The following is a 72,089-nucleotide window of genomic DNA, read 5'->3' on the forward strand; positions in this document are numbered from 1 at the left end:
TCATTATCCAAAATCATTATGCAGGGATTTCTAAACCCATTGAACATAATGATCCAACGCCATCTCCCAATCTTGAATTCCTTGTATTCGAGGCAGAGGAAGATGATGTTGAAGAGATTCCTGATGAAATTTCTCGTCGCCTTGAGCACAAAGAGGAGCTCATTCAGTTGTATCTTGAGAATCAGCAAACAGTCAAACTGGGGCATTGCAAATGCAATAAAAAAAAAGAGAGAGGGTGAAAAACAAAATGAAAAATGTCAAAAAATCAGAATTTAAAAAAAAAAAATAAAAAAAATAAAGTATACCCTCAAAGCCCTATTTGACTGATGCTGAATGGATTCAGAGTCGTTACGACCAACTGAATTTGATCGAAGAGAAGAGATTGACTGCCATGTGCCATGGTCAGTTATATCAGCAGAGAATGAAGAAAGCATTCGATAAGAAGGTCAAGCCTCGTGTGTTCGAGAAGGTGACCTCGTGCTCAACAAAGTTTTGTCTTTCGCGCCCGATTCTAGGGGCAAGTGGACTCCAAACTACCAGGGTCCATATGTTGTTAAGAGAGCCTTTTCAGGCTGTGCTTTGATGCTTACAACAATGGATGGGGAGGATTTCACTCGTCCTGTGAATTCAGATGCAGTCAAGAAATACTTTGCCTAAAAAAAAAGTATATGCAAATGAAAAACAGAATGGCTCGCTAAGTTGAAAACCCGAAAGGGCGGCTTATGCAAAAATGAGCGTCTCGGTGGATAACCCGCAAGGGTGATCTAGGCAAAAATTAGAGACTTGAAAAAAGTATATTTGCATCCCGCTAGATTGAGTACCTCACCCTGGGGCAATCTAGGCAAAAATTAGGGATTTGGCAAGTAACTGCATCCTGACAAGATTTTCTGTTCCACAACCGTCTTTTCGTCAGAGGTTCTCGATTCTTCGCCGACTGAAGCTTCGAATACATCGAGATTCAAATTGGTAGAGAAAGGATCATTATGTTCAATGTAGCCCTCTTCCAATATATATCACTGATTTCAAATTTGTACAGATCTATGGAGTCTTGCCATTTGCAGGCTACCATTCCATCAAATCAATTTGAGCTTTTATCCAATTATTTGCACTCTTATTTGTTTCAATACAACAAATGTTTTGCATGATTACTTGATAAACTGTCATTGTTTTAAACAAATAATTTTTTTTTTTAAAATTGTTGTTTAAACAAAGTAAACATTCACAATGATGAAAGGATACTTAAGAATTTCTCAGTGCTCTCCCAAGGGTGGCATGATTTCCAACAGGTAAGACATTTGTTCATATTCCTGGCATGGTTGTATCCTCTTTCTCCTGATTTGTTATTGGGGTTGTTCCCCAAGCAGAGCTGTTGTTGTGGGTTGTTCCCCAAGCAGAGTGCTTGTTGAAGACTTCATTTTCTTCTCCAGCAGTATTCTCTCCCAGCATGGTTGCTTTCTCTTTGAAGATTCAGTGGTTAGTGGAGTGATATCCCGGTACTTTACCACTTTCCTCAGCGCAGTCGCCTGCAGATTTGTTGTTATGATATACTGTATTTTATGCTATATCTCCTCATCGGAGTGCTTGTTGAGGTTTTACCTCTTATTCCTTCAGCAGAGCAGTGATTATTCTCCTCCTCAGCAGTTGTTGGGTTTCTCTTGGAAGGTTCAGTATTTGGCGGTTGATCCCCAGCTCTCCCCCCTACCCCCAGTGGATTTCTTCAAGTGAATTCCCTAGTTGATCTGCCAGTAGATTTGTGGTTTGGTGGATTATATCTGTGTGATTTCCCCAGAGTCCCCAACAGAGTTGGTATCCCTAACATAATCAGGATCCCCGCCAGAGTTGTGCTCCCCAGTAGATTTGGTTGGTGATCTATCATCCAGAGATTTGGTTGATTCCCTGATGCTTTTGATCCCCACAAGAGTGGCTTGTTGCAGAATCTACTTGTATGATCTATCCTTCCTCAGTGGGTTTATCCCCAATGGAATGGCTGACATTATTCCGAGTAGAGTTGCTGGTGCAGCCAGATTCTACATGGATGATCTGTTCTCCCTTTGTGGGTTGTTCCCCAACGGAGTTATTTGGAGTTTCTTTCATAGTAGTTCTTGCTTGTGCAGTGAACTCTTGCTTCCCAGTTGATACTGAAGATCCCCTGCAGTTATCTCGGGATTTCTCTTTTTCCCCAACAGATTTGTCTTTGTGGCTGTTGTGACTTTCTGTACTCCAGTTGGGTTGTTGTTGATCCATTACTCAGAGATTTGGTGATATCTCTGATCTTTTGCCTCCCCGCAGATCTTGGCTTTTCAGCATATAGATCTCCAGCAGATTGGCTTTCCATTTGGTTTTTCCTCTGGAAGTGTAGTACCGGGCGTTTGATTCCTGGGCCTGTTTGTGTTAGATATGTCTGTTTTGTCAGCATTCATCAAACATAAATCACGCATATTCATGCATATTCATAAACATTCAGATATTCATGTTGCATTTTTGCCATATATCTCTTGTTTGTTGTTTCCTGCTATGGGTGATACAGATCTCTCCAATAGATCTCCCCCAAGCAGATGTCGGGTGTTTAATCTCTCAAATTAGAGTCAGCCCTTAAGAAGAAAGTGTCTATCCTTTCCTGCCATTTCCCCACTGAGATACATCCTCGTGGATGACGGTTGTTTCCGTTCCCTCCCAACATATACATTGGGACGAGTTTTCCCTTTTGAGTTATATCCTCATTAGGACGAGTCTTGATTCAGTCCGCCTTTTGGTTCGATCCCAAATTGGCCCTTTTTCAACTGTCTCTCGTGCTTCCCTATGGCATAAATGAATAGTGGCTTACTAACCGGCGCTCATTCATCTTATCCTCAGTGGAACTCTTTTTGGGCCTCTGCCTACAAACCAGCAGTTGTAAGTCCTATCTTTGCGGTTTTTTCTACCTACTACCCGGTAGTTATAAACCCGTTTTCTCCCCTAACGGAGTTAACTTTGTTGTTCATCCCAACCGATGACAATTCCCTTTCTGTGGTTTTCTATCCAATCTTTGGTAGATGTAATCCCCTCTTTGTGGTTATCTTCGTCTAGTATTCGATGTTGATTTTCCTTCGCTTGGATAAGTTGCTTGAGTAAGCACTTATATCCCCAGCAAGTCTTTTGTGGATAATTGTCGTATGCTAGCAATTTTATCCCCAGCGGGCCCTTTCACCGTTTGTCAGTGATTGTGTTCCCCGGATCGTTGATTTTCATCAATGTATCCTTGGCGAGTCTTCTTTCATTTACCCTCTTGTTGGTAATGTCTGTTGCTCCCTTTGATCGGTCATCTTTATATACCTAGTTTGGTATCCCGATGCCTTTCTTTTCGGATTTTTATCCTATAAACAACATACAACCCGGTTCAGGATAACCTTCCATGCGAGTAATATTATATACGTTTTGATGGCAATAGATAATATATCTCATGTACTCTTCGGTCGAAGCCCTTTCGTGTTTCCCCAGTCGAGTAAGATTCGTATTCCTTGTGGAATCGAATATCCATCCTACAAACAAGTCTGCTTTTCTAGCTTTCTTCAGGGTGCTGAGTGTTTTGGAACACAAACCAATTCACGATTTCGGATTTTTATCCTATAAACAACCTACAACCCGGTTAAGGATAATCTTCCTTGCGAGTATATTATCTACGTTTTTTACGGCAATAGATAATATATCTCATGCACTCTTTGGTTGAATCCTTTGTTTGTTTCCCCAATTGAGTAAGATTTGCATTCTTTACAGAATCAAATGTCCATCTTATAAACAAGTCTGCTTTTCTAGCTTTCTTCAGGATGATGAGTGTTTTGGAACACACACCAATTCACGCCTTGGTCGGTCACCTGTTACATACCTACAACCCGGTATCCTTGGTGTTCCTTCTTGTCTGCTCCCTATTATGACCTTGGTCCCTTATGGAGTCAGATTTCCCTGAGTTGAAGTATACCTTTTTCAGGTTTTCCTCAGATGATTTGGTCGATTGATATCTCTCACCCGTACACAGGTCTTAGATATTCTTTCTTCCCGAGCATGTTACTCACTAACCGGTAACATCTCATCCTTTGGCTTCCCCTGGAAAGTCTTTCTTAGATTTCCCCAGCGTAGTTGTGTTGCTATTCGTGTCGCTGTATTGGTGTTCTCCCCAGTACACGCATTTTGTGAGTCAGTTTGAGTCTTTCCAATGGATGTGTCTTCCTTTGGAATGCTTTATCTCCCCAGTGAGGTCTCCAGTCCAGTCGTGCCTTGTTCACGCAGTGTCAATTCGTTCCCTAATTCAGAGTCGTGTCCTGCTCACGCATTCTTTTTCTTTCTACCCCCAATAAGAGTCCGTGAGAGTCTTGTTAGAGTCTCTGCTCCTGGTGAGTATATTACTCCGATGGATCGTCTTTTCCTTCTTTGTGGACCCATATTCCCCACAGAGTTTTGTTGTCTTTTGCATGCATACATCTGCATCATGAGGTCTCTTAGGGACCAAAATTTGTCTCATTACTGTTATTTAAGCCCATTCTACCGCGTCGAGATGAAGATTTCTAAACTTAACTTCTCCGGATAGAATGACCTTAAATAGGGGCATCTGTAAGACCCCAATTTTGTCCCTAAGATCCCTCATGACATCCTATCATATCATTCATTGCCTCAAGGATCCTTGTGCACCTTGCCTCCTTCCCTATGGGTGGGTTATCTTTTGAGTGTGTTTCTTGATCACCAAGCATGTTTTGCATTTGTATATCATTGCTTTTCTTTTATCACTAACCAAAAGTACAAAAATATGTCATCTAACCTTGTTACTTGCAGATGAAGCAATTGCAGGTCAAGCCAGTCAAAGACATTCATTGAGCAATGGATGGTGGCCATTCTGAAGAATTTAGGCACCATGATCATTCACAAGAGTTCATATGAACCATGACATGATTTTGAGTCAAGATCTCAAGTGGAAGAGGCTTGAATTTCATCTGAGCATAGCTAGGTCAGCTGAAACCCTAGAAAAGTCAACACAAGTCAACTGTGCATTCAATCATGGATTTGAAGGTGGGATATGGTTAGAGAGGCCTCATTCATGTCCATACAAGTCTCATTTGACATTTCAAACATCAACATTGAAGAATTTGAGGTCAGATGAAAAACTTGCCAAAAATAGTAAGTGACCTGTAATTTGAAATTGCCAAAAATGGAAAGGTCTTCTCCTCAAGATTACATCACCAAAAATGCTTCAAATAAAATTTTGTCCAACATGAAAGTTGAAGATCTTGCTCTCACCTTTCCAAAAAGTCTAAGAACATCCATTTCTCATGTGTGGTTAAGGAATTATGGATCAATCATGGTCAAGTGAATTTGAACTTAAAGCTTGCATAACTTTTGAACCATAAGGCCAATTGAAGTGGTTCTTTATGGAACATTTCTCTCTTGACCTCCACTATCCAAAACATGCATTTCCATCACAAAAATATTGACATTTTCACTTGAATTTCATTTGAATTTTGGAGGGAAAATGGTCATTTTGGAAAATATGCATTGTTTTCATTTTCTAGCAATTGCCTTTGCCTCCAAACAGCATTTGAAACTCATTCCAAGTGAAAATCATGCACTGTTCCATTGCCTTGCACATGTAAGGGTGATTTTTCCATTTTACATCAACACTTGAATTTCACTAATCCATTTCCATTTGGTTTAATTGTGATTAGCAGCTTCATTAACAGATGGTATATATAGCTAATCCTAACAGAAAATCATAACAACACTTCACAAATTCCAGATTTGAAAATTTTCTCCACTTTGATCTCAAACTTTTTCTTCAATTTTCTTCATAAACATTGCTTGGTTCGTGGTTTGTTCATTATCTACATGCATAATTGAAGATTGTTGAAGCAAGATCTTGAAGAATTCATCAAGAATTCTGGACTGTTGAAGCTTATGCACATCCATGGCAGTTGAAGTTTCTGGATAAATCAAGCATTGTTGAGCTATTCTTTCTCATCCATTCATTCATCTAAGCTTTGAGGAGGATCTGTTTCAGCTTTCCAGGACTTGAATCGCACGATTTCACTTCTGTTGCTTCTTGAAGGTCAGAATTCGAACACTTCCATTCTTGAAATTATTGTGTGCTTTTGGTAGATCTTTGAACATAGAGTATACTGAGCTTTAGATCCATGATTTTCGTGGAGAAATGACATAGTTATGGTAGTTTAAAGTTTGATGGATGAAACTTCATGTGCTTGAATCTTTTGATGTGTGTTGATTTAGAATAAATTAGTTAGGGCATGATGATGTAGGTTTGAAGACGAATCCAATGATATGCGTATGGTGAATTTTTGTGCATGATGGTTCTTGATGATGATGAACACGTATGAATATGTGATGAATGTTCTAGGTTTTCTGTTTCCAGAATTCTTTTGATCTTGCCTGGCCTTGTTTGCATGCGTTTTTCTGTTTGTCTCCATGTATTGGTCCACGTAATGCTGGCTTGGCAAAACGATTGGACGAAAGCGCTTCACATTGCTACCTAGACTTAAGTGAAACGGTGCGTTTCACTTAAGGGCGCTCAAATTCAAATGCATGCACGGTTCGATTCTGGTTGTGGACACATTCAAATATTGTCTTGCTGATTTATTTCTTTTATGCTATCCATGTCCATGTATGCTTGTTCACATGTTTTTTCATTTTTCCTTTTACTTTGAAAAATCATAACTCCATCAATACTCATCCAATTAATCTGAGATTTTTTGCACATTGTTCCTCATGATGTCTACTATTTTATGAGTACTTTTCCAGAATTTGTGCACGGTTGAAAAATGTTTTAGCCTAGGGTTTGTGTATGCATATGCTATCTTGTACCTTGCTTGCCATTTTCTTTGTGAAATGATGATGGTTGATCCAATGAATGTGAAAATTGACATGCTTAAACTAGACATCCTAATTGACATTTTGGCATTGAGTTTGCATTTTTAGCATTTCTGGATGTTGAGTTATGATCTGGTTAATGTAGGTGTGACAATGTGTGTCACACCATTTCTTGTCCAACTCGTTGATTTTCTTTACCATGCCAATTAAATGCCAAATGATGTGATTTTTTGCATGATGTTTCTTCTGGATGTTAGGATTGATCATGAAGTTTTGTGGAATTGTTGGATCCATTTCTGATTTGTTTGAGATTTTTATTTCTGGATTGTCATGTTTGAACTTTTGATGAGTGTTGAAATTTAATGATTTATGAAATGCTTATGCTTTATCATATGGACTTGAAATTTTACACATGTTTTCTAGACACATTTAAGTTTATTGTGGCTTTGGTTTGAGTCATTTATCACTTGTCATTTCTGTTTTAGGATTGCCTTAAGTTGATGTATCAAATTGTGCCTCCTTTCAGCTTGCTTGTGCTTACATTGACTTGATGAACTTGATTGCCATGCTTATACTTGTTCAAATGCCATGATTTTTGGTGTGTTGATCCTTTGATGAGTTCTGTTTAGCCATGATTTTTCTTGAGATTTATTGAACCATTTTTGAATTGATGTGAATTGGTTCATTATGTTGCTTCAATGAGCTTTCAACTTGCATGCTTTACCATGATTGCTTTATGAAATGAATTTGGTTGATGCTATTGATATGAGACCACTTGGATATTGTTCTTGATTGATTAAGCTTGATTCATGTCAATTTTCATGTTCTGTTTTGGATTATTTCTCCTTCCTTGACCCTAGGCCTTGTCCTAGTGGTTTGCTTCTCATTGTTTGAGCTTGTTTTCAGGTTAAGAAGTACATGGCCATAAGGAGATTAGTTCACATTGCTTGAGTTGGTTTATTTGATTGATATTGACTAACCTTGACTTGTTTTGTAGGATGCTTTTAGCTCATTTGAGTTGAGCTTGTGCCTTGCACATTGTAGCCTTGCTTGTTTGATTGTGTATTGTCTGTTGACTGTTGGATTATCTGTTTAACTTTTTGAGTTGTATACTGATTGAGTTGGATTGTTTTCAGGTACATTAGTTGCTTAAGTTCATTTGAACTTGCTTGGTTGCTTAACCAATTAGGTATAACTTCTCTTCTTCATGTAGTCTGGAAGACCTGGCTTGTTATGTGGCCAGGCACCTGTCTGAAGTCCTCCTTAAGAGGCAATGCTTGTGTTTGTTTACTCTTTTGTGCCAAGCAGGAAAAGTCCTCATATGAGGCAATTGGTAGATAAAAGAGATGTGTAGTCCATCTCCTACTATTCTGTGTGTCATCCCTTTACTCACATTACATGTTGATGCATTGTGGATCTTAACCCAAGATCTATAGAGTCATTCACTTGTGGAGAGAGTTCCATTTTTCTGAACTCCCACACCTTCTGATATTCAAAGCTCTCCCTGACCAGGGATAAGAGCCATGAGGCACACCCCTCATACCCTTTTCATCTGCTTCACCTTAACTCTCAATGTTAAGGTTAAGAGCACCACTTACCCCATTCCAGTTGACTTTAAAGTCTAACCCTTGCTTGAGCCCAATTGCTTGTATATAGTGTGTGCTAACTGAATCATTGATTGCTTATTGGTTCATCTGTACATGTTTGCTTGTTTGCCTTTGTGCATTTATCATCATTAATTGTTCATTATTGCATGATCATCATTTCATATCTTTGTGACACATCTTTGTTTGTCCATTGAGGAATCAACTGTAAGTCCATTCATTGGCCATTGTTCCTATGATTTGGAAGGGATTGAGTGTAAGACCATTTCATTGGCCACTTATGTCCTCTTTGCTTATTGCTTCTGTTTGTTTGTTGTATGTGAGGATTCAATTGTAAGTCCATGTTGTTGGCATTTGTATTCCTATGATCATCCTTTGGAGATTAGAGTAAGTCCAGATAGATTGGCATCTGATATCCATGTTTTGTTTTGTTTGGGAGATTGGAGTAAGCCCATATATAGGCATCTGGTATCCTTGTCTGTTTGGTTCTTTGGAGATTGGTATAAGTCCAGTTGATTGGCATCTGGTATCCACCCTTTTGTTTTGTTTTGCTTTAGGAGGTTGGAATAAGTCCATTTATTGGCATCTGATATCCTTGTTTGTTTTAGGAGATTGGTGTAAATCCATTGATTGGTATCCGATATCCACCTTTGTTTGTGAGATTGGTGTAAGTCCAGAAATTGGCATCCGGTATCACCTTGCTTTGTTTTGCTTATTTGTTATTGCTCATTGCTCATTCCAAAGGACACACTTGAATTATCTACATATGATTTCAAGAGGTGAACATCTAAGAAGTTTTACCTCCTCACCCTCCCATTTTTGTGTGTGTTTCCAAAACTCCCTTTTCACATGTTAATTCAAAAACTTTGACAAATATTGTGCAAACATTCTCATCTCTTTTCAAATTAGAAACCTAGGCTTTAGGCCTTTGATTTTTCAAAACTCCATTTCATAACACTTCTTTGAATCAAATTCTAATCATACTTTGACCATACTTTTCATGAATACTCAAATCAATTAATCTCACTCATTCAATTGTTTTGTGGCCTAAGCCCACTTCTCATTCAAGTTTTCATGCGTTAGCCATAGGTTTGATTTATCCTAGTTGGTTGATATTAATCTCACCTTCTTTGTCCTTAGTGATTGAACTGTAAGACTTCCGTACTGAAAACAGGGTTAACCCCTCTAGTACGTCGAAGCTTTTCTCACATGGTGGACTTGTTGTTTGTATAAGGTTGAGTTTTCTCCCGTGGATAACGAAAGACCTTAGGGCTTTTGTTTAAAATGAACTCACTCATATTTTGGAAAAATTTTAGCCGAACTACGGCGTTTTGATCCTTACCTTTCATGGAAGGTACGTAGGCAACGGGTTCATCCGTTCAAACACAAAAATAATAAAATTGTATATTCTTTTCTCATCTTCCCAATCATGTTTGCACAATATGTCATAAACAAATAAACTTTTTTATACAACAAGTGTGAAAAGGGCTCCCTAGGAGTACCTAGGACGTTTTGGGTGCCTAACACCTTCCCATTGCATAATTTACCCCTTACCCAGACTCTCTGATCTTTTCATTAGTTTTCTATGTGTAAAACTTCTTAGGCTTTTGTTCGCTTTTTAGCCAATCCTTTGGATAAATAAAAGTGCGGTGGCGACTCGATTCTTTGTATGCTTTGCTTTTGATTTAGTTAATAAATCATAAAGTGACGAATACACCGCTACAACATGCAATGGTGAAGAAGATGTTGCGAGCAGGTTACTATTGGCTGACAATGGAATGTCACTGTCGCAAGTTTGTGAAGAAATGCCACAAGTGTCAAATATATGTAGATAAAATTCATGTTCCTCCGACACTGTTGAACGTCATTTCCTCCCCATGGCCCTTCTCCATGTGGGGAATTGATATGATTGGCATGATTGAGCCCAAAGCTTCGAATGGACATCATTTCATTTTGGTGGCAATTGACTATTTCACAAAATGGGTTGAAGCGTCCTCGTATGCAAATGTAACCAAGTAAGTTGTTGTAAGGTTTACCAAGAATCAGATTATATGTCATTATGGTGTGCCAAGTAAGATCATTACTGATAATGGATCGAACTTGAATAATAACATGGTGGAAGCTCTTTGTAAATACTTCAAGATTGCACATCATAATTCTAATGTTGCCTCAAGTGCAGCAAAAGAAGTTGTTTGGATCAAAAAGGTCATTAGTGAACTTGGCATAGTTCCTAGCATTGTGGATCCCATTGGTCTCTATTGTGATAATAATGGTGCTATCACACAAGCTAAGGAGCCTAGATCTCACCAACGATCCAAACACATACATAGGTGTTATCACCTCATTTGAGAGATAATAGATAGAGGAGATGTGAGAATATGCAAAGTGCCTACACTTGACAATATTGCTAACCCACTGACGAAGCCTCTTGCGCAGCAGAAGCATTTGTGCAGTTGCAATTTCGTTTCTCTCTCTCTCACACTCAAAGCCTTCATACGTAGCAGCTAGCACTAAGATTGAAGGAATCCGTTCGTGTGGACTGAGTAAAGGCGTTGTCATCGCTCAACGTCCGTGATTGCTCCGTAGATTTGCATCAAAGGTTACAATCGCCACAAGAGGTAACGATTCTATAACTGATCATGCCCATTCGTATGGATCACTAAAGGAGAAATTTTTTAAATTCCGCTGCGTTTTGGATCGCTATTCTCCTTCAAATTCTTCTCCCTACATACCTAAGATGAATGGAGATGTTGAAGCTGCAAATAAGAACATCAAGAAGATTATTCAGAAGATGGTTGTAACATATAAGGATTGGCATGAGATGCTCCCATTTGCTTTGCACGGGTATCGTACATCCATCCACACTTCAACAGGGGTAACCCCTTTCTCTCCTGTATATGGTTTGGAAGTAGTGCTCCCTGTAGAGATTGAGATCCCTTCATTGCGTGTGCTCATGGAAGCCAAGTCGAATGAGGCTGAATGGTGTCAAACCAGGTACGATCAGCTGAACTGGATTGAAGAGAAGAGGTTGACTGCCATGTGTCATGGTCAGTTGTACCAGAAAAGAATGAAGAAATATTTTGCCAAGAAGGTCAGACCCCGCGTGTTCAGAGAAGGTGACCTTGTGCTCAAAAAGATTTTGTCTTTCAAACTAGATTCTAGGGGTAAATGGACAACTAATTATGAAGGCCCATATGTTGTTAAGAGAGCCTTTTCAGGAGATGCTTTGATTCTTACAACTATGGATGGTGCAGAGTTTACTCGTCTTGTGAACGCAGATGCATTCAAGAAATACTTCGCCTAAAAAGAAAAGAACAGCTTGCTAAGTTGAAAACCCGAAAGGGCGGCTTAGGCAAAAATGAGCGTCTTAGTGGATTGAAAACCCGAAAGGACGATCCAGTAAAAAGTTAGAGACATAAACCAGAAAAGAATTATCCCGATAAATTGAGTACCCCATCTTGGGGAAATTTATGCAAAAGTTAGGGATTTTGGCAAGTAATTGCGTCCTGCTGATCTTTAGTGTTAAAAATGTTCTTAAGCACAATGGTTGATGGTGATTCATTATCCTCAGCAGCAGCCAAGAACACACTGGATATCAAAGAGTTGGTAGAAGGATTAGTGATCATTGTATTCGATGTACCCCTTTTCTATATAAATTACCATTTTCAACTTTGTAAAGATCTGTAGAGTCTTGTCATTTACAGACTACCATTCTATTAAATAAAGTTGGGCTTTTATCCAATTGTTTTTACTCTCATTTACTTCAGCCAAATAGATTTAAATTTTATTATGATCATTTTTGAAATTAATTTTTTTTAAATCAAAATTATTTTTCTTAAACATATAAAAGCATGAATTTTAAGCAATCGATTTCATTTTAAAAGAATATCAACAGTGGTTCGAAAGCAGTAAGCCCTAAGAATGGCGCATTTCTATTTCATCCCCGACAACATTATTCAGCACTCGGTGTTTGTTGTTTTTTCTCTGGACGATTTTGTTCACCTTTCCCTTGCTGAAATGGCCAGCTGAGTTGGTTGATTAGTCCCCTGCAGAGTTTAATGTTCATTCCCTAGCCAATTTTGGTCTCTGGCGGAGTAAGAACAAGCTTCCTCAGCAGTTTATGTGGTTGCGACAGAACTTTGGTTTCCCCACCCATCGCCATTGGATTCGCTCCCATTCAGAGTTTCCTCCTGGTTTCCGAGAAACTATTTGTGTTTATCCCTTGCATGGTTGTCTCCCATTTGATAGGGTGTGGACCTAAAATTCCCCGCATACTCGATAACGCTTTCTCAGCAGATCTCCTCCTTTCTCAGCTAGGGTTGAGCCTTTGGGATGTTGATCCCTCTTTTCTCTGGCGGTTGTCTCCCTCTATTGTGGATTGACCGAGAATTGTATCGATGATCCAAATTTGCGACACCTTTGTATCCTTTGCAATCGCTTTGTCAGCATAATCATCATATATACATATACATATACATATACACTCACATAATTTCATTATTGCATCATCACTCTTGCTGATTCATTCTTATAATTTCGAATCCTTGTTATGGCGGTACTTTATCCTCATGCAACTTTAGTGTTTGTCCTCCTCCAATTATAGAGTGTCGGCCCCTTAAGCAGAAAGACTTTAACCTTTCTCCTTTCCCCATTGAGTTACTTCCTAGTGGACGATTATTATTTCAGTTTCATCCCCGGTTGTTTATCTGGATGGAACCACTCCCCTTGAGTTATATCCTCATTGGGTTGAGTCTTGGTTGACTGTTTCTTTCTAGATCTTACCTAGATAGATTCTTTGGGTCCCCTAAGAGTTTATATTCTTCTTAGTTTGTAGTTTGTTACTTCTTGCCCGATATCCAGCAAAAAGTCCCCTTTTTTTCTCCCCAGCGAATTCATTATCATGTCTCCCCATGAAGTATATCCTTGATATGTTCATCCTAACCGATGACGGATATTTTCTTCCCCTTCTTTGAGTTTATCCTTGATATGTTCATCCTAACCGATGACGGATATTCTCATCTTTGGTATTCTACCCAGTAAGAAGGTAGTTGTAATCCCTATTTTGCTCCCCAGAGAGTTAATCCTTGATATGTTCATCCTAACCGATGGCGGGTTTTCTTCTCTTTGCGGTCTTCTGCCCAGTAACCGATAGTTGTAAATCCTGCTTATTTTCTTCCCCCCGGAGTCTATCCTTGATATGTTCATCCTAACCGTTGACAGATATTCTCTTTGGTTGTATTCAATCCAGCATTCAATAGATGTAATTCCTACTTTTTTTTCAGGTGGTTTATCCTTGATATGTTCATCTTAATCGACGACGGGTATCCTCCTTAACGTCCCCAGGAAAGTCTATCCTTGATATGTTCATATTGATCGATGACGGATTTTCTTTCCTTTGAGTTTATCCTTGATATGTTCACTTTAATCAGTGACGGATATTCTCTCTCTTTGGTCTTCTGCCTGTAGCGGGGTATTCGTTACCATTAGAGATATTGACTAAATCCAAGGTAAATCATACAAGTCGAGTGCCACCGGACTTCTATTTATCCAAAGGAGTGGTTAGAAAGCGAAGAAAAACCTAAAAGTTTTATCGAATCAAAAACTAGTAAAAGAGAGTCAGAGATCTGGGTAGGGGGTTGGTTATGCAATGGGAGGGTGTTAGGCACCCAAAACATCCTAGGTACTCCTAGGGAGCCCTTTTCATACTTGTTGTAAGGTTGTTGTTTTTTTGTGAAAAATTTGTTTGTGCAAACGTGATTGAAGAGATGAGAAGAGAATATACAAATTTATTTACATTTGTGTTTGGATGGATAAACTCATTGCCTACGTACCATCTTAAAAAGATTAGGATCAAAACCTCGTAGTTCGGGGTAAAACTCTCAAAATGAGTTGGTGAATTGATTGGTCCAAAAGCCTTAAGGTCTTTTGTTATCCAACGGAGAAAACTCAACCTAAAACCACAAATCCACCATGTGAGGATAGCTTCAACATGCTAGTGAGGGGTTAACCCTATAATAAGCATGGAAGACTCATTGTCCATCACTAAGGATATAGGTGAGTATTATATCCACCTCAAGGATAACTCAAACCTAATGGCTAAAGGTTATAAAAAAATTGAGTAAAAGAGTGGCCATTGAAACCACAAAAAGACATTTGAATGGGTTATATTCACCAATGAAAAGTATGTACAAAATTTGGTCAAAGTTGACTTAGAAGTTCAATTTAAAATAAGTGTTATAAAAATAAAGTTGAAAATCAAAAGCATAAGGCTTAGGTTTCTAATGTTTGAAAATAATTGATATATGTTTGCACAAAAAGTTCTGGCTTGGGTTAGAGTGGAGGGAAGAAGAAGAATGACTAAGATCCTAAGCAATGCAAAAGGTGAGGGATAAGAAACAAAACCACAAAAGGAGTTCCTCTCTTGAGATCATATGGATGATCCAAGTAGCTCCCATCCTTTGGAATAAGCAATCACATAAGCATAAACTCAAGCAATCAACAATCAAATGAACTCTTGGAAGGTTCCTCAATGTATCTTGAATCTCTCTCTCTCTCTTAGAAGCATATGGCAATGGTTCCCCAATTTGGATCAAGTTGGAATCCCTAGCACAAAGAAACACACACATCAAAAGGTTCTATTTACAAATCAAAGAATGAACAAGAGGGAGTTTAGAATATGGTCCTTTCAATGTTCATCTTCAAGCTTTAAGCATTCTAAAGGCATGAGGCCTAGTTGCTCTTTGACATTTATAGCACTCTAAAGGCATGAGGCCTAGTTGCTCTTTGACTCCATTTTGCATAGGGAAGGTCCTAAAGTCTAAGTACTTTTGTCCATTTTTTGCATTTTTGGTCCACAACAATCAAACAAAAACACAAACACAATAGTATATACACAATTATGTGCTCAAGTGAGCAAATGGAAAATTGCATTAACATAAACATGTGCTCAAGTGAGCAAAGGAAAAACAAATGGATAATATGTGCAAGAATAGTAAATTGCATAAAAGTAAAGAGCAAGAGTAAATGTTAATGGTTAATAGTTAGTGTTAGTAGTTAGTGTGTCATAAGGCAAATTTAGCGCTATGTTAAGCAATCGTAATTGGACTTATGTAGAAGTCACAACTATCTGAGGCCGGTCAATAATAATGTAGGCAATAACACAAGTTAGAAGTCTTGATTAGTGAACCAAGTTTCAACAACTTGCCATGCCAAAAAGAAGAAGAGAATTGATCTTGTATTGGTTTAAGTCTTTTGCATGATTTAGGAAACAACCTATCCTTAATGCAAAACCATTCACTTGATCAATTGATCAAGATGAATTAGATTTGAATCAAGGAAGATTAAGTCTCCCTAATCAATGCTAACTTATCAACCTTCAACTCATTGATCAAAAAGAAAAAAAGAAGAAGGAGAAGAAAGAGATGAATAATGGAAAAGGAAATGGAAAGAATAAAGTGCATAAGGTGAAATAAAATGTACCAATCCATGTGTGTTGACCAAATGACATTTGAAGTCAAAGTCAAACCATGAGAAACCAGAAATGGGATGAAGATTGGAGGTCAAATAATAAGCAAAATATTTTTGGCATTTTTAATATCAAAATAAACTTGAATTAAAAATAAAAGAAAGGTCAAACTTCAAAATCACTTCAAATCAACCTTGAAAGGTCCAAGTGATTTATCCCAAGTTCAACAAGGTCAAACAAGGTTTGACAAAAAATTTCAGCATTTTTAAAGGTCAGAAACTATTTTTAATCAATTAAAAATGAATAAAAATAACCTAATTGAACTAAAATCTCAAATAAATCTCAAATCAATTAGAAAATTGATGAGAATATTTTTCATAGATCCATCATCATTCAAATAGGTTAGGAAAATATTTTTGTATTTTTTGAATATCAAAAACTATTTAAAATGAATTAAGAATAACCAGAAAAGAGAAAATTCACAAAAAATATCAAATGACAAAATAAAAAATATTAAAAATCAAAATTAGAAACTAGAAATTATTTCGAGAAGAATGCAATTAGTCCCATATTTTTTGGATTAAAAATGAAGAAGATATGAATTTTTGAAAATAAAAGAAATGAAAGAAATTAAATCAGAAAATAGGAAAATAAAAAAAAACCAGGAGCATCTGATCAAGCCTTATTAATTGACGTGGCTGATCAGACGCTCCACATGCGCGATTCCATGGTAGACAAAAGTCAGCAGCGAAACACATGGCATTAAAATAAGTCATATGAAGGAAGGGCCAGGATTAGATCGTGGTCAATGGATCCAAGGGCCATTAGGCCATCCACGTGTGGACGGTGGTGGAAACCACCATCTTCTCCGGTGAGAAGCCAAAATCCGGCCACCAGTTGCAGGTTTTCAAACCTCAGCCAAACCACACGATCCTTATATCAAAATGAAGCTGGGGCGATGTACATCACCCCTGTATCCTTGAATTGCACTCAATCTTTCTATAGAATAAGAAATCTGAGCTGGAAGATTCAGGTACAAAAATTGCAGTTCATTAAAACACAAAATTAAAGCCACCACTGGCTTGCCTCTCAAGTGAGGACTTCAGAAAACACATTGGCCAGGAAAATAGATTATGGAACAAGGAGATTCGAAGCAAAAATCAGTTGGACCATACCTTTGGATTGTGAAGATTTGAGCTGATTTCTTTGCTTCCTTTTGCAAAACAGAAGTACAATGGACTAAAGGATGAAGGTCTAAGAACTTTAGATCCAAAGATTCAACCAGATTTAGTTGAATTTCAGATCTGAAAAAGTTGAAGAAAAGTGAAATAGTTCCTTTGGTAATGGTTATGGATTCAGTTGTGCAGCATCTCAGGCGCCATTAGGTTGATCATGAATGAAGCTGAGCATGTTTATTTATAGTGGAAGTTGATGCAAGCAGGTGGAAAATCCGTGTGCATGGCAAGAGGATATGCATTGCATGGGCTTGCATGATCATGTAGAAGGCCCAAATCCAATGCCAAATGCAATCTGAAGTATAATTGAGCTGAAATGGATGTGTAGTTGGCAATGCATAGGCTTGTGTAATGAGTTCCAACATGTTATGCACAATTATGCCTAAAACGTCTCCTCTTCGAAAATGCCATTTGCCAAATCCAAACATGAGCATGTGAGTAATGGTTGGAAAGGTCTTGATGTAAGGAATAAATGTTATGTTGGGAAAAAATCCATTTGAAGTGTGGAAATTAGTGAATTTTGAGTTTAAAGTGTAAGGTGCAAAGCATGCAAAGGTGAGGTTTCCAAATTCGGCCAATGTTCAAGCCCCTCTATTTTGATGATGCAAAATTCAAATGAAACAACCTTCAACATCAAAGTTGTAGATATTTTCAAGACAATCAAAATGGACTTAAATTTTGCATCATTTGGATTTTCTATGAAAGAGTTATGGGCACTTGAAGTTGGACATTTTTGACATTCAATGCATTTGGTCCAAAGTGACCTATAATTTTTTGCATTATCACATGTATTTCCTTTGAGCTTTTGAAATTTTGTTCAACATAACATTTGAATTAGACATTGTAAGCTTTCCAATGCAATTGATCCCACCTGAAAATCATAAACAATGAATGAGGTATGTTCTTGGGAAGTTGACCCAAAATTAGGGTTTCAGTCAAAATGACCTATAATGACTTGGAATGGGAGATGACCTTCCAAGCTTCAAATCAATTTTTGATGAACATGAAACTTGTTCATATTGTCCTTAAGAACATATTTTATTTTGGGATCATCTCCATTTGACCAACACATAAAATGTTAGGTCTTAGTACATTTCAAAATAGTCAGATGAATTGACTGATCACCTTCTCAAGTCCATGACTCATATCTTGATGAATTGAAGATTGAGGACACTCAAATAAGTTCAAATATGCATGAAATGATGAATGAGAGAACTTCCCTTTATTGTATTTGATCATGGGCTGAGGTTGCTTCAAGAGCAAAGCATTGTGGTACACAGATGAATTAGGGTTTCCTTTGGAAACAAACCTCAAACTCTTTGACTTGCTTTGATAAAAAATGATGAATTGAGATGCTAGGGAGGCATATTTGATGGATGAGAGATTTGGGAACCATTACCATGCTTGTTTTCATCTTCTCTTGGCCATATCTTTGCACAAATGATCTCCTAGGAGCTTTTAGACCTTGTGATTGCTCAAGCTACAAACAAAAGATGTTAGTGACATAGTTTTGTCCTTTTGGTTAGTAAACAAAATAAGAAAAGCAATGATATACAATTCAAACATGCTTGGTGATCTCAAACCACTCACAAGAGGTCCCACCCAAAGGTAAGGGGAACCAAGATGCTTATGATCCTTGAGGCTTTGCAAATGCAATGTTATGATGCCATGAGGGATCTTAGGGATAAAATTGGGGTCTTACACTGCCCAATAGCCGGTAGTTGTAAATCCTATTTCTGCAGTTTTCCCCAGCAAGGCTATTCTTACGCAATAATGGTAACGACTACACCCTCCTGGTGGTTCTAAGTGATCCATTCGTGATATGTTCATCTTAACCGATGACGGGTGTCCTCTCTGTCAGATCTTTATTATATCTTTACCCAGTAACCGACAGTGGATAATAAATTTCTACTCCTCCTGTGTTGAATTTCATTTCTTCCCCAGTTTAGTTGAGTGTGTATCTCCTTAGTGAAATCACTTTTCCTGCATGATCCAAGTACGTCAGTTTTATCATGATCTACTCATTTCCCTTGCAGATGTTTTTACTTCCTCGGCTGAGTCTTTCCATTTTTTATGGAATTCCTCTAGTCTCCCATCAGTTTTTAAGTTATAGCCTGGCCTACGCATAACCTCTTTTATCCCCTCAGAGTCTCTGTCTCCATAGTGAGTTTTCCTCACGGAATGCGTTATGCTCATGTGGACCTTCGGTATCTCTGCCCCACAGAGAATTTGCTTACATTCATATCATATTCATCATGAGGTCTCTTAGGGACCAAAATTTGTTTCTATATGTTGTTATTTAAGCCCATTCTACTGAGTCGATATGAAGATTTTAACCTTCACATCCTCAGTTAGAATGTCCTTAAATAGGGGCAGTTGTAAGACCCCAATTTTGACCCTAATATCCCTCATACAATCTCATCATATGCATTAGAATTATGATCATTCCTTAGCATCCTCCTTACCCCCCTTTCATTGGGTTTGTTTTAGGAAAGATCACCAAGCACCATGTGATTGTATCATACTTGTATATTATCATTTTACTAACCAAAATACCAAAAATATGTCTTTGCATTTGCCTAATTCTTTTGTAGGTAGGGCATGATCACCTTGATCTATCAAATCCACATTTAGGGTTTAAGACCCTCATTGTTAAGAGCACAACCAAGGAATGATCCACAAGAGCTCTAAGAATCATATATGAGTCCCAATGATCTCTACATGTTATTTTGATCAAGCATTCTTCAAGACATTTGAAGTTGATTTGTCTTGGAAACCCTAATTCATCTGGGTATCTTGAGTAACTTGTTCAACAAGCTTCTTCACCAATTGATCAAATTTATCAAGGGACACTTCAAGTCCATCATACTATGCATATATGATCTCCCATGAGTCTCAAAAGTCAAGATAATTTCAACTTAGCAAGTTCGTTGGTGGTTGGTCAGATGAATTCATCTAATAAAAACTTGGTCTCCCTAGACCCTATCTCCTATAATTTTCCTCAAATAAAAATTATTCCAAGAGAAAATTTATTATAAATGACATTACAAACAACTTTTATGTTGAGGTCTAGAGCTAATTTTTCCTAGAAATTCATTTTATATGTTGGAACATTATAGGTCATTTTGTCTAAACCCTAATTTGAAAGTCAACTTCCCAAGGCCATAACTTGCTCAATTTTTATGATATGAAAGATTTCCAAGTTTCAAAATCAAATTCAAGGTGTCTACTTTAACTTTTCTGTTTATAGGAAGAGTTAAATCAACTTTTATGAGCATGTGATATGAGGATACATTATAGGTCATTTTGGACCAATACCATTGAACAACTGATTTTCCTCAACTTCAAAAATGCATAACTCACTCATCCTAAATCCAAATTATTTCAAATTAGTTACCATTTTTAAGGTATTTAAAATAGATACAACTTTGATGAAGACACGTTTCTCATTTGGAGCTCACATAAAATGTTAAGCAAGGTGGAATAACTGAATATGAGACTTGACACTTAGAAATATTTTCAACATGTTGAAATTTCCAAACTTCCACCTCAAAATTAACCATGATAAAAGTTCCAAATGGAGAATTGTTAAACATAAGAGTTGTTCCTCTTGATCTAAGCTTTCCAAAGAGTCCTAACTCATTCATTTTGGACTAAGTTTGATGGGTTTGTGCATGGTGTAAATAGGCATGTATCAGTTGGCAAGATTCAAGCTTCAAATGATCAAATAACTTTGCCTTTCCACTCAAGCTTCATGCAGACCTCATTTCAGTTGAATATGAACTTAATTGGATTGCTTCCTGGGCCTGTACATGCCCACGCAAGCATGTGCATTGCATTGCCAAATTTGGACAAATTTTCAAGTGTGCAAATAACACTTCATTTTACTATAAATAGAGACCCTCTGTGCTTATTTGAAAGGACTTGCGCGCCAATTTTTCCTCCACACTTCAAACCCTCTCATTTGAAAGGAAAACCTGAGAATTTTCATTTTGAAAATTGAGTTTGAATCTCACTGTTTGGAGATTAAAAAACTCCAGGATCCAAAGCTTTGCATTATTCTCAAGCCACTTCCACAAGCTCCATAAGCAAGATCAAGAACGAATTGAAGCAAGAGAGATCCATTTCTACACAGCATTGAAAGTAATTTTCCAGATTTTTCTTCTCTTTGATTCTCTCTTAATACTTATCAATTCTCTTGGATCATTGGTTTTCTGAAGTCCTACCAATGTAGGCAAGAAGATTGAGTTGTTTTGAGGTCAAATCGAAGCAACTCAGTTGACACACCTTAAAATTCAACTCCACATATATCTCTATATATTTGGAGTTAGTTAAAATTGAGGTGATATTCGTGATCTACGCCATTTTATCTTTCAGATCATGTCCTCCTTTTTCATTTATGATGTGGTAATGAATGGATCAATCCAGCCAAGGTCGCCTGAGAAGACGACCGACGCTTTGCTCCGACAATGATGTGGCTCGGTCTAGAGCCATTAGATGGATTCAAAATCTTTTAATCACGAGGGTACATGTTGATTACCAAGCGTGTGGATGTTTGACTCAGGCGCATCAAGGAACGTGCGCACTCAACCACTTGATTTGCCACCTCAATTAATGAGGCAGATCAAGTGGTCCATAATTTTTTGATTTTCTAATTTTTATTTTTATTCTTTTGATTTTTATTAATTCATAATTAATTTTAATATTGATCCAAAAAAGATTTTCACCAAAAAAAATTAAATAAAATCCTCTTTCATATTTTGAATTAAAATCATTTTTTGGATACTTATTAATATTTTTCATGATTTAATTGATTTTGTGAATATTTTTAATTATTTAAAAATATTTTAAATCTCCAAAAATTCTAAAAAAAATTCTCCAAGGTCCTTTGACCTTGTTTGACCTATGATAAATCTCATGACTATTTCTATGGTGTTTTGATAAGGTTTTTGGAAATTGACCAATCATATTTAATTTAATGCATTATTTTTATTATTTTTAATTGTTTAAATGCCAAATAAATTATGTTGAGCCATTTTGATTGACTTTATAAGTTTGACTTGTGTTGTTGGGCCTTGGTCAAAGTTGATTTGACTTTGCTAGGTTAAAATCATTGGATATAGGGGATTGATGGAATGTACATTCCATCTCCCAAAATGAATGAATGATCTTAATTTGGTAAAAGTCCTCCTTTGTCCAATGTGAGTGTGATCCATTTCCCCTCCCTCTGTATCTAATTCCCCTTCTTTATGCATTCATGTCATGGACCTATGATATCTCAATATCCTAAGGCTAGTTGATTGCAAAATCAACATAAGTATGGATAAGACTAGATCCACCACTTTGCATATTCTTTTTTGTGTGTGGTATGTTTCATGAGCATAGTTCATTATTCTATGTATATAATATGCATTAACACCAAAATTCTATTGTCCGACCTCAAATAATTGTGACTTCTACATAAGTCCAATGACGATTGCTTAATATAGCGCTAACTTTTGACACAAAAGGCATAGCATTCTAGTTAGTGAGATTGTAAGTCTCCCCTCTTTCATGGTATTGTGTGGAAACTTAGCCTTTTTTCCTTCCTTTGGAAGATATCTTGGTTCAAGGATCCAGGCTTGTGATAAGTGGGTTGAGTGTTCTCCAAAGAATGACTTAAAACAAAAGCAAAAGCCATACTAACTTCTAACTCATTAACAACTAACATTTAATTCCAAGTCATTTACTTTTGATGCACTTTATTTTTAAGCCTTATTCATTTTCCATTATTCATACCATTCTAATTATTTATGTTTATGTCATTTTCACTTTGCCCACTTGGACCATACTTTATGATATATTTTGTTTGTGTATATTGTGTTTGTTTGTGTGGTCTTTGACCATTAATTTACATAATAAGAACAACAACAAAATATCTTGTGTGGACTGTTGGTTTGATCTGAGGCAATTGGACTTAGAATTTAGGCAACACTCCTTATGCAAAGGACTTGGCCAATGCTAACTTTCATGAGACCAAATGCTTGTAGCTTGAAACTTCATCTGATACATCATTGAAGATCCATTTGAGTTCATCTGCAACATGATCATTGTGAAGCTATTATTTTGAACCTGTGACTTACGCATTGTGAAATTCATCTGCTAAATGGGCAAATTTGAAGAAGATCATGAAGTTGCTAAGCTTGGATGTGGCTATCTTTATTTGATGCCTTGCTCTTTAAATTGATATTTTGTGCAATGTTTGTTGCTTGATTCTAATGTCCAAGGGAATTTGGGTTTCTATATGACATTCTTGTCTATTGGATTGTAGCCCATTCGTCAGATCTTTTCAACTCTCAACCTTTAAATTTATGCTTAGGATTAGTCTCTTCATCTCTTCCCCATTTCTTTAATTTCAAAATTTATCTCTCCTTTTAAAAAAAAACTTCTTTGCTTGTGCTTGTTTTCTAAACTTAGACAATCTTGCAAACTAGAAACTTTGGCCTTATGCCATTGCATTTTCAAACTCATTTTCTTAAATCAAACTTGTAAATATACTTAACTATACTTGACTTAAAATTTTCAAAATCCAAAAAGAACTAACTCATTCAAACCATTTTAGGCCTTTGTGCCCTTTCAAATTTAAATTTTTGTTAAAAGCAATAGATCCACTTTGAAAATGATACCACGAACTACGAGGTTTTAATCTCTCCTTTTTATGTTGGTACGTAGGCACAAGTCTGAAGGTCTTGTCAAACAAAAAAGTATAATTAATGAATTCTCTACTCATCCCCACACTCTATTTATTGCAAACATCATTTTGTACAAAAAGACATATGCACACAAGAAAGGGCTCCCTAGGAGTACCTAGGACACTTTCGGTGCTAACACCTTCCCTTTGTGTAACCAACCCCCTTACATGTAATCTCTGGAATTTTATTAGTTTTGATTTGAAAACTTCTTATTTGTGGGTTTTGTTCGTACTTTTCCCTTTTCCCTTAGAAACAATAAAAGCGTGGTGACGACTCTTGTTATTTGATGTCTAGTTTACCCATATCTTGATGATCATGAATTTACCGCTACATTTCTCACAACTCAACCACGACCATTATTCAGATCATGAAACATCAATTCCCGAACTAACTTACGTCTAAGTTAGGCCCAGTTCATGCATGCTCGTATGATTTGACTTTCGCGGTGGATATCGGGTCCTCTATGAGGCTTAATCCCCAGTTCAAGCGATCATCATCCGTATGGGACTCTAACCCATTTAGGGTCTCTTTCACTGTATGGGAATCTAACCCACTTAGGTGTCCACCTTTCCCCCATGTCCGTCGTGGTTGGGAATCAAACCCAATTGAGGCCCGAAGCATCAATCTTACATCCCAATGCTTACTCATCTAAGCATACCAAATAGAGATGTGCACCATCACAGAAAAACACATATTGTGAATACATGATCGGTCCCACAAATCATCGGTTCCACAAACCATAACAAGATCCATCGATCACAAGTGACTTCATTCACCATAATACACAAACAATAACATGGCATGTTCCATACACTACGTCTCATTCTCAATCATGGCAACCATTCATCCACGACCTCCACATAAGCGTTGTATGAATGAATATCGTCATCCAATGGTATCTAAGTTATAAACCTAACTCATGGCCTAATACCAATCCTAGGTTAACTTACTAGATTCATCATGTAATTTTCACCATTAGCATGTATTCAACACAAGCATAGCATCACAAATGATTAATGGCTGGAAGAATGCACTTAGAAACACTTAAGAAATGGATTTTGAAGTTTTTAACATAAGTCAATCGATTGGTTGGGGAAGCCCAATCGATTGGTTCCTCTCACATTTCTGTTTTTCAAAGTTTGCAAAGGATCAATCGATTGATCCTTAGTGTCAATCGATTGGCTCACTAAAATTTTCCACTGTTCCAAAATAGAAAGTTTGTGTAATCAATTGTAATACACTGTCAATCGATTGGTCCTGCTAAAATTCCATTTTCTGTAAAACAAAAGGGTTGTGCAATCGATTGGTTGCGGGGACCAATTGTTTGGTCCTCACACATTTCAACATTGTCAATTCACAGAACACCATTTCCTCTGTTAATCCATTTCCAAAAAAACACCCACTCCTTCTTCCAACAAACCCATCATACTACATGCTCATATAGACATATATATCAAGGATTTCAAGTTCATAACCACAACCAATCACTTACCCACAACCATAACAAATCATGTAATCACAACAATCATAAGAACACATCAAAGCACATGTTCATGGAAATCAACAAAAGAAAGAGAGATATTCATCATACAGCACGGACTTTCGTGTTTCATCTATGTTTCTACAACCCTAATCTCTAGAAATCCTAGGGTTTCTAACTAGAACCCACCTCAAGAAATAGAAGATGAGAAGTTGTTGAAGCTGAGATGAGGATGAAGATGATGGTGTTGGTTCCAATCTTTTCTTCTTCTTCTTCTTCTCCACTAGCTTGTTTTCTCTTCTTCTCTTGAGCTTCTTCTTTACTCCACTAACCTTTCTGATACATTCAGAAAATGAAGTGGCTTATGATAGGTGGTATATGATAATAACATGTGGTGGTGAGTGAGTCAAAGATCGTTAGCAAGTGGCCATGAGAAATGTGTGGTAAGAAAGTGGTTACTAGTAGCAACAAATATCTCAAGTGGCACTAAACTTGTACTAGTTGTTCTACCGGAGCAATTGACCCATTATTAGTGTTACCAAAATGTCCCAATTAATAAAAGGTCAGTCCTAATTAATATTAATTAAGTCAACCTGAACTCACTACTTACTATATTTATCCCAATTGATAACTTTTAGAGCACATAGGAACTCATTTGATCTCAATTAATAAGAATTTGGGTATTTAAGGAAATAAGGGGTATTACATCCCCCCCCCCTTAAATAAAATGCATCCTCGAATTTAAATATCACCTTGAAGAGATGAGGGTAAACTTCTCACATTTCTAACTCCATTTCCCAGGTAGCATCGCCCGGATGTGCTTCATCCCACTGAACCTTAACAAGAGGAATCTCCTTATTACTTAACACCTTAACTTCTCGTCCTGCAATGCGACTTGGTAGAGGTTCGAAAGCCATATATGCTTCTACTTTTATTGAATCTGGAAGAATAGGCTGAAGAGAATCTGGAATGAGCTTACGGAGTTGAGATACGTGAAAAACATCATGCCTTTCTGATAGAGAAGATGGTAAAGCTAATTTGTAGGCTACTTCTCCAATCCTCTCTATAATCTGGTATGGCCCTATGTATCTCGGACTTAGCTTCTGTGACTTAAACGGTCCTTTCAGTCTCAACCTCAGAGTCACCTTCAAAAATACATGATCACCTTCATCAAATTCCAATGGTCTTCTCCTGTGATCTGCATAGCTCTTTTGGCGATCTTGCGCTTTCTTCATCTTATCACGGACCATTCTTATCTTTTCAGTAGTCTCTTGAATAATCTTTGGTCCTAAGATCCTTTCTTCACCAACTTTCATCCACCATAGAGGTGTCCTACATTTCCGTCCATACAAGGCTTCATAAGGAGCCATCCCAATACTTTCATGATAACTATTGTTATATGCGAATTCAATCAATGGTAAGAGCTTCTTATTCCCTCCACTTTCAAGTACACAAGCTCTTAATATATCTTCTAGTGTCTATATCGTCCATTCAGTCTGACCATCCATTTGAGGATGAATAGAAGTACTCAAACATAATCTCAATCCTATAGCTTGCTAGAATGATTTCCAAAATCTTAAAGTAAACTTTGGGTCTCTATCAGACACAATACTAGTTGGAACACCATGCAACCTAACAATTTCTGAAATGAACAATCGTGCAAGATGACTTGCCTTGTAAGTAGTCTTCACGACCAAGAAGTGCACAAACTTAGTTAACCGATCCATAATCACCCAAATTGAATCATAACCACCTTGGGTCCGAGGTAACCTCGCTGCAAAGTCCATTGAAATATTATCTCATTTCCAAACTGGAATCTCTAAAGGTCGCAATAAACCACCTCGCTTCTGATGTTCGATCTTTTCCTGCTAACATACTACGCATTCCGACAAATACTCTGCAATATCTCTTTTCATTCCAGGCCACCAATAATCCTTCTTCAAGTCTTGATACATCTTTGACGAACCTAGATGTATGGTAAACACCCCCTTGTGAGATTCCTCCGAAACTTTTCTTTTCAGCTCGGCATCATTTGGAACACAAATCCTTTGATTAAACAGAATAACTCCATCCGGTGACTGAATGAAACCTGGTTGAATCGACATCTCTTGCAACTTCTCATCTATCATTTGTCCTTATCGGATCTCTTCCCTTAGGTTAGAAGTAACATCCAAATTTCCCATTATCACACCATTCTGCATCCAACTAAACTGAAGATTATGATCTCGGAACTTTTCCAATAATGCGTATTCTAACATCATCAACTCAGCTTTCTGCATCTCTCTCCGACTTAAGGCATCGTAACCTTATTCGCCTTCCCCGGGTGATACTTAAGCTCAAAATAAAAGTTCTTCAAATACTCCATCCATCTCCTATGTCTCATGTTTAACTCTTTCTGGTCAAACAAGTATTTCAAACTCTTGTGATCACTAAACATCTCAAAATGCACCCGATACAAGTAATGCCGCCACACTTTCAATGCAAAAACAACAACAGCTAGTTCAAGATCATGAGTCAGATAGTTCTCTTAATGAGGCTTCAACTGACGAGAGGCATAGGCTACAACCTGACCACTCTGCATTAACACCCCTCTTAATCCTTCCTTAGAGGCATCATAAAATACTTCATAAGACTTACTAGGATCAGGGATGATTAAAACAGGGGTAGTTGTTAGCTTTTCCTTCAAACTCATAAAACTCTTCTCACACTTCGAATCCCATTTGAAAGAAATTTCCTTCCGGGTAAGTCTAGTCATTGGTAATGCTATCTGCAAAAACCCCTTTATAAACCTTCAATAGCAACCGGCCAAACCTAAGAAACTTCTGACTTCGGAAGCATTCTTTGGTCCTTCCTAATTGCTTCAACTTAAGATGGATCCACTCACACTCCTCCTCTTGAGATTACATGACCGAGAAACTTCACTTTGTTCATCCAAAATTCACACTTACTTAAATTGGCAAAAAGTTGCTTCTCTTGCAGTACAGATAGAACAATCCTTAGGTGTTCTTCATGCTCTTAGGGAGTACGAGAATAAATAAGAATGTCATCAATAAAGATCACCATTAACTGGTCCAAGTAAGGTTGAAATATACGACTCATATAGTCCATGAAAACAAAAGGGGCATTCGTCACACCAAAAGGCATTACAAGTAACTCATAATGGCCATATCGGGTTCTAAATGCAGTCTTTGGTACATCCGAACTCTTAACTCTTATTTAATGATAGCCCGATCACAAATCAATCTTCAAGAACACACAGACTCCTTTCAACTGGTCTAACAAATCGTTTATCCTTGGTAGAGGATACTTGTTCTTAACGGTTACTTTATTCAACTGGCGATAATCAATACACAACCGAATACTACCATTCTTCTTCTTTACTAATAACACTGGAGCTCCCCATGGTGAGACACTAGGTCCGATGAAATGCTTGGTTAACAACTCTTCCAATTGATTCTTCAACTCTCTCAACTCGAGTGGCGCCATGCGATATAGAGAAACGGAGATTGGAGCCGTCCCAGGTATTAGATCAATAGAGAATTCCACTTCCCTTTCAAGACGAAGAGAGTTGACATCCTCAGGGAAAACTCCCAGAAATTCGCAAACGACAGGAATTTGTGTAACACTCAGATTTTATCGCTAGATTCCTTGGTAAGTACCAAGAGAACTGAATTTTCATTCTCATATAAGAAATTAATCATGCCAACCGTACCTTCCAAGATAGTAGTTAATACATCCTTTGGAGTAGCTTCACTAGACGTAATGATAATCAACTTCTCTTCACATCTAATAAATACCGAATTGGCAGAAAGCCAATCCATCCCCAAAACCACGTCAACCTTCTTAAGTGGTAAACAAATAAGATCAATCTGGAAAATTCTACCATTCACCGAGAGTGAACAATTTTCACAAATCAACGGTGTCTCAACCACATCATCTATGGCGGTAGTAACCACCATAGGAGGAGACAAGGGAATCGCTTACAAGCCAAGACACTTCATGCACTGAATTGATACAACAGAGTGTGTCGCCCCATAATCACACAATACAAAACAAGGATGATTATTGACGAGACACGTACCAGTAATCAATGCATTTTTTCTCTTAGCCTTCCTTGCATCCAAATTATAAACTCAACCAGTGCTCCTCCCCTGCATTTGATTCTTATTCTGAGGATAATCCCTAGACATGTGTCCCTCCCTCTGGCAAGTAAAACACCTAACTTCACTTCCAACACATCTTCCAAAATGAGACTTCTTACACACTTGACATTGAGGTGGATGGTTAGGTCTTGCATGTTGTACTTGTTTTCCTTTGAAAGCCTGAGGTCTAGGCCTGAACTGACTACCTGGCCTCCCTTGGTATCTCTGCTCACTCCTATATTGATCCCTTTCTTCTTGAACTTTCTTCAAACTGTTCTCAGCCACATAGCATTGCCTTAACAATTCAGCATAAGTAGTGAATTCCTATTGAGAAACACTATGAGAAATTTCACCCCTTAGACGAAAAATAAACTGATCAATCTTCCACCTCTCATCAGGTGCATACGTGGCCCATCTAGAATAAGCAGCCATTTCTTCGAACTTCTCAGCATACGCAACTACTGTCATAGTATCCTGCCTAAGCTGTTGAAACTCAAAATATTGCTGAGTCCTCAAAGAACTAGGAAAATACGTTTCCATGAAAATAGTCTTAAGATGCTCCCAATCCCTAGGTACTCCTTGATTGGTCATAAGAGTAGAAGCACTCTCCCACCATCTCACAGTTGGACCCTTCATCATGTGAGAAGCAAACACAACCTTATTCTCTTCACTACAATGCACTACCTGAAGAAAAAAAATTCTTTCCATGCTAGTTACCCACTTCTGAGCCTTCACAGGATTCAACCCACCTTGGAATTCAGAAGGATTCATGCGGAAGAATTCTCGGAAACTACCACCTGCAGCTTCTTATGGAACCCCTTGAGGATGTAAACCGCCATTCCACTGTTGCATCATATTTTGCATGAGTTGGTTATGTTTTTGTGGCATCTGTTTCACAAACTGAGGCCATTGAAAACCTTCACTACCACTTGGCGGTTCAGAGTCTGAATTCTGGATTTTGGGTCTACCACGACCTCTGCGTCTGTCAGCCATGATCCTGAATGTCATACAAATAGGATTAAGTTGATCAGGCTCAATACTATGAATATAACATCAAGGATAATGATGACAACCCACATATGACGCAGAAAGAAATACTTATAATATTTCATGGCTAGGTCGAGTATACGACCTGCTCTGATACCAACTGTAACACCCACATATAATACATGTCTAGAATACATATTATACATAGTGTAAAACTGGTACTGAAATACATAAGCGCCCAGCAGCACAGTGTACATAAACATACATGCCCAAAAGAAACATAACATGGCACAAAATATGCACAAAAGTGCCCAATAGAAAACTGCTAGGAGCTAGATCATTAAGAAATGATCCCAAAAATATCTACACAATGAAAAAGCCATTCATCCATCAGGTAAGTGTAAGACCCTAATTTTGATCCTAAGATCCCTCATGGCATCATATCATTTCTCATTGCATTGCCTCAAGGATCATAGCATGTGTGGCTCCTTACCCTAGGGTGGGACTTATGTGAGTTGGTTTGAGACCACCAAGCATGCTTGAATTGTATTATTTCTTTTCTTATTTTGTTTACAAACCAAAAGCACAAAAATATGTCACTAACTTGTTTTGTTTTGAAGCTCAAGCAATCATGAGATCCCTTGCTCCTAGGAGATCCCTATGCTTAATGAAGTGGCTAAATGAAGATGAAATCAAGCATCACAATGGTTCCAAAAGATCTCAATCATCATATATGTCTCCCAAGTATCTCAATTTTCCAGTTTGATCAAGATAAAGCAAAGGGCTTGAGGCTTGTTTCCCAAGGAAACCCTAATTCAACTGTGCATTGACTGTGCCTTGCTCATGAAGCAACCTCAACCTATGATGAAATTAAATCAAGGGAAGTTCTTTAATTCATTATTTTATGCATATATGAGCCCATGTGAGTATCCTCAATCATTCATTCATCAAGATTTGAAGTTTGGACTTGAGAAGTTGGCGAGTCAAGTCATCTGACCAAATTGAAATCCACTGAGACCTAACTTTTGATGTGTTTGTCAAATGAAGATGACCCCAAGAACAAAACTGTTCTTAGGAACCATATGAACAACTTTTATGTTAATCAAAAATCCATTTTAAACTTGGAAGGTCATCATTCATTTCAAAACATTATAGGTCATTTTGACTGAAACCCTACTTTTGGGTCAACTTCCCAAGGACCTAACTTCATCATTTTTTATGATTTTGAGGTGAGACCAATTGAATTTTAAAGCTTAAGATGTATACTTAAAATGTTATGTTGGACAAAATTTCATAATCCTAAACGAAAAACATGTGATAATACAAAACATTATAGGTCACTTTAGACCAAAGCCATTGAATCTTGAAAAAGTCCAACTTCAAGTGCCCATAATTTTCTCATCAAAAATCCAAATGATATAAACTCTAAGTCCAAGTTGATCATTCTAAAAATTCCTACAACTTTTATGTTGGAGGTTTTTCCATTTAAGGCTTGCATCATTGAAACAGAAGGGCTTGAAGTTGGTCACTTTTGGCAAATTTTTCAAAGACATGTTTTGTACATCAAACTTCATGGCCAGTTTTCACAATTTTCCAAACTCCAAATGGATTTTTTCCCAACATAACTTTTGTTCCTTATGTCAAGATATTTCCAACCGTTACTCACATGCCTATGTTTGGATATTCCATGAGTGAGTTTTGAAGAGGGGAACATTTATGCCCAATTATGGAATTCATATTGAATCTTCATGCACAAGCAATTGTAATGCAAACTACACGTCCATTTCACTTCAGAGTGAGCTCAGCTTACAAATCCATCAGCTTTTCGGCCTCACATGCGCCTGTACAGGCCCATGCATGGAGGAACCAATGATCATGCACACGAGTATTTTCCCTCCTTGCCTTGCAGTTCAACTATAAATAGGATGCTTGCTTCATTCATTTTGGATCCTTGAATCAACCTGAAGCTCTACAGAATTGGAAACCTAACCATACCAAAGGAATACTCATTTTCAATTTCTCTTTTCAAGTTTGAATTTCAACAAAATCAGTTGATCTTCAATACTAATTCCTTAGCCTTGCATTCACATCATACCTCAAGATCAAACTGCAAGCAAGAATTGGAGTGGATCGTGCTCATCAAAGATGCACTTCAAAGGTTTACATCTCAACTGTTTTGGTCCATATCTCACCTTATATTGTAATTTGCTTGTGTTTATTTGGTTCTCTGAAGTCCTCGTGTGAGAGGCAAGCCAATGGTGGCTTTGATTTTGTGAATTGATACATTTCAGATTGAACACCTCGATTTTCCATCTAAGATTTCTCCTTCCATAGAGATCTTGAGAGAAATCCAAGGTTACAGGGGTGATGTACATCACCCCAGCTTTAATTTGGTATAAGGATCATGCAATTTGGTTGAGGTTGCAAAACCTGCAACTGGTGGCCGGTTTCTATTGGCTCACCGGAGAAGACGGTGGTTTCCACCACCGTCCCCACGTGGATGACTTGTATCCCTTGGATCTCACATACACGATTTAATCCTGACCTTTGTTCTTTATGACTTTTTTTAATTCATGGTGTGATGCACTTGACTCATGATCAACATGCGTGCGCGCCTCAGGGCCATTGGATTGTCCACGTCAATTAATAAATGTGAATCCAAGCGCTGTGGATTTTCCATATTTTCTAATTCCTGTTTTATTTTCTTTTATTCCATTTATTTTCAAAAATTCATAACTCTTTTATTTGGAATCATAAAAATATGAGACCAATTGTAAATTTTTTCTTTTAAAATCTAGTTTCATAATCTGATTTTTAATTATTTTTGTGATTACATTTAATTTTTTTTGTGAATTATTTTGTTTTTAATAGTTTTTAATTCATTTTAAATTCTTTTTGATATCCAAAAATTCAAAAATATTTTCTTAACACATATGGATGATGATAAGTCTATGAAAAATATTCTCATCAATTTCATAATTGATTTGAGATTTATTTGAGATTTTAATTCATTTGTGCTATTTTCCTTTGTTTTTAATTGTTTTAAAATAGTTTCTGTTTTCAAAAAATATTGAGAAAATTTGTCAAACTTTGTTTGACCATGTTAGACTTATGATGATTCAATTGGACTTATCCAAGTTGATTTGAATTGAATTTGAAGTTTGACCATGCTTTGTTCATTTTATTTTATGTAATATTTTAAATCCAAAAAAATACCAAAAATATGTTTGACCTTTATTGACTTCTAATCTTCATTTCACTTCTGTTTACCATTGGTTGATGTTGATTTCATTCACATTTGATCATTGTGTTTTTATTATGTCATTTGAATTTTCATTTTGTACATTCCATCTTCATCTCTCTTCTTCTTCTTTTTCTTTTGGCCAATGAGTTAATGATTTGTGGTTAGTCTTGACATATGAGAGACTTAACCTTCTTTGATCCAAATCAAATTCAACTTGATCAAAGATCAAGTGAATTGCTTTGTTTCCAAGATAGGTTGCTTCTTGGTCAAGCAAAAAACCTAAAATCCATACAAGGCCTTTCCTTCTTTTCTTTTAGCATGGCAAGTTGTAGGAGCTTAGCTTACTAGTCATGATCTCTAACTTGTGTTTATTTGCCTATAGTTTTATTGACCGACCTCAGATAGGTGTGACTACTACATTAGTCTACTTACGATTGCTTAAAATAGCGCTAAATTGCCTTATGGCACACTAACACTAACTACTAATTACTAACTTTTAATTCAAGCATTTAATTCTTGCAATTTACTTTAATGCAATTTAATTTATTGCTCATTTATTCATATTTCTCTTTCCTTTGCTCATTGTAGCACCTCAAATTTGCACCCCCCATTCATACATTCATTTCATTTTCTAGGTCATTCATCATTCCATATTGCATTCCATCATATCAATAAGAATTGGCATCAAGAGATTCATCAGTGCAAAAGAGCAAGTCTTTCCTTGAGATGAAGGCCACATGATCATTCTAAAGAGCTTATATTAGCCAAGGTTCATTTTGAAACTATTTTACCAAGTGGTAGAGGCCCAAATTTATCAGTACATTTCCAAGTCATCTGAGGGCCATAAAAGTCAACTGTGCAGTCAACTGAGGGCTCTGAGATTAGGAAGTGAGTGGAAGCATCTCATTCATGTTCATACAAGGCCTATTCATCATGTCAAACATCTATCTTGAAGAATTTGAAGTCAAATCAAAAGTTTCCAAAAATGGAAAGTGACCTGTAATTCAAAGTTTCCAAAAATGGCAAGTTTTTGGTTCACATTCAACTTGACTTTCCAACATCAAATAAGCTTCAAATGAAATTTTGGTCAACATGAAAGTTGAAGATCTTTCTCTCCTCTTTTCAAAAAGTCCTAGATCATGAGCATCTGATGAATGGTTGAGGAGTTATGAACAAATGATTGCAAAGTATGCTTGGTACTTCAAAGTGCCATAACTTTTGATCCAAAACTCCAAATTGAGTCACTCTTTTTGCAAAATGCTTGTCATGACCAATATTTTTCAAATCATCCATTGCCTTGCATGAAAGAGGATCACATGACCACTTGTTCATTCAAGTGCATTTTGGAGGGAAAATGCATAATTTGAAAGTGGTTGATCACATTAGCCAAATACCAATCCAAGCATGTTCGTGAGCTGATTTTAAGTGGAATTGCACACTTGCATGGCACTGTTCACGTGCATACCATCACATGCTAAGCACACTTGTGTATTTTGCACTTTCACCTCATTCTTCCTTAATCACAATTAGCCAATGTTTAAACTTGATTTCAGCATGATTAGTGGGAAGTATAAAAGCTTAATCATAACTGAATTGGATCAGAATACAGATTCTAGATCTAGAATTGGTTTTCCCTCCAAATTTTCTCTCAATTCAAACTTCAAAATTCTTCACATAATACATCAATTTTCTTGCATAATCATGTTCACAATGGATCATTGAGTAGGAATCAAGCATTGATTTGAAGATTTGGATCAAGAATCGGGCTACACAAGCATATGAACATGAAGATGGAATTTGAAGTTTGAGCTAGATCTAAGAGGTTTCCACTGCCAATTCATGCGCAAAGCTTCATAACAAGAGAAGAGGAGAAGATCTGGACACTTTTGAGGCCTTGAATCCACGAAATCAATACACTGCTCTCCAAAGAGGTTGGAATTCGAATCTCTTGTTTCTTCATTTTATGCACATGATTAGGTAGAGTTTTCAATGTTGATGATCCTGATGTGTTTAGATTTTGTTTTGGTTGAGAAATGAGTGAGATATGTTGAGTTGAGCTTTTGATGTGCATTATGTTTTCATTTGATCCGTGCTTATTATTGAGAATTAGATCAAATGCTTGTGATATTCATGCTCCTGGTAATGAGACGATTCGAACCATGTATAGCATGCTTAATTCTGGAAAAAAAATTCATCATCTCCGCCGTGAGTTGGCCGGAGAAGACGACCGAAATTACTATTCCGGCTGTCTGGTGCGTGCGCTAGGGTTCCACTGTTACAGCGCCTTGAATGTTCTTGTCCTCGGTTCGAATCCGTGCCAGGCTTCTTTCATTTTTCACTTTTGATTTCCACTAATCCAAACGATGTGTTTTGATGCTGGTACGCTTGCAACCTTCACGTACCGGGTTCGAGTCCTGCGCATGGCATTTGTGTTATTCATTTTTAAGCGCACCTGTAACCTGTTGCTCCTTGGTTCGATCCTTGGCATTGTACATTTCTGATTTTATTTTCCAGCGCATTTTGACTTACATGTCCTGTGTTCAACTCCTGGCTTTTGCATATTTCCAATTTTCATTTCTTTTTCATTTCCACATGATTTTCAATAATTTCATCAAATTGCAAAAATCATTAAAAATATTAACCATGTCCAAATTAATTCAAACTTTTTTCCACATTCTTGTTGTGATGTCTATTATTTTGTGATGCTAATTTCCGGATTTTTGTCGTTATGGATTTATAAATGTGCTTGATTGTTTGAACATGATGCCATAATGATATGTTGTATTCATTTGATTGTGAAATAATCATGGTTTGTTCAATTGCCTTGAAATTTAACATGCTTATTCATAACATGTGATGTGATTTTTTGGCTTTGGTTTGAGATTTTTACCATTTAATACCACTGTTTTAGACACATGGACATATGTTGCAACATTTGGTGTCACATTCTTGACCTTGCTCTTGTGCATTTTCATTCATATGCCATTTGTTATCTTCTGGACTTAATTCTTGGTATGATGCTTGTCCATAACATGTTAAGTGCACATAAAAAATTTCATGTTCATTGGATTCATTTCAGTTTTAATGTGGATTTTCTATGTTTGATATCCAATTTTGATCACCTTGCTTGCCTTTGTGTTATCTTGATCATGTGATGGCTTTGCCTTATGATTTGGCTTTGATCCTTTTTAGGACTCTTTCTTGTTTGATTGAATATGCTTCTTGTGAAATATTGACTTCTGTTTTGACTATTTGACTTGCCTTTGACCCTAGTCTTGGTACTAGTGGTTTGTACTCACCAATTGAGCTTTGTATTTCAGGTTCAAGCATCTAGCTCTAATGGTTGATGTGATCTCATTACTTGAGATGCAAGTTGCTTTAATCACTAACTATTATTGTGCTGTAGGTCCTTTGATGTGGTGAACTCACTTGAGTGATTGCATTCATGACTTGCATTGTGCACATATTGAATAAAGATCCACTGTTGTGTTGTCTGTTGATTTGTCTGAGTACTATTTGACTGGTTGGCTTTTTGTACAGGTACATTAGTCGCTTTTAGCTCTTGCTTGAGCTTTGCTTTGGAGTGTGGTTGATACACCACCTAGGTATCCACTCTTGTACTCCATGTAGTTTGGAAGCCCTGTCGTTTCTTTTGGCAGGCATTTGGCTGAAGTCCTCCTTAAGAGGCAATGACTGTGATTGTTTATATTTGTGCTAAAGACCTCCTTGTTGAGGCATGTTACTTGTTAAGTCCTCCTATGTGAATAGGCAATTGACAGATAGAAGGGATTAGTAGCGAGTCCCCTGTTAGTCGGTGAGTCGTTCATTATGCTCGCACTACGTGCTGATGCTCTTGAACCTAACCCAAGATCTTTGTATATAGAGTCAGTCAAGTGGAATAGGGTCCCTCATTCTGGATCCCCACGTTTTCATTTGAAGCTCACCCAGGCCAGGGTTAAGAGCTATGAGGTCTTATCCTCATTACCTTTCATTTGCTCACCCTGACGGTCAATGTCAGTGGTTAAGAGCCTTAGCACACCCCTACAGTGTTGGCTTGTTTGTCGAGGTTGATATGACCCCTTGACTAAAGCCTAGCCATTTGTATGAGCCGCTTGTTTGCATATAGAGTGTGATACTTGTTCACCTGTGATTGATGTTTATTTGCTGTTCGTTTTGACTTGCTTCTTGTGCGAGTTAGGTTCTGATTAGAGACCTCAACTTAGGGATCGTTTGCATGACAACTTTTAGGCTCGAGTCGTAGTCTCCCTATTAGCTTGTTATCTCCCTAGTCTCTATTTAGGAGAAAGTTTCTCCCCTGTTAAGGGGAACTCCGTCGCCCTGATTCTCATACCAGATGAGATACGTAGGCAGGAGATTGAGCGAGATCTCTCCGGGCGCCCTTTTTCTTTTTTCACCCTTTTGTTTTTTTTGTGTGGGTGTGCACCCTTTTCTGTTTTGTTTCCTGTTTGTTTGAGGAGTTAGATGTAAGACCATTGATTGGCTATCTGTTTCCTGTTTTATTTTGTGGAGTTAGATGTAAGACCATTGATTGGCATTCTGTTTCTAGTTTTCGTTGTTCTCTTATGAGACTTGCTTATTCTATCCCCATAGGTTTGCTAGACTTCGTATAGTCTCTTGTTTGCATGTCAATTAAGGTAGCACGGTTCCTTCGTCTAGGACTTCCTTTCATGCGTGAGCATTCCTAAAACACAAACAAACTTTATCTTCCCTTAAGAACACGTTAACTCCTTCTACTACAGGTGAGTAAGTCTCCCAAGTTCGAGCATCCGATAGATTGCGTAGTAGCGTCGTACACCTAAAAAACACAAAACAAACAGAAATAGCTTAGCCGAACTACGACAACTCTGATTCTCATGTTCATATGAGATACGTAGGCACGAGACGGGATGTCTTGCCGAGTTTGATTGACGACTAACATTTCTCTCGCCCTCGTTGGTTTTCGCCCTCGTTTTGATTCTTTTCTCTCGCCCTCGTTGCGATCGAGACCATCCTTTTCTCTTGCCCTCGTTGCAATCAAGACCCTTTTTTTCCTTTTCGTGTGTGTTCCGAGTTGGATGTAAGTCCATTTATTGGCATTCTGTTTCCTGTTTGTGTTTGTTAGAAGTTGGATATAAGTCCATTTATTGGCATTTTGTTTCCTGTTTGCGTTTGTTTGTTCGGAGTCGGATGTAAGTCCATTTATTGGCATTCTGTTTCCTGTTGAGTTTTTCTGTTGACGTCTCAGCGTCTCCTTTCAGTGTTTGTTTCGGCGTGCGTTAGCCGAGCTATGAGTACTCTGATTCTTTCTCTGGTTAGAGAAGATACGTATGCATAGGACGCGATGTCCTAGCGAGCACGTTCCCCATATCCCCGAACTACGTCGACTCTGATGTTTGTTTCTGACAAACTACGTAGGCCTAGGATGTGACGTCCTGCCGAGTCCCTTTCATCCGTCTTCTTTCGCCCGTGTTTTATTCCAGTGTGTGCAGTTTTTGAGCAGTTTGTTAGCAACCTTATTATTTTCTTTTGAGCGTGGATCCCGTCGAGTACGACGGACGTGAGGGGTGATAATACCTTCCCCTTGCGTAACCGACTCCCGTACCTTGCAATCTCTGGTCGTGAGACCATTCCTTTCCCTTTTTCAGGTTTACTTCGAGCGTTTCCTTTCCCTCCTTTGGGATAAATAACGCACGGTGGCGGCTCTGTGTCTTTTCCCGCCGGTTGTTTTTCGCGATGCGACACTCACTTGAGCTCATATTTTATGTCTATGCTCTTTTCCTTTTGCTCACTTGAACTCATTATTGTGAATAAATATATTGTTGCCTTGTGCTTGTTTTGTCTTTGTTTGTGTGAATCCAATGCAAAAAGGAGAAATGACATAGAATTAGGACCTTACCTATGCTTAATGGAGTTCAAGAGCAACTAGGCCTCATGCCTTTAGAATGCTAAACTTGTTGAACAGCAACTAGGCCTCATTCCTTTAGAATGTTAAACCTTAAAGTTGACTTGAAAGGACCCCTAATCTAAAACTCTTTCTTTGTTTATTCCTCTTATTGCATTGTGAACTTTTTGATTATTTGTTCTTGTGTGATAGGGATTCTAAACTTGAGATAGTAAGAAGGACCATTGTCATGAATAGCCAAGTTATGAGAGACAAGCCAAATGGAGATCCTAGGAGCTTGATTGAATATTTGCTTGATTGCTTGAGTTAATTGTTAAGTCCAAAGGAAAGGAGCATCTTGAATCATCTTTATGATCTCAAGAAAGGAACTCCAAGGGTTTTATCTCTTCTCTCATCTTTGCATGTTTAGGACTAGCCCTTCTCTTCTTCTCTCCACTTTAACCCAAGCTAAACTCATTTTGTGCAAACATTGACATTGCTTTCAAAACTAGAAGCCTAGGCCATATGCCTTTGATTTTTCAAACTCTTTTCATTAATACTTATTTTGAATTGAATCTTAAGTCAACTTTGACTTAATTTTGTGAATACTTCTAATTTGTAAATACAACTCACTTCAAGTTGTTTTTGTGGTTCCGTTGGCCACCTTTGTTAAACCTTTTTTCATAAACATTATCCATAGGTTTGAGTTATCATAGTGGTTGATGTAAACCTCACCTTATCCTTAATGATTGGACTATAAGTCTTCCATACTTATTATAGGGTGGATCCCTCACTAGTATGTTAAAGCTCTCCTCACATGGTGGCTTGTTGGTTTAGTTTGAGTTTTCTCCCTTTGATAACAAAAGACCTTAAGGCTTTTGACCAAAATCAATTCACCAATCTTTGAGATTTTTACCCTAACTACGAGGTTTTGATCCTACCTTTGTGATGGTACGTAGGCAATGGGTTTATCCATTCAAACAACAAATTGTAAATAATATGTATGTTCTTTTCTCATCTCCCCAATCATGTTTGCACAAATATTTTTCACAAATACCAACCTACAATACACTTTGCAAAAAGGGCTCCCTTAGAGTACTAAGGATGTTTTGGGTGCTTAAAACCTTCCCATTGCATAACCAACCCCCTTACCCAGATCTCTGACATTTTTATTAGTTTTTGATTTGATAAAACTTCTCGGTTTTTGTTCGCTTTTTAACCTTTCCTTTGGATAAATATAAGTGCGGTGGCGACTCGAATTGTATGCTTACTTTTGATTTAGTCAATAAATCTAAAGATAACGAATACCCCGCTACAGAAAAATGACGACTCTGCTGGGGATCTAATGGATTCCTAGTGGGTTTAGCCTACTTTTTGCCTTTGTTGTATTGTATGTTTATATTTATTTGTGACATATTTTTGTGCAAATTTGGGATGACAGTATTGTTTGTAATGTATGGATTGCTTGATATATATCAATTGCTTGTGTGCTTGGTGGTCTCTTGTGAGATGAGTTCTATACCCGAACTCGAGTGCACTTATGATAGGAGAATGGCATAGTCTTGTTGACTTGTGTGAAGTTATTCCTTAGCAAGTTGACTTGCAAGCCCGTTCACTTGGTGGAGGTCTTGTTGGAATCAATAATGTCACACGAGTAGTCGTGGTTAGGCATTACTCTTTCCAATATATACCTTAGAAGCCAAGGACCTTAGATGACCTAGCCCATATTGGCGTATTTTAGGACGTAGTGCGAAGGTTGTTCAAGTGTAAGATTTGATGCGATTTTTACACGATACTACACTCATAAGAGTCTCTCTTGAGAATATTTTTGGAATACGAGTAGTCGTTTTATCCGATAATATCCGAAAGATGAGATGATGACTATGGGAACCTCTTGTAGAACATGATGGTCAGGTTTAACCATAGTACACTCCCTTTGGGTGGTTCTTAAACGAGACTCCATGCTCGTGACTTGCAACAAACCCTTGATTCGTGGTTGATCCGTTCTCGTATATCCTTAATATCAATGGAACTTGGGTGTCGATAAGGTATAAACCATAATCCACCTAAATGGATGATTGATATTGAGGATGATTTGATCCAACTCGTGACCTTTGTATGGTGTGACTTGCTTGATCCTTGAGTGTGATTGTTGCATCCATGCATTCATGCATTCATTTGCATCCATATCATCAACAATGAGAAAATTTTCAAGGAACTTAAGAGGTTTATTTGCAAATTTTCAGACATGGATAAGCAAAGAAGGAATACGAAGAAGTACAGTTTCAGACAACCCGACTTGAAAGAGTTAAGGAGTTTGACATCCTATGTATTAGATCCCTTGGAGTTCAAAGCTCGTCATGGGAAGCTTCTCTCTATTCTTGCTACTCAGGTGGATGAATGTCTGATGAGTGTGTTGGTGCAGTTTTATGATCCTCTGTACCGTTGCTTCACTTTTCCGGATTTCCAGCTTTTGCCTACACTTGAGGAGTATGCCTATCTTGTGGGCATACCTAACTTAGATCAGTTGTCGTTCAGTGGCTTGGAGAAAGTTCTTTCTTCTCAAGAGATTGTTGATCTGCTTCACATCTGATATTGGTGCTCATATGACTACCAAAGGTGGAATTCAAGGTCTCCCCTCTGATTTCCTCATCGCTCAAGCTACTTTGTTTGGGAAGGCCATGAGTGAGGACGCCTTTGAGGCCATATTCGTACTTCTCATCTATGGGCTAGTGTTATTCCCCAACATCGACAATTTTGTGGATGTGAACGCTATTAGGATTTTCTCTACTCTTAATCTCGTTCCGACTCTGTTGGGTGACACTTATTTTTATTTGCATATGAGGAATGCAAAGGGTGGTGGTACCATTGTGTGTTGTTTGCCTCTGTTGTACAAGTGGTTTATTTCGCACTTGCCACAGACGCTCGCCTTCAAGGAGAACAAAGGATATCTACGGTGGTCTACGAGACTTATGTCTCTCACTAATGATGATATCTTTTGGTATAATTGTGTGCATGACGGTGTCCAGATTATTGATTCTTGTGGTCAATTCTCCAATGTGTCTCTTCTTGGTACATGTGGTGGAATTAACTACAACCCTATTTTGGCTCGCCGTCAGCTTGGGTTCCCCTTAAAGGATAAACCTAACAACATTTTGTTGGAAGGTGTGTTCTTTCTAGAGGGTAAAGATCCCCAAAACTTGAAGGGCAGGATGGTCCGTGCTTGGCGCAAGATTCATAGGAAGGGAAGGAAAGAGCTTGGTCCAAAGAATTGTATTGATTTGGAACCCTATACCTCGTGGGTGAGGAAGAGAGCTTCTGAGTACCGCATGCCCTATGACTATCCGAGACCTACACCTATGGTTATGGTTGGGCCTTCAACCCTCCCTAACCAAGGAGTAGAGGAGTTGAGAGATGATGACCGTTCACGTGCCTAGGTTCGTGAGTGAGAGGAGCTACTTCAGCAACTCAGAGATAAGGATGTTGTAATAGAATTTCTGAAGCATCATGTTATTGATGAGCCAGATGATGTGGTGACTTCTCTTCTTCCTCAGTCATCCAAGTTTTGGAAGAGGAAGTATGATTGACTCGCCAAAGAGAAGGCAGATATGGAGGAAACCTATGAGAGAGAGGTGAAGAGGCTTCATGCAGCTTATCTTCCGGTCTCGAGAGCTTTGGACGATTTTTCTAGGGTTCCATAGGATGTTTATTTTCCTTCTCTCTTGTATTGTATTTGGTTACCAAGACTGTACTTCTTTGGTGTAAAAAAATTTCCAAATATTATTGCTATGATTATTCCATTATATGTCTTAAAAAATTAATATTTTCAGGTATTTACAAATAGATCTCTATAAAGTTCCTCTGATAAAAAATATAAATCATATGCACAAACATTGCATGCATCATATGCATAAGCAGGTGTTGTTCAGAGCTTCTTGATCAGTGGTCTAACTCTTTGTTCTTCATATATTTTGAAGGCAAGCTGGCGCACCGGTATAACACCAGGGCAAATCTACCAAAGCTGATGGATCATCTTGAACAAGAGAACCGAGAGCCGAAAGAGGAAGTAGCTAGGCTGACTACCATGATGGAGTCAGTGCTGGCTGCTCAGAGCCAGTCTTCTCCAACACCTGCAACTCCTCCCGCGAGGACAGTCATCTCTGAGGTAGCTTCCTCAATAGTGCCTGCTGCCACTGCTCACTTTGCACCAACTATGCCAGTAGGGTTTCCCTGGGGGGTGTCTGCAAATTTTGTGCCTGAGGCTCTTGCTCCGACCTTCACTTCTCTGCCGGCATCTAGCCCGGTCCTTGCTGTGCCACCTGCCATTGTGCACACTTTACCGAGAGTCAAAGACACCATCTATTATTCTGAGCCATCTGAGGGCCCAGATGTCTATGAGAGGATGGATGCTATTAATGATCAATTCCTTGAGCTGCGCAAGAAACTGAAGACTCTAAGAGGGAAGGACCTCTTTGGTAAATCTCCTGTTGAGTTGTTCCTTGTGCCCAATGTCAAGATCCCTATCAAGTTCAAAGTGCCTGACTTTGAGAAATATAAGGGAAACATTTGCCCTCTCAGCCATCTTGTGATGTACGCACGCAAGATGTCAACTCAGACCGAGAATGATCAACTCCTCATCCACTATTTCCAAGACAGCCTGTCCGGTGCCGCACTCAGATGGTATATGGGTCTAGATAGTGCGAACATCCGCTCCTTCAATGACCTTGGCGAAGCTTTCGTCAAGAAATACAAGTACAATGTTGATATGGCTCCTGATAAGGGCCAACTGAGGGCAATGTCCCAGAAATAGAAGGAGACGTTTAAGGAGTACACCTAGAGGTGGCGTGAGCCGCACAGATTGTGCCACCACTCGAAGAGAAGGAAATTACCAAGATCTTTTTGAAGACCTTGAGTTCATTTTATTACGAGAGGATGATAGCTAGTGCTCCCTCGGACTTCACCGAAATGGTGAACATGGGAATGAGGCTAGAGGAAGGAGTCCGGGAAGGACGTCTGACCAGGGATGAAGGCTCTTCTACAAAGCCGTATCGGGGTTTTGCAAAGAAGAAAGAGGGAGAGGCACATGCTGTGTCTTCCCCATATCAAGAGAAGACCTTCTATGAAGAGGAAGACTGTTCGCCCTGCCAGTAACCAACACCAGGTGGCTCATATAGCACCTGCCTTCAGGGAAGCCCAACATTATCAACATCAATAACAACAACATCAACAATATCAACAATATCAACAACATCATTGTCCATAACAGCAAGCGTACCAGCCTCGAAACAACAACAATACCAGCACCAGCTACGATAGGAAGAGGGTCACTTTTGATTCGATTCCAATGACCTATGCTGAACTCTATCCGTCTTTGATTGATAGAAAATTAATTACTCCACGTGACCCACCTATTGTATCGACCAACCCTCAGTGGTGGTATAAGCCCGAGCTTCACGGTGTATATCATTCCGGTGCTCCCAGACATGATGTGGAGAACTGTTATCCCCTGAAGACCAAGGTGCAAGACCTTGTTAGAAGTGGGATTTTGTTTTTCGAGGACGTAGGTCCGAACGTGAAGAAGAACCCATTGCCCGAGCATGGGAAAGTTGCTGTGAACATGGTCCAGGGTTGCACTGGAAAATATAAAGTCCTGTATGTCAGTCACATTAGGCAAGTTGGTCGAGATGCACAAACTGTTATGTGGACACAATCATTATGAGCATGACCATGACAGATGCCAAGTATGCACTATCAACAAGAGAGGATGCCGCCAAGTCATGAAGGACATCCAAGAGATGCTGGATCAGGGTATGATCGAGATACTTCAAAATCGCAATGAGGATGAAGTGGATGTTATTTCCCCGGTTTTCAGAATACCACAACCTGTTGTTGTCAAATATGATGGCAGCAAGAAGAAGGTTTCTCCGTCTCTTATAATCAAGCCAGCGGGCCCTGTCCCATATTCTTCGGCTAAAGTTGTTCCCTACAGATAAACGCAGTTGCGTTAGAAGATGGAAAGGAGGTGTCGTTTCCCTCCACTTCTATTGTGAGTATATCTGATGTCAGTGGTGTGACATGCAGTGGTCGTGTTTTCTCGGTGCCGCCGAAACCCCAAGATGACATGAGAAGAGCTACGGTTGATAATTCTGTCGGTCTTATGGGGACTTCTTCTTCTCTGAATCCGACACTTATTGTGAAGGGTGTTAACCCTGTTGTTATTGATAAATCAGTTAAAGCTCCTATCCCTGTTGGCCAGCATGGCATTCTGAGAGAGGACTGTGATGAGATGTTGAGGCTCATCAGGAGGAATGAGTACAATATTGTTGATCAGCTGCTTCAAACTCCATCAAAGATATTTGTCCTATCTTTATTGATGAATTTTGAGCCACACCGCGAAGCTTTGCAGAGGGTGTTGGACGTGGCATACGTGGATCACAATGTCACAATTGAACAGTTTGATAGCATTGTTGCAAACATAATTTCTTGTAACAATTTGAGCTTTTGCGATGCTGATCTTCCCGAGGAGGGAAAAGACCATAATTTGGCTCTACACATTTCAATGAACTGCAAGGATGATGCCTTATCTAATGTGTTGGTAGACACAGGATCACCACTCAATGTGTTGCCAAAATCCACTCTGGCCAAACTTTCTTATCAGGGGCCTCCTATGAGGCAGAGTGGAGTGGTAGTCAAGGCTTTTGATGGATCGAGGAAAACTGTGATTGGTTAAGTTGAACTCCCAATCAAGATAGGACCTAGTGATTTCCATATCACTTTTCAGGTCATGGATATCCACCCATCATATAGTTGCTTGCTTGGCAGACCATGGATTCACGAGGCAGGCGCCGTGACATCCACCCTACACCAGAAGTTAAAATTCGTCAAGAATAAGAAGTTGGTGGTGATAGGGGGAGAGAAGGCTCTCTTGGTAAGCCATTTATCTTCCTTTTCCTACATAGATGCTGAGGATGAGGTTGGGACTCTGTTCCAAGCCTTTTCTATTGTTGAGCCTTAAAGGAAAGGACCTTATTCTTTTCCTTCCTACAATGATGCTAAGTTGGCCATGAGCATGGCGTAACTACTGGCTTAGGACAAATGATTAAGCTGGAAGGCAATAAATCTCGGGCTGGCATAAGGTATTCTTCAGGAATTTCCAACGAGCGTGGTTTGTTCTATAGTGGAGGTTTCATCCACACTGTTGAAGACCAAGAGGCTGCTACCATAGTGGAAGATGATGCAGAGGAAGATCTGGGCAACTTTGTCATCCCTGGAGGAATCTGCAATAATTGGGTCGTTGTTGATGTTCCAACAGTTATCCATAAGTCCATGTAATATGTTCACTTTTGTTTAAAAACCCTTCTCCCATGCCAAAAGGAGAAGTGATGACATTGTTGGCACATTAATACGATGATATTCATTCAATAATTATATGTTAAATGTATGTTTTCCCAAATTATTTTCCATTTTTGCTTTTTTGCATGAAATTGGTGTTCACTAAAAAACCCTAAAAAAAGAATAAAATCAATCTTTTCATCTGCATAATGATTTGCTTTGTTTGAAATCTGAAATCTCTTTTATATCTCAAAATCATTATGCAGGTTAGTCAAACCCATTGAACATAATGATCCAACACCATCTCCCAACTTTGAGTTCCCTGTATTTGAGGCTGAAGAAGATGATGTTGAAGAGATTCCTGATGAGATTACCCGTCTACTTGAGCACGAGAAGAAGATCATTCAGTCGCATCTTGAGAATCTAGAAACAGTCAACTTGGGGTTTAAAGATTGTGTTCGCGAAGTGAAGATTGGGGCACTCCTAGAAGAGTCTGTGAAGAAGGGGTTGATTCAGTTGCTACGAGAATATGTCGACGTCTTTGCCTGGTCGTATGAAGACATTCCTGGTCTAGATACTGATATCGTGCAATATTTCCTGCCTTTGAAGCCTGAGTGTATGCCTGTGAAGTAGAAGCTCAGAAGAACTCATCTTGATATGGTAGTGAAGATAAAAGAAGAAGTTCAGAAGCAAATTTATACGGGGTTTCTTGTGACTTCTACATATCCTCAATGTGTGGCCAATATTGTGCCCATGCCTAAGAAAGATGGAAAAGCCCGAATGTGTGTGGACTATCGAGACTTGAATAAAGCTAGTCCGAAAGATGATTTTCCTCTACCACACATTGATATGTTGGTAGATAATACAGCTAAATTCAATGTCTTATAATTTGTAGACGGATTTTCCAGTTATAACCAGATTAAAATGGCACCTGAGGATATGGAGAAACAACATTCATCACACCTTGGGGAACATTCTGTTATCGAGTGATGCCCTTCGGTTTGAAGAACGTCGGAGCCACGTAACAACGCGCTATGACTACCTTGTTTCATGATATGATGCACAAGGAGATCGAGGTATGTGTTGATGATATGATTGTGAAGTCGAGAACGGAAGTTGAACATGTAGAGTACTTGTTGAAGCTTTTTCAGCGTCTGAGGAAGTATAAACTCCGCCTGAATCCGAACAAGTGTACATTTGGAGTCCGTTCCGGCAAGTTATTGGGCTTTATTGTCAGATTTAAAGTCCAAGGTTTTCTTGGCCGCTTGAATTATATTTCCAGATTTATATCCCACATGACTGCCACATGTGCGCCAATACTCAAGCTCCTCTGGAAAGATCAGCGTCATGATTGGACCGAGGATTTCCAGAAGGCCTTTGACAGTATCAAAGAGTATCTGTCTGAGCCTCTGATTCTGTCTTCGGTTGTTAAAGGGAGACCATTGATTATGTACTTGACCGTGCTTGATGACTCCATGGGTTGTGTATTGGGTCATGTATGACCCCAATTTTGTCCCTAAGATCCCTCATGGCATCACATCATAACATTGCATTGCCTCAAGGATCATTGGACACCTTGCTTCCTTCCCTGTGGGTGGGATCTCCTTGAGAGTGGTTCTTGATCACCAAGCATGGCTTGCATTTGTATATCATTGCTTTTCTTTCAATCACTAACCAAAAATGTACAAAAATATGTCATTAACCTTTATTACTTGCAGCTTAAGCAGTCAACAGGTCAAGGCATCAGGTGAATTCATGGTACAAAGAGCAGATGGTATTTTCTTGGTATATGGATCATGTGATCATCATATGGAGCTTATTTGAGCTATAGGTTCATTTTGGAGCAAATTCCCAAGTGGCAAAGGCCCCAAATTCATCAGGACATTTTCAGGTCATCTAAGGACCAATGCATTCAACTAAAAAGTCAACTGTGGGTTTTGAATTGAAAAATTAAGTTTCTTCATCCCATGCATGTCCAAATCATGCTTATTCATCATACCAAAGATCAAGGTTGAAGAATTTGAAGTCAAGTCAAAAGTTTCCAAAAATGGAAAGTGACCTATAATTTCAACTTTCCAAAAATGGCAAGTTTTTGATTCCACTTCAATTCAACTTTCCAACATCAAAGAAGCTTCAAATGAACTTTTGTCCAACAATAAAGTTGAAGATCTCTCTCTCTCCCATTTTCAAAAAGTCCAAGATCATGAGCATCTGATGAATGGTTGAGGAGATATGATCCAATCATTGCCAAGTGTACATGGAACTTCAAATGGCCATATCTTTTGATTCATAACTCCAATTTTGGTGGCTCTTTTTGCATTTTTCTTCTCATGACATGAAGTTTCCAAATCAATCATCACATTGCATGAATTGTCATCACATGATCATTTGTTAATCCATGCCTTTTTTGGAGGGAAATTGCAAAATTCAAAAATGGTGCATTGTATGGACTTTCTACCATTGCCATTGTGTTTTAAAGATGATTTTAAGTGACTTTGATGAAGCAAGTGGCACTGTTCACGTGGGTTTACTACATGCACCATGCAATTTTGAAATTTTGCAAAACACCTTATTTTAATTAACCAAATTAAGTATGGATTAGCAAGGTGATTAGGACTTCATATAAATACCTAAATCTAACAGAATTTGAAAGAGGTTAATCATTTTTTCACATTTCAAGATGCAAATTCTCTCTCCCTCCAAAATTTTCTATCATTCATAATTCAAATTTTCTCTTCATAACATTGCAATTTCTTTCCATATTCTGGTTCCTTGGCTTTGACTTTGTGCAGACCAAGCTTTGAATTGCTGAATTCGTGCAAGAATCAAGTGTAGCAAGTTCATGAAGATGAAAATGGAAATTCTGTTTTGAGCTAGATCCAGCACCTGCCAAGCTTCAATTTCTTCATCAAACATCATTTCAAGCATTGTAGATTGGATTTGGATCATTACAAGTTGTGGATCGTGCATTTCCAAGATTCTGCTCTTCAAGAGGTCAAGTTTCAAATCTCTTAATTTTGCAATTCATTGCCATATTCTTGTAGATCCATGCTTGCTGATGATTCTGAGCTAAAAATCGTTTGAATTGGTGCATTATTGAGCAAGATATGTGTGATTAAAGTTTGATGCATCAAAATGTTTCCTATCGATTCTCTCTTGTTATGTTGAATTAAGTTTAGATGTTTGTTGATCTATGATCTCCATTGAATATGCTGCATGATGATATACTTGTTTTGGATTTCTGGAAAATTCTGGAAATTGGCTTGAAGTTCATGTTACTGTTCATCTTCATCTTCATGAAGAAGATGAAGATCTGCATCTTTGCGTCGGACTAGTGACGGTTTTGCATCCAATTGTGCTTCGCTAGGGTTTATAGGTGAAACGATGTCGTTTCACATGGCGCACCTCATTTTCAAATTGCCACCGAGTTCGATTCCTGGCGAAGACTATTATTCAAATGTTCATCATTTTTTGTGCTTTCCCTCCAAATTACATGCTACATGATTCATTTTCATTTTCATTTTTTTGTCAACTTTAAAAATTCATATAAAACTGAAAAATGATCCAAAAAATGCCTGGTTTTTTGCTACTTGATCCTTAGGATGTCTAGTTTTCTATGATGTTAAATTTTGAAGCTGTGTATGGCTGGATTTTGGATTGTCTTAGACTCTTTGATCATATGTGGATTTGTGACCTTGCTCCATTCATCTTATTGTGAAATGTTTGATTTTAATCCAATGAACATGAAATTTTGCATGATGATTCTTGACATGTTATTGGATGTTTTAGGCTTGGTTTGGTATTTTTCCCATTTGCCATTTTTGTTTTATGCACATGTTTGCATGGTGTGACAATTTGTGTCACATATTTGGTTGATCAACTTGTGCAATTTCATTTCCATATCAAATTATCTTTGATGCTTCTAATTTTTTGTATGTTGATCATGTTGGATGCGTTGAATGCTCATGAATTTTTCCAGAATTATTTGAATCATTTCTGTTTTGATTTAGAATTTTCATTCATGATGTCCAAATATGAGCTTTGAAATTGCCTTTGACTTCCTTTGCACATGAAATGCTTTTGCTTGATGATTTTAATGTGATACTTTTTAGGACATGTTAATATGTGTTTGAATATTGATACTTTCCATGGTTAATGTTGCTTCATCATTTGAATATTGATATTTGCTTTTGATTGCTAACATTTGGTTGTTTTGTAGGTTGATGATAATTCACTTGAGTTTGCTTTATGGCTTACATATTGTACATTGGGATTGTCTGTTTGGTTATTGACTGTTGTCTGTTTGTCTATTTACTGTACTGATTTGTTTAGTTGTTTACACAAGTACCTAAGTTGCTTTAAGTTCATTTGAACTTTGCTTTGCTTTGCTTGTGGTTGGCATACCACTTAGGTATAACCCCTAATCCTCATGTAGTCTGGAAGACCTGCTGTTATTGGCAGGCACCTGTCTGAAGCCCTCCTTAAGAGGCCATGTTTTTGTTTATTTAATTTTGTGCCAAGCAGGTAAAGTACTCTTAAGAGGCAATTGGCAGATAAAAGGGATGTGCAATCCATCCCCTGCTATTCAGTTTTGTCATTCATTTTGCTCACACCATGTGTTGATGCATTTTGAATAAAAACCCAAAATCTTGTCCATAGAGTCAGTCATTTGTGGAGAAGAGTTCCCTCATTCTGAACTCCCACACTTTCTATTGATTAAAGCTCTCCCGGGCCAGGGATAAGAGCTATGAGGCATAACCCTCATTCCCATTTCATTTGCTTCACCCTAACTCTCAATGTTAGGGTTAAGAGCTCAAAACACCCCATTCCAGTTGGCTTGTTTCTAAAGCCTAACCTTGCTTGAGCCTCTTGATTGAGTATAGTGTGTGCTAATTGGTTGCTTGTTGTTTGTTTGCCCAAATGTGCATAATTGTTGGTGTGTGCCTTTGTGCATTTGTTTTCATTAATTGTATATCATTTCATGATCATTGTTCATACTTTGTGACATTTTGTTTTGTCCATTAAGGAGTCAATTGTAAGTCCATTTATTGGCAGTTGTTTCCTATGATCTGGTAGGAGTTGGGACTAAGACCATTGATTGGCATCCCATTTCCTTGGAGTCGAGTGTAAGACCATTTTTTGGCAACTTGTTTCCTCCTGCTTATTGCATTTGTTTTCTTTGTTTTGTGAGACAAGTGTAAGTCCATTGATTGGCATCTGGTATCCATATTTGCTTTGTGAGATTGGTATAAGTCCATTGATTGGCATCCAGTATCCATGTTTTCTTTGTTCTGTGAGACTAGTGTAAGTCCATTGATTGGCATCCGGTATCCATGCTTGTGTTTTGTGAGGCTAGTGTAAGTCCATTGATTGGCATCTGGTTTCCATTTTTGTTGGCTTTGCATGATACTTTGTTTACCTGTTATTTGTTTGTTGCCTATTCCAAAGGAATCACTTGGACCATCTACATATGATCTCAAGAGGTGAACCCCTAAGAAGTTTTGCATCCCTTAACCTCCCACCCTTTTGTTCGTTAAACCTCCATTTTGCATGTTAACTCAAACCAGAAAACTTTGTGCAAACATTTTCATCTGTTTTCAAAACTAGAAACCTAGGCCTTAAGCCTTTGATTTTCAAACTTCATTTTCACAATACTTCTTCTGAATTGAACTTTAATGTCAACTTTGACCATCTTTGTGAATACTTCTAATTGGTTAATTTCACTCACTCAATTGCTTTTGTGGCCCTTGTTCACTTCTTAATCAAGTTTTCATACATTAGACATAGATCTCAATTATCTTAGTGGTTGATGTGAATCTCACCTTTTGTCCTTAGTGATCGAACTGTAAGACTTCCATACTGAAAACAGGGTTAACCCCTCTAGTATGTCGAAGCTATTCTCACATGGTGGACTTGTGGTTGTTTAGGTTGAGTTTTCTCCCTTTGATAATGAAAGACCTTAAGGCTTTTGTTTAAAATCAATCCACTCACTTTTTGGAAATCTTTTAGCCGAACTACGGCGTTTTGATCCTTACCTTCCATGGAAAGGTACGTAGGCAACGGGTTGATCCGTTCAAACACAAAAATAACTAACTTGTATATTCTTCTCTCATCCTCCCAATCAATGTTTGCACAATAAATATTTTCGTAAACAATAATTGATACAACAAGTTGTGAAAAGGGTTCCCTAGGAGTACCTAGGATGGTTTGGGTGCATAACACCTTCCGTTTGCATAGTTACCCCCTTACCCAGATCTCTGACCTTTCATAAGTTTTCTATGTGTAAAACTTCTTAGGCTTTTGTTCGCTTTTTAGCCATTCCTTTGGATAAATAAAAGTGCGATGGTGACTCGATTCTTTGTATGCTTTGCTTTTGATTTAGTCAATAAATCATAAAGTGACGAATACACCGCTACAGAAAAGTGGCGACTCTGCTGGGGATAAATGAATCTAGTGGGTTTGCCAACTTTTCACAATTGTTGTATTATATTGTTTATGACATATTTTTGTACAATTTGGGATTACTGTATTGTTTGTAATGATTGATTTGCTTGATATATCAATTGCTTGCTTGCTTGGTGATCTCTGTGAGATGAATTCTATACCCGAACTCGAGTGCACCCTATGATAGGAGAATGGCATAGTCTCGTCGACTTGTGTGGAGTTATTCCTTAGCAAGTTGACTTGCGAGCCCATTCACTTGGTGGAGGTCATGTTGGATTAATGGTGTCACACAAGTTATTTGTGGTTAGGCATCATTCTTTCAATGTGTGCCATAGAAGCCAAGGACCTTAGTTTACCAAGCCCATCTTGGCCTATTTCTAGGATGTAGTGCGGAGGTCGTTCAGATGTAAGATCTGATGCGATTGTTATGCGATACTACACTCATAAGAGTCTCTCTTGAGAATATTTTTGGAATACGAGTATTCATTCCTCCGATAATGTTCGAAAGATGGGATGGTGACTATTGGAACCTCTGGTAGAACATGTTCGGCAGGTTTAAACCATAGTATACTCCCTTTGGGTGGTTCTTAACCGAGACTCCATGCTCGTGACTCACAACAAACCCGTGATTCATGGTTGATCCGTTCACCCATCGTTAATATCAATGGAACTTGGGTGTCGATAAGGTGAAAACCATAATCCACCAAAATGGATGATTGATATTAAGGATGGTTGAACAATTCATATATCGTTAATATCAATGGAACTTGGGTGTCGATAAGGTGAAAACCATAATCCACCAAAATGGATGATTGATATTAAGGATGCTATGAGCTTTCCCATGACCTTTGTCTGGTGTGCTTTGTTTGATCCTTGAGTGTGATTGTTGCATTCATGCATTCATGCATTCATGCATTCATCTGCATCCATATCATCAGAAAAAGAAAATTTTCAAGGAACTTAAGGGGTTTATTTGCAAAATTTTCAGATATGGAAAAACCAAAAAGGCATACAAAGAAGTACAGCTTTAGATAGCCCGATGTGAAAGAGTTAAGGAATCTGACATATTATGTATTAGATCCCTTGGGTTTCAAAGCTCGGTATGCGAAGCTTCTGCCTCTGTTGACTACTCAGGTTGATGAAGGGTTGATGAGTACTTTGGCGCAGTTCTATGATCCTCTGTATCACTGCTTCTCTTTTCCAGACTTTCAGCTATTGCCTACCCTTGAGGAGTATGCTCATCTTGTGGGTATTCCGATTCTGGATCAGGTGCCGTTCAGTGGCTTGGAGAGTATTCCTACTTCTCAAGAGATCGCAGACTTGTTGCACATAGATGAATCCCTGGTTAAAGCTCATATGACTACCAAAGGTGGAATTCAAGGTCTTCCTTCTGAGTTCCTCATCGCTCAAGCTACCGGTTATGGGAAGGCCATGAGTGAGGATGCCTTTGAAGCCATATTTGTGCTTCTCATCTATGGATTGGTATTATTCCCCAACATCGACAAAATTGTGAATGTGAACGGTATTAGGATCTTTTCGGTTCTTAATCCCGTTCCGACTCTGTTGGGTGATGCCTATGTCTCTTTGCACCTGAGGAATGCAAAGGGTGGTGGTGCTATTGTGTGCTGTTTACCTCTGTTATATAAGTGGTTTATTTCTCACTTACCTCAGACGGTCGCTTTCAAGGAGAACAAGGGATGTCTACGGTGGTCTACGAGACTCATGTCTCTCACTAATGATGATATCTCTTGGTATGATCGTGCATATGATGGTGTCCAGATCATTGATTCTTGTGGTGAACTCTCCAATGTGCCTCTTCTTGGTACATGTGGTGGGATTAGCTACAACCATGTATTAGCACGACGTCAGCTTGGGTTCCCCCTAAAGGAAAAACCTAATAACATTTTGTTAGAAGGTGTGTTATTTCAGGAGGGTAAAGATCCCCAAGGCCTGAAAGCAAGGATGGTCCGCGCTTGGCGCAAGATTCACAAGAAGGGTAGAAGTGAGTTGGGTCCGAAGAATTGCATTGCTTTGGAGCCATATACGACTTAGGTAAGGCAGAGAGCATCCGAGTATCTCATGCCATATGATTATCCGAGACCTACACCGTTGGTTGTGGCTGGGCCTTCAACCCTCCCTAACCAAGGCGTAGAGGAGTGGAGAGACGAAGACCTTTCACGTGCCTGGATCCGTGAAAGAGAAGAGTTGCTTCAGCAAATCAAGGAGAAAGATGCTCTGATCGAGTTTCTCGAGCATCAGGTGATTGACGATCCGAATGATGCCTGGACTTCTCTACTTCCTCAGTCTTCCAAGTTCTGGAAAAGGAGGTATGACAGCCTCGCCAAAGATAAGGCGGATATGGAAGCAACATATGAGAGAGAGATTAAGAGGCTTCGTGCAGCTTATCTTCCGGCATCCCGAGCTTCTAGGGATCCATAGGATGTTTATTTTCCTTCTCTCTTGTAATAATTGACAATGTTGTACTTCTTTATTCAAATATATTTGATGAGATATTTTCCATATGCGATCAAATGCTTAATATTCAAAAATTGCAAATAATACCCTAAAAGTTCCTCCGCAAATAAAAATAAATCATGTGCACGAGCATTGCATGCATCATTTGCATAAGCAGGTGTTTGTTCCGGTCTTCTTGTCTGTGGCCTAACTCTGTGCTCTTCATTTATTTTTAAGACAAGCTGACTCATCGGTACTACACCAGAGCCAACTCTGCAAGAGTAATGGATCATCTCGAGCAAGAGAATCGTGAGCTGAAAGAAGAGGTCGCCAGACTGAGCGCTCTGATGGAGCAGTTCTTAGCTGCTCAGAATCAACCGTCTCCACCGCCTGCTACTCCTCCCCAGAGGACTGTTATATCAGAGATAGTCTCCTCAACAGTGCGAGCTGCTAATGCCCATTTTGTGCCAACTGCCATGCTGCCCGGGTTTCCGTGGGGTATGCCTCCTGGTTATATGCCTGATATACCAGCTCCGACATTTGCTTCCATGCCGGCATCTAGCCCGGTCCTTGCAATGCCTCCTCCTGTCGTGCATACCATTCCTAGGGTAGACGACACCATCTATAATTCTGAGCCGTTTGAGGGCCCAGATGTTAATGAAAAGATGGACACGATGAATGACCAATTCCTTGAACTCCGCAAGGAATTGAAGACCCTTCGAGAGAAGGATTTGTTCGGCAAATCTGCTGCTGAATTATGTCTGGTTCCCGGTGTTAAGATACCTGTCAAATTCAAAGTTCCAGACTTTGAGAAGTACAAGGGGAACACCTGCCCTCTCAGCCACCTGGTTATGTATGCCAGGAAAATGTCTACTCAGACAGATAATGAGCAGCTGCTGATTCATTACTTTCAGGATAGTTTGTGCGGTGCAGCTCTTCGGTGGTATATGAGCCTAGATAGTGCAAACATCCGTTCCTTCAACGATCTTGGCGAAGCCTTCGTCAAGCAATACAAATACAATGTGGATATGGCTCCCGATCGGGATCAGCTCAGAGCCATGTCCCAGAAGGACAAAGAGACATTTAAAGAGTACGCCCAGAGGTGGCGAGAGCTGGCAGCTCAGATTACTCCTCCGCTGGAAGAGAAGGAAATGACCAAAATCTTTTTGAAGACTTTGAGTTCGTTTTACTATGAGCGGATGATCGCTAGTGCTCCCTCTGATTTCACTGAAAAGGTGAATATGGCGATGCGATTGGAGGAAGGAGTCCGTGAAGGATGGTTATCCAAAGATGAAGGCTCTTCAAGCAAGCGATATGGGGCATTTGCTAAAAAGAAAGATGGGGAGGCACGTGTTGTGCAATCCCATGTCAAACCCAGAAGACCCTCTGCGAAGAGGAAGCCTGCCAGCAACCAACATCAGGTGGCTCACATAGCACCTGTCTTTAGAGACAACAATCAGCGATATCAGCATCAGCAGCATAATCAGCAACAACCTCAACAGTATCAGCAGCAACATCGTCCTCAGCAACCGGCTTACCAGCCTCGCAACAACAGTAATCAGGCTAATTTGAATTATGAGAGGAAGAAGATCACTTTTGATCCAATTCCCGTATCATATGCAGAGCTGTATCCCTCTTTAATAGAGCGGAAACTAATTACTCCCAGGGATCCTCCAGCTGTACCTGCTAACCCGCAGTGGTGGTACAAGCCCGATCAACATTGTGTTTATCATTCCGGTGCTCCGGGTCACAATGTGGAAAACTGTTATCCGTTGAAGACTAAGGTTCAAGACCTTATGAGATGCGGTATTCTGAGCTTTGAGGACTCAGGCCCCAATGTTACGAAGAACCCATTGCCCGAGCATGGGAAGTCGGTTAACATGGTCCAGGGTTGCCCTGGTAAATATAAGGTCAAATATGTAAGCCATATTCGACAGTCATTGGTTGAGTTGCATCGTCTACTGTGTGATTACAGTCACATGGAGCACGACCATGACAAATGTTGTATCTGCTCTGTCAATCGTTTGGGTTGCCGCCAAGTGCGTAGAGAGCTGCAAGAGTTGCTGGATGATGGGACTATTGAGATTCTTCAGAACAGAAATGTTGATGAAGACGAACCAGAAGTGAATGTGATTTCTCCTATGTTCAAGATACCTGAGCCTGTTGTCATCCGTTATGATGGTAGCAAGCAGAAGGTCTCTCCTTCTTTGGTGATCAAACCTGTCGGCCCGGTGCCTTATGCTTCTGACAAAGTAGTTCCCTTCCGCTACAATCCTGTTGCTATGGAAGATGGGAAAGAAGTGCCTTTGCCTTCATCCTTTGTTGTGAATATCACTGATGTCAGTGGGTTGACCCGTAGCGGTCGTGTGTTTTCTGCACCCCCGAAGCCTCAGGTTGTTGCTGACACTGTTGTGCGTCCGGTTGGGAATGCTGTTAATCCTCCGAACCCGACACTTGCTGTTGCTAAATCCTCCTCTGTACAAAAGACTCCTACTTCTTCTGTTGGCCCTAGTGGCACTGTGAATGAAGACAATGATGAGATGCTGAGGCTCATCAAGAAGAGTGAGTACAATGTTGTAGACCAGCTTCTACAAACGCCGTCCAAAATCTCCGTGTTATCCTTGTTGCTGAATTCAGAACCCCATAGGGAGGCTCTGCAGAAAGTTTTGGACGTGGCCTATGTTGATCACGACGTCACTATTGAACAGTTTGACAGCATTGTTGCAAACATCACTGCTTGCAACACTTTGAGTTTCTGTGACGCTGATCTCCCTGAGGAGGGAAGAGACCACAACATGGCTTTACATATTTCCATGAATTGCAAGAACGACGCCATGTCCAACGTGCTGGTGGACACTGGGTCATCTCTGGATGTATTGCCAAATACCACTCTTTCGAAATTGTCAGATCAAGGGCCTCCCATGAGGCAGAGTGGTGTTGTTGTGAAAGCTTTCGATGGGTCGCGTAAGACCGTGATTGGGGAAGTTGATCTCCCAATCAAGATTGGACCAAGTGATTTCCAAGTTACCTTTCAGGTTATGGATATCCACCCATCTTATAGCTGTCTCCTTGGTAGACCATGGATTCACGAGGCTGGCGCCGTGACATCCACCCTACACCAGAAGCTGAAATTTGTTAAGAACAAGAAACTGGTCGTGGTAGGGGTAGAAAAGGCTCTCCTGGTTAGCCACTTGTCTTCTTTCTCATACATTGATGCCGAGGATGAAGTTGGAACTCCTTTCCAAGCTTTGTCTATTGTTGAGCCAATTGAGAAGAAGTCTCCTTCATTTGTTTCCTATCGTGATGCAAAATTGGCCATTGAATGTGGTGCAGTTGCTGGTTTAGGAAAAATGATTGAGCTTAAAGACAATAAATCCCGGGCTGGCATTGGCTATTCTTCTGGGATCTTCAACGATAAAGGGTTGTTCAAGAGTGGAGGTTTCATCCACGCCGATCAAGCTGACGAAGCAGCTTCTATTCTGGAAGAGGATGTAGAGGATACTGGCCATTTTGTTATCCCTGGAGGGATCTGCCACAATTGGGTCGCTGTAGATGTTCCTACGGTCATTCATAAGTCAGCGTAATATGCTCACTTTGTTTAAAAACCCTTCTCCCATGCCAAAAGGAGAAGTGATGACATTGTTGGCAGCATTTAATACAACGATATTTCATTCAATTAATTCATGTTAAACATTTGTTTTTCCATTTGTTTTCACTTTTTGCTTTTTGCATGAAATCGGTGATCATAAAAAACCCTAAAAAACAAGAATAAAAGCAATCTTTTCATCTGCATAATGATTTGTTTGTTTAAATTCTAAAGTTTTTTATTATCCAAAATCATTATGCAGGTTGATTCTAAAACCCATTGAACATAATGATCCAACGCCATCTCCCAATTTTGAATTCCCTGTATCCGAAGCAGAGGAAGATGATGTTGAAGGGATTCCTGATGAGATTACCCGTCTCCTTGAGCACGAAAAGAAGATCATTCATCCGCACCTTGAGAATCTGGAAACAGTCAACTTGGGGTCTGAAGATTGTGTTCGGATGGTGGAAATTGGGGCACTCCTTGAAGAGTCTGTAAAGAAGGGGTTGATCAGTTTGCTACGAGAATATTTCGATATCTTTGCTTGGTCGTATGAAGACATGTTGGGTCTAGATACAGATATTGTGCAACATTTCCTGCCTTTGAAGCCTGAGTGCGTGCCTGTGAAGCAGAAGCTCAGAAGAACTCATCCAGATATGGCAGTGAAGATCAAAGAGGAAGTTCAGAAGCAAATTGATACGGGGTTTCTGGTGACTTCTACATATCCTCTATGGGTGGCCAACATTGTGCCTGTGCCCAAGAAAGACAGAAAAGTCCGTATGTGTGTTGATTACAGATATTTGAATAAAGCTAGTCCAAAAGATGATTTCATGTTGGTAGACAATACAGCTAAATTCAAAGTCTTCTCGTTTATGGACGGATTTTCCGGATATAATAAAATCAAGATGGCACCCAAGGATATGGAGAAGACAACATTCATCACACCTTGGGGAACATTCTGTTATCGAGTGATGCCCTTCGGTTTGAAGAACGCCGGAGCTGCGTATCAATGAGCTATGACTACCTTGTTTCATGACATGATGCACAAGGAGATAGAGGTCTATGTCGATGATATGATTGCTAAGTCACGAACGGAAGTTGAACATGTTGAGCATTTGTTGAAGCTGTTTCAGCGTCTGAGGAAGTTCAGGCTTCGTCTGAATCCGAACAAATGTACATTTGGAGTCCGTTCTGGCAAGTTATTGGGCTTTGTTGTCAGCGAGAGAGGTATTGAGGTTGATCCTGCAAAGGTCAAAGCAATACAAGAGATGCCTGCGCCCAAAACTGAAAAGCAAGTCCGAGGTTTTCTTGGCCGCTTGAACTACATTTCCAGATTTATATCCCACATGACTGCCACATGTGCGCCGATATTCAAGCTCCTCCGGAAAGATCAATCTCTTGATTGGACCGAGGATTGCTAGAAAGCTTTCGACAGTATCAAAGAATATCTGTCTGAACCTCCGATCTTGTCTCCGCCTGTAGAAGGAAGACCTCTGATCATGTATTTGACTGTTCTTGAAGACTCAATGGGTTGTGTCCTTGGTCAGCAAGACGAATCAGGGAAGAAAGAATCTACTATCTACTACCTGAGTAAGAAGTTCACTGATTGTGAGTCTCGATACTCAATGCTTGAGAAGACGTGTTGTGCTTTGGCTTGGGCCGCTAAGCGTTTACGCCAATACATGATAAATCATACAACTTGGTTGATATCCAGAATGGATCCAATCAAGTATATCTTCGAGAAGCCTGCTTTAACCGAGAGGATTGCCCGTTCGCAGATGTTGTTATCTGACTATGATATCGAGTATCGAGCTCAGAAAGCTATCAAAGGTAGTATCTTGGATGACCACTTGGCACATCAGCCGATTGAAGATCATCAGTCTGTTCAGTACGACTTCCCAGACGAGGAGATTCTGTATTTGAAGATGAAAGATTGCGATGAGCCTACACTTGATGAAGGTCCGGAACCTGGTTCTAGATGGACGATGGTGTTTGATGGCGTTGTAAATCAGTACGGAAATGGAATTGGGGCAGTAATCATTACTCCTCAGGGCACACATATTCCGTTTACAGCAAGGCTAACTTTCAAATGCACGAATAATATGGTTGAGTACGAAGCCTGTATTATGGGATTGGAAGAATGCATTGATCTGAGAATCAAGCATCTTGATGTGTATGGTGATTCGGCCCTGGTTGTCAATCAGATCAAGGGAGAGTGGGAGACGAATCAACCCAGTCTGATTCCATACAGAGATTATGCGAGGAGGATTTCAACGTTCTTTATAGAAGTTGACTTTCATCATATTCCTCGAGAGGATAATCGGATGGCAAACGCTCTTGCTACGCTTGCTTCAATGATTGTGGTCAAGTATTGGAATGAAGTTACCAATATCACCGTGATGCGCTTGGATAGACCAGCTCACGTGTTTGCAGTTGAAGAAATGAATGATGACAAGCCTTGGTATTTTGATATCAAGAATTTCCTCCAGAACCAGGTCTACCCGCCTGGGCCATCTGTGAAAGATAGGAAAACTCTGAGAAGGTTGTCAGGCAGTTTCTACCTCAGTGGTGAAGTGCTGTAAAAAGAAAAATTTTGACATGGTTTTGCTCAGATGCGTGGATAGACACGAAGCAAACCTGTTGATGACTGAGGTCCATGAGAGTTCATTTGGTACTCTTTCCAATGGACATGCCATGGCTAGAAAGATGCTGAGAGCAGGCTACTATTGGCTGACAATGGAGTCTGACTGCTGCAAATATGTGAAGAAATGCCACATGTGTCAGATTTACGCGGATAAGATTCATATTCCTCCGACACTTCTGAATGTGATTTCATCACCATGGCCTTTCTCTATGTGGGGAATCGACATGATCGGCATGATTGAACCGAAAGCGTCCAACGGGCACAGGTTTATTCTCGTAGAAATTGATTACTTCACCAAATGGGTTGAAGCTGCATCATATGCTAGTGTGACCAGGCAGGTGGTCGTGAAGTTTATCAAGAATCAGCTGATATGCCGTTATGGTGTGCCTGATAAGATCATTACTGATAATGGATCTAACTTGAATAATAAGATGATGGAAGAGTTGTGCGTTGAGTTCAAGATTGCACACTATAATTCCTCTCCTTACAGACCCAAGATGAATGGGGTTGTTGAAGCTGCTAATAAGAATATTAAGAAGATTATCCAGAAGATGACAGTTACGTACAAAGATTGGCATGAGATGCTGCCATTTGCTTTGCATGGATATCGTACATCTGTCCGCACTTCAATAGGGGCAACCCCTTTTTCTCTTGTTTACGGCATGGAGGCTGTTCTCCCAGTAGAGGTGGAGATCCCATCAATGAGAGTCTTAATGGAAGCCAAGTTGACTGATGCTGAATGGATTCAGAGTCGTTATGACCAACTGAATTTGATTGAAGAGAAGCGATTGACTGCCATGTGTCATGGTCAGTTATATCAGTAGAGAATGAAGAAAGCATTTGATAAGAAGGTCAAGCCTCGTGTGTTCCGAGAAGGTGACCTCGTGCTCAAGAAAGTTTTGTCTTTCGCACCCGATTCCAGGGGCAAGTAGACTCCAAACTACGAAGGTCCATATGTTGTCAAGAGAGCCTTTTCAGGCGGTGCATTGATGCTCACAACTATGGATGGGGAGGATTTCACTCGTCCTGTGAATTCAGATGCAGTCAAGAAATACTTCGCCTAAAATAAAAATAGAATGGCTCGCTAAGTTGAAAACCCGAAAGGGCGGCTTAGGCAAAAAATGAGCGTCTCGGTGGAAAACCCGAAAGGGTGGTCCAGGCAAAAATTAGAGACTTGAAAAAATATATTTGCATCCCGCTAGATTGAGTACCTCACCCTGGGGCAATCTAGGCAAAAATTAGGGATTTGGCAAGTAACTGCATCCTAACAAGACTTTCTATTTCACAGCCGTCTGTTCGTCAGAGATTCTTGATTCGTTGTCAACTGAAGCTTCAAATACATCGGATTCAAATTGGTAGAGAAATGGTCATTATGTTCAATGTAGCCCTCTTCCAATATATATCACCGATTTCAAATTTGTACAGATCTATGGAGTCTTGCCATTTGCAGTCTACCATTCCATCAAATAAATTTGAGCTTTTATCCAATTATTTGCACTCTTAGTTGTTTCAAATCAACAAATGTTTTGCATGTTTTAATTGATAAAATGTCATTGTTTTAAACAATAAAAAATTTCAAAATTTGTTTTAAACAAAGTGAACATTCACCATGATGAAAGGATACTTAAGAATTTCTCAGTGCTCTCCCAAGGGTCGCATGATTTCCAACAGGGTAAGACATTTGTTCATATTCCTGGCATCGTTGTATCCTCTTTCTCCAGATTGTTGTTGGGGTTTCTCCCCAAGCAGAGTTTCTGTTGAGATTTTGTTCCCTAAGCAGGGTATTTGTTGGGATTTCTCCCGAACGAATTTTGTTGAGAGAGCCTTTATCATGACTCCTCCTCATTCAGAGTGTTTGTTGAAGACTTCAATCGTCCTCTCCAACAATATTCTCTCCTCAGTGTAGTTGCCAGTGGAGTTGTGGGTATGATGTACTTCATCTATGCTATCTCTCCCCATCAGGGTGCTTGTTGAGGTTTTCACCTCTCCTCCCTTCAGTAGAGCAGTGATTCTCTCCTCCTCAGCAGTTGTGATATTTTGTGAAGGTTTGGTATTTGGTGGTTGATCCCCAGTTCTCCTTTTCTGCCTCAGATAAATCCCCAGTAGTGTTGTGGCATGGTGGATTGTTTTTGTGATGGTTTTTTCCCCTGCAAAGATTTGGTGATTTCGTGATGCTTTTGATCCCCAGTGGAGTGGCTTGTGTGGCAGAATCTACTTGTGTGATCTATTCTCCTTCAGTGGATTTATCCCCAATGGAGTTGCTGACAGTATCCCCAGTAGAGTTGCTTGTACGGCCAGATTCTACTTGAGTGGTCTGTTTTCGTAGAAGTTCTTGTCTGTGCAGTGAGCTTCTGTTTCCCAGTTGAGGCTGATGATCCCCCTGCAGAAATCTCGTGATTTCTCTACTTCCCCAACAGAGTTATCTTTGTGGCAGTTTTTGCCTGCTGTGAACTTCTGTTCCCCAATTGGGTTGATTGATGATCCATCGCTCAGAGATTTTGTGATTTCTTTGATATCTCTGATTTTCCCAGCAGATCTTTGGTTTTTAGCATTCAAATCTCCAGCAGATTGGCTTTCCAGTTGGATTTCTTGGTTTTTTCTCTGGAAGTGTAGTATCGGGCGTTTGATTCCTGGGCCTGTTTGTGTTAGATATGTCTGTTTTGTCAGCATTCATCAAACATAAATCAAGCATATTCATGCATACTTTCAGCATTCAGATATTCATGTTGCATTTTTGCCATATATCTTTTGTTTGTTGTCTCCTGCTTTTGGTGATATAGATCTCTCCAATAGATCTCCCCAAGCAGATGTTGGGTGTCTAATCTCTCAATATGGAGTCAGCCCCATAAGCAGAAAGTGTCTGTCTTTTCTTCTGCAATTCCCCACTGAGATATATCCTCGTGGATGACGGTTGTTTCCGTTTCCTCCCAACACATATATTGGGATGGATTTTCCCTATTGAGTTATATCCTCATTAGGACGAGTCTTGATTCACTTTGCCTTTTTGGTTTGATCCTGAATTGGCCTTTTTTTTCAACTGTCTCTTGTGCTTCCCTGTGGAATAAATGAATAAATTGCCCAGTAACCGGCAATAGTTCATTTGATCCCCAGCGGAGTTTTGGCCTTCTACCCAGTAGCCGGTAGTTATAAGTCCTATCTTTGCGGTTTTCTACCCAGTAACAGGTAGTTGTAAATCCATGTGTACCTTTTTCCCTCTTTGTGGAATCTGTGGTACTTTACCCAGAGATTGGTATTTGGGAACTTGTTGTTCCTCAGCAAGTGTTTATGGTTTCTACCCAGTATTCGGTAGTCGTAAATCCTATTTTCTTGCTCTCCAGCAGTTTGTGGTTTTCTACCCAGTAACTGGTAGTTATAAACCCTAATTGTGTTTTTCCCGTGCGGAGTTGTGATCCTTTCACTCCCCACGCAGAGGTTGTGGTCTTCTACCCAGTATTCAGTAGTTGTAAACCCTACTTTTCGTATCCTCATCAGGGTTGTGGCCCTCTACCCAGTAATCGGTAGTTGTAAGTCCTATCTCTATTCCCCTAGTAGAGGTAACCTTAGTGGTTCATTCTGGTTGATGGTGGATTTTGTGGTCTTCTACCCAGTATTCGGTAGTTGTAAATCCTATGTTGTTGTTGTCTCCCTAGCGGAGTATGTGCTTTCTTGGGGATAATTTCCGTATGCTAGCAATTTTATCCTCAGCTGAGTCTTTGGTTTTCTACCCAGTAGTCGGTAGTGGTAAACCTCTTGTTTCCTCAGCCAGAATCTTTGGTTTTCTACCCAGTATTCGGTAGTTGTAAATCCTTTGTTCTCCCTTTTGCAGAGTTAACCTTGTTATTCATCCTAACCGATGACGGTTACTCTTTGTGGTTGTCCTCATCCAGTATTCGATGTTGATATTCCCTTGTCTGGGTAATTGCTCTGAGTAAGCAATTGTATCCCTAGCATGTTTTTGTGGATAATTGCCGTATGCTAGCAATTTTATCCTCAGCGGGTCCTTTCACCGTATGCCAGTGATTTGTTCCCCGGGTCATTGATTTGTTTATCAATGCATCCCCAGTGAGTTCTCTTTCATCTATCCTTTTGTTGGTAATGATTGTTGCTCCCTTTGATCGGTCATCATTATATACCTAGTTTTGGTATCCCGATGCCCTTCTTTTCGGATGATTTATCCTTTATTAACCAAGTAACCGGTTGTGGATAATCTTCCATGCGAGTATACTATCCACGTTCTGACGGTAATGGATAATATATCTCATGCACTCTTCAGTCGAAGCCTGTTGTGTTTCCCCAGTCGAGTAAGATTCGTGTTCCTTTAATGGAATCGAATATTCTTTCTTCCCCTTTTTTTGAGCGTATCTCCCAGTAACCGGTGATATGTCTCCTGGATAATTGTCGGATGCTTGCAATTTACACTAGCAAGTTATCTTTCGTTTACCCTGTTTGTTGTTGGTAACGATTGTTTCTCTTTTCGGTCGGTCACCTATTATATACCCAGTAACCGGTGTCCCTGGTGTTCCTTCCATGCGAGTATATATCTACGTTCTGACGGTAATAGATAATGTATCTCATGCGAGTATACTATCCACTTTCTGACGGTAATGGATATTATATCTCATGCACTCTTTGGTTGAAGCCTTTTGTCCTTCCCCATTTGAGTAAGATTCGTTCTCCCGTTGTGGAGTCGAATGTCCATCCTGTAAGTCGATTTGCTTTTTCAAGCCCTCCTTTCGGATGATGAGTGTTTTGGCAGTAAAAACCAATTCACGTATTTGGTCGGTCACCTATTATATACCCAGTAACCGGTATCCCTGGTGTTCCTTCCTTTCTGCTCCCTATTATGACCTTGGTCCCCTGTGGAGTCAGATTTTCCTGAGTTGATGTACCTGTTTTAGGTCTTTCTCAGATGTTTTGGTTGATTGACATCTCTCACCCTTATACCGGTCTTAGATATTCATTCTTCTTGAGCTTGTTGTTCTTTCACCCAATAACCGATGTTTAGATCACATGTCTCTTTGAGCTTGTTACCCAGTAACCGGTAACACCTCATCTTGCAGATTTCCCCAGGAGAGTCTTTGTTATACATCCCCCAGCGGAGTTTCTGTCATGATTTACCCTTTTTCTATATTGGCGTTGTCTCCCCAATATATGCGTGTTTCCCCGGCAGGGAGGTTCTGTGTGAATCTTTCCCCAGCCCGAGTCCGGATTTTCATCCGAAGTATCCATTGTGGATAGTTGTGATGTATTGACGTTTTCCCCAATACACGCATCTTTGAGTCAGCTTAAGTCTTTCCAATGGATTTTGTTCCCTTTGGAAATTTCTTTCCCTAGTTTGAGTCCTTTACTCCCCAGTAAGGTCTCCAGTCCAGTCGTGTCCTGCTCACGCAATGTCAATTCAGTTTTTTTTTCCTAATTCAGAGTCGTGCCCTGCTCACGCATTTCTTTTCTTATACCCATAAGAGTCCTGTTAGAGTCTTTGTTCCTGGTGAGTGTATTACTCCGATGGATCGTCTTTTCTCCTTTGCGGACCCATACATTCCCACAGAGTTTGTTTGTTTTGCATTCATACATTTGCATCATGAGGTCTCTTAGGGACCAAAATTTTTCTCATTACTGTTATTTAAGCCCATTCTACCATGTCGAAATGAAGATTCTAACCTTCACTTCTCCGGCTAGAATTACCTTAAATAGGGGCATCTGTAAGACCCCAATTTTGTCCCTAAGATCCCTCATGGCATCACATCATAACATTGCATTGCCTCAAGGATCATTGGACACCTTGCTTCCTTCCCTGTGGGTGGGATCTCCTTGAGAGTGGTTCTTGATCACCAAGCATGGCTTGCATTTGTATATCATTGCTTTTCTTTTAATCATTAACCAAAAATGTACAAAAATATGTCATTAACCTTTGTTACTTGCAGCTTAAGTAGTCAACAGGTCAAGGCATCAGGTGAATTCATGGTACAAAGAGCAGATGGTATTTTCTTGGTATATGGATCATGTGATCATCATATGGAGCTTATTTGAACTATAGGTTCATTTTGGAGCAAATTCCCAAGTGGCAAAGGCCCCAAATTCATCAGGACATTTTCAGGTCATCTAAGGACCAATGCAGTCAACTGAAAAGTCAACTGTGGGTTTTGAATTGAGAAATTGAGTTTCTTCATCCCATGCATGTCCAAATCATGCTTATTCATCATACCAAAGATCAAGGTTGAAGAATTTGAAGTCAAGTCAAAAGTTTCCAAAAATGGAAAGTGACCTATAATTTCAACTTTCCAAAAATGGCAAGTTTTTGATTCCACTTCAACTCAAATTTCCAACATCAAAGAAGCTTCAAATGAATTTTTGTCCAACAAGAAAGTTGAAGATCTCTCTCTCCCATTTTCAAAAAGTCCAAGATCATGAGCATCTGATGAATGGTTGAGGAGATATGATCCAATCACTGCCAAGTGTACATGGAACTTCAAATGGCCATATCTTTTGATTCATAACTCCAATTTTGGTGGCTCTTTTTGCACCATGACATGAAGTTTCCAAATCAATCATCACATTGCATGAATTTTCATCACATGATCATTTGTTAATCCATGCCTTTTTTGGAGGGAAATTGCAAAATTCAAAAATGGTGCATTGTATGGACTTTCTACCATTGCCATTGTGTTTAAAAGATGATTTTAAGTGACTTTGATGAAGCAAGTGGCACTGTTCACGTGGGTTTACTACATGCACCATGCAATTTTGAAATTTTGCAAAACACCTTATTTTAATTAACCAAATTAAGTATGGATTAGCAAGGTGATTAGGACTTCATATAAATACCTAAATCTAACAGAATTTGAAAGAGGTTAATCATTTTTTCACATTTCAAGATCCAAATTCTCTCTCCCTCCAAAATTTTCTCTCATTCATAGTTCAAATTTTCTCTTCATAACATTGCAATTTCTTTCCATATTCTGGTTCCTTGGCTTTGATTTTGTGCAGACCAAGCTTTGAATTGGTGAATTCGTGCAAGAATCAAGTGTAGCAAGCTCATGAAGATGAAGACGGAAATTCTATTTTGAGCTAGATCCAACACCTGCCAAGCTTCAATTTCTTCATCAAACATCATTTGAAGCATTGTAGATTGGATTTGGATCATTACAAGTTGTGGATCGTGCATTTCCAAGATTCTGCTCTTCAAGAGGTCAAGTTTCGAATCTCTTAATTTTGCAATTCATTGCCATATTCTTGTAGATCCATGCTTGCTGATGATTCTGAGCTAAAAATCGTGTGAATTGGTGCATTATTGAGCAAGATATGTGTGATTAAAGTTTGATGCATCAAAATGTTTTCTATCGATTTTCTCTTGTTATGTTGAATTAAGTTTAGATGTTTGTTGATCTATGATCTCCATTGAATATGCTGCATGATGATATACTTGTTTGGATTTCTGGAAAATTCTGGAAATTGGCTTGAAGTTCATGTTACTGTTCATCTTCATCTTCATGAAGAATATGAAGATCTTCATCTTTGCGTCGGACTAGTGACGGTTTTGCGTCCAATTGTGCTTCGCTAGGGTTTACAGGTGAAACGGTGTCGTTTCACATGGCGCGCCTCATTTTCAAATTGCCACCGAGTTCGATTCCTGGCTAAGACTATTATTCAAATGTTCATCATTTTTTGTGCTTTCCCTCCAAATTACATGCTACGTGATTCATTTTGATTTTCATTTTTTTGTCAACTTTAAAAATTCATATAAAATTGAAAAATGATCCAAAAAATTCCTGGTTTTTTGCTACTTGATCCTTAGGATGTCTAGTTTTTTATGATGTTAAATTTTGAAGTTGTGCATGGCTGGATTTTGGATTGTGTTAGACTCTTTGATCATATGTGCATTTGTGACCTTGCTCCATTCATCTTATTGTGAAATGCTTGATTTTAATCCAATGAAAATGAAACTTTGCATGATGATTCTTTACATGTTATTGGATGTTTTAGGCTTGGTTTGGTATTTTTCCCATTTGCCATTTCTGTTTTATGCACATGTTTGCATGGTGTGACAATTTGTGTCACATATTTGGTTGATCAACTTGTGCAATTTCATTTCCATATCAAATGATCTTTGATGCTTCTGATTTTTTGTATGTTGATCATGTTGGATGTGTTGAATGCTAATGAATTTTTCCAGAATTATTTGAATCATTTCTGTTTTGATTTAGAATTTTCATTCATGATGTCCAAATATGAGCTTTGAAATTTCCTTTGATTTCCTTTGCACATGAAATGCTTTTTCTTGATGATTTTAATGTGATCCTTTTTAGGACATGTTAATATATGTTTGAAGTTGCATTGTGTTGAATTTAAGCTCCTGTTTTGAATTTTTTCTTCACCTTTGACCCTAGGCTTTGACCTAGTGGTTTGTACTTACATGTGAGCTTTGAATTTCAGGTTCAAGCATCCAAATTCCATGGTTAATGTTGCTTCATCATTTGAATGTTGATATTTGCTTTTGATTGCTAACATTTGGTTGTTTTGTAGGTTGATGATAATTCACTTGAGTTTGCTTTATGGCTTACATATTGTACATTGGGATTGTCTGTTTGGTTATTGACTGTTGTCTGTTTGTCTGTTTACTGTACTGATTTGTTTAGTTGTTTACACAGGTACCTAAGTTACTTTAAGTTCATTTGAACTTTGCTTTGCTTTGCTTGTGGTTGGCATACCACTTAGGTATAACCCCTAATCCTCATGTAGTCTGGAAGACCTGCTGTTATTGACAGGCACCTGTCTCAAGCCCTCCTTAAGAGACCATGTTTTTGTTTGTTTAATTTTGTGCCAAGCAGGTAAAGTACTCTTAAGAGGCAATTGGCAGATAAAAGGGATGTGCAATCCATCCCCTGCTATTCAGTTGTGTCATTCATTTTGCTCACACCATGTGTTGATGCATTTTGAATAAAAACCCAAAATCTTGTCCATAGAGTCAGTCATTTGTGGAGAAGAGTTCCCTCATTCTGAACTCCCACACTTTCTATTGATTAAAGCTCTCTCAGGCCAGGGATAAGAGCTATGAGGCATAACCCTCATTCCCATTTCATCTGCTTCACCCTAACTCTCAATGTTAGGGTTAAGAGCTCAAAACACCCCATTCCAGTTTGCTTGTTTCTAAAGCCTAACCTTGCTTGAGCCTCTTGATTGAGTATAGTGTGTGCTAATTGGTTTCTTGTTGTTTGTTTGCCCAAATGTGCATAATTGTTGGTGTGTGCCTTTTTGCATTTGTTTTCATTAATTGTATATCATTTCATGATCATTGTTCATACTTTGTGACATTTTGTTTTGTCCATTGAGGAGTCAATTGTAAGTCCATTTATTGGCAGTTGTTTCCTATGATCTGGTAGGAGTTGGGACTAAGACCATTGATTGGCATCCCATTTCCTTGGAGTCGAGTGTAAGACCATTTATTGGCAACTTGTTTCCTCCTGCTTATTGCATTTGTTTTCTTTGTTTTGTGAGACTAGTGTAAGTCCATTGATTGGAATCCGGTATCCATGTTTTCTTTGTTCTGTGAGACTAGTGTAAGTCCATTGATTGGCATCCGGTATCCATGCTTGTGTTTTGTGAGGCTAGTGTAAGTCCATTGATTGGCATCTGGTTTCCATTTATGTTGGCTTTGCCTGATACTTTGTTTACCTGTTATTTGTTTGTTGCCTATTCCAAAGGAATCACTTGGATCATCTACATATGATCTCAAAAGGTGAACCCCTAAGAAGTTTTGCATCCCTTAACCTCCCACCCTTTTGTTCGTTAAACCTCCATTTTGCATGTTAACTCAAACTAGAAAACTTTGTGCAAACATTTTCATATGTTTTCAAAACTAGAAACCTAGGCTTTAAGCCTCTGATTTTCAAACTTCATTTTCACAATACTTCTTCTGAATTGAACTTTAATGTCAACTTTGACCATCTTTGTGAATACTTCTAATTGGTTAATTTCACTCACTCAATTGCTTTTGTGGCCCTTGTCCACTTCTTA

At 39.0% G+C, this 72,089-nt stretch overlaps 2 protein-coding genes across 2 annotated transcripts; both read right to left on the reverse strand.

Annotated features, from left to right (window-relative positions):
• Positions 1-26,137: 26,137 nt before the first annotated feature.
• On the reverse strand, positions 26,138-26,731 carry LOC127094483 (uncharacterized). The gene has a single exon (XM_051033311.1). The coding sequence runs from the start codon at positions 26,729-26,731 to the stop codon at positions 26,138-26,140; it is 594 nt and encodes a 197-aa protein (XP_050889268.1).
• A 3,096-nt stretch (positions 26,732-29,827) lies between these two features.
• On the reverse strand, positions 29,828-30,274 carry LOC127094484 (uncharacterized). Its single transcript, XM_051033312.1, has one exon. It carries the CDS (start codon positions 30,272-30,274, stop codon positions 29,828-29,830), a length of 447 nt encoding a protein of 148 aa, XP_050889269.1.
• Between the last annotated feature and the right edge of the window lie 41,815 nt (positions 30,275-72,089).

Source organism: Lathyrus oleraceus, chromosome 6, assembly GCF_024323335.1.
Source record: "Lathyrus oleraceus cultivar Zhongwan6 chromosome 6, CAAS_Psat_ZW6_1.0, whole genome shotgun sequence".
In the NCBI taxonomy this organism is placed as follows: domain Eukaryota; kingdom Viridiplantae; phylum Streptophyta; class Magnoliopsida; order Fabales; family Fabaceae; genus Lathyrus; species Lathyrus oleraceus.

Excerpts from the sequence above, each read along its gene's own strand:
- LOC127094483 (XM_051033311.1), bottom strand. The coding sequence starts at position 26,731 with ATGGCTCCTTATGAAGCCTTGTATGGACGGAAATGTAGGACACCTCTA.
- LOC127094484 (XM_051033312.1), bottom strand. The coding sequence starts at position 30,274 with ATGAATCCTTCTGAATTCCAAGGTGGGTTGAATCCTGTGAAGGCTCAG.